General features: G+C 30.4%; 2 protein-coding genes across 3 annotated transcripts; both read right to left on the bottom strand.

Annotated features, from left to right (window-relative positions):
* Positions 1–911: 911 nt before the first annotated feature.
* LOC148274925 (serine protease Hayan-like) lies at positions 912–19,273 on the bottom strand. Its single transcript, XM_088236436.1, has 9 exons — positions 18,963–19,273; positions 16,313–16,379; positions 14,542–14,639; positions 12,325–12,413; positions 10,730–10,839; positions 9,551–9,694; positions 6,782–6,900; positions 4,059–4,219; positions 912–1,464 (listed from the first exon to the last, which is right to left on the bottom strand). Exons 1-9 carry the CDS (start codon positions 19,024–19,026, stop codon positions 1,291–1,293), a joined length of 1,026 nt encoding a protein of 341 aa, XP_088092562.1. The 5' UTR covers positions 19,027–19,273; the 3' UTR covers positions 912–1,290.
* Positions 19,274–26,094: 6,821 nt separating this feature from the next.
* LOC148274926 (serine protease persephone-like) lies at positions 26,095–59,827 on the bottom strand. Of its 2 annotated transcripts, XM_088236437.1 has the most exons (10): positions 59,419–59,824; positions 52,657–52,732; positions 46,871–46,974; positions 43,260–43,457; positions 40,946–41,037; positions 38,338–38,447; positions 35,481–35,630; positions 31,887–31,999; positions 30,915–31,081; positions 26,095–26,976 (listed from the first exon to the last, which is right to left on the bottom strand). In XM_088236437.1, the coding sequence occupies exons 1-10, from the start codon at positions 59,486–59,488 to the stop codon at positions 26,812–26,814; spliced, it is 1,245 nt and encodes a 414-aa protein (XP_088092563.1). In that variant the 5' UTR covers positions 59,489–59,824; the 3' UTR covers positions 26,095–26,811. The 2 variants fall into 2 exon arrangements, with proteins under 2 accessions (XP_088092563.1, XP_088092564.1); XM_088236438.1 differs by lacking the exons at positions 46,871–46,974; positions 52,657–52,732 and having other exon boundaries at positions 59,419–59,827.
* Positions 59,828–62,874: the final 3,047 nt, after the last annotated feature.

Consider the following 62,874-nt stretch of genomic DNA (forward strand, 5'->3'; position numbering starts at 1 on the left):
TAAATATACAAACAGGGTGTTCTTTAAACCCTGTCACATCCGAAACCACAATGATCAGTATGAGCAAGAAGGCATATTGACACATTAAAATAAATTTTTAGAACGAATAAATTAAAAAAAATAACATATTAAAAAAACAAATGGTTGCTAACATTTGCAGGAGAGAAACGAGGAGGGGAGAGGGGGGAGTCTGACACACCGTTAACCACGCGGCCGCGCCCCCCTCGCTTCTCCCCTGCTGAAGTAAGCAACCATTTTTTGTTCTTTTTAATATTTTATTTTTACAAATTTTATTTTTTCTAAATATTTTTTTTAAAATATGCCAGTATGTCTTCTTGCCTATACTGATCATCGTGGTTTCGGATGTGACAGGGTTTAAATAACACCCTGTATATATATACATGTATGTATGTCAGCGTACAAAAGATATAAATAATATACAATGAATAAACACCAGATCATTAGCATAAGTAGCTTTTGCAAATAATTTGTAAATTGATACTATAGAACATCATAAAATTGATTTATTTATTAATATATTACGCCTGTTTTAACGCCTACGGGCTTTTACATTTATTAGAAATACATTTATTTGCAGAAGTGAAAACACAAGTATGTACATTTAGTTAAAATTACAGATAACATAAGAAAAACCAAAAAATTCAATAATAAGTAAAAATAAAGAAATTTACCAACATAGGTATATGGGTATATAAAAAGATAATCAATATACTTACATATAAAAACATACACACATACATACACATGCACACACATACACACATATACATAGATGTATGCCTACATTTATATATATATATATATATATACGGTCCTGGAACCTACAGAAATCTTTAATCCGAGTAATTAAAAAAAAAACTCTATTCTCACACGTAAAAAAAAAAAAGATATTGTTAAGTGTCCTCGGCATGGATAACCCCAGTGAGGTCACATTGTTTTTATTATTAATTATTGTTTACAATGTGAAAATAAATTAATGAAAAAAAAAACTAAATGGATTACTGGTTACTCAGGAGCGTCGTTGCTAGGGGCTGGCCAGGCGGGCGGTTGCCAGGGGCGCAGCCTTCTTTTCTTTATTTTCTTAGAAATTAAAGTCTTTGGGGGTGCGAAATTCAAATCATGCCAGGGGCGCTCATGACCCCCTAGCTACGACGCTGTCAACCAGCTATTCATAGAAAAAAAAAATTGTTTGTGTTCTTTATTGTGGTTTTACCCAGCATATGAGTATTTAAGTTAAGTCTGACATTAATTTAAAACTTAATTTGTTGATTAATCGGTTACTCCATTCGGCCAAACTTCGTCTTTAATCCACTTCAAGTATTGTGATACTCTGGTATATACTCCAGGGGCCATTCCTTGGCAGGACTTTCCAAAGGATGTAACACCGACTATTTTGTATAAACCCTTATCAATGGAAACCTTTAAAGGACCTCCTGAATCTCCCTGAAATAAATAAAAGCGTTATATTTTAACATTCACACAAATTATCGCTATCTTCTAACATTCTACCTAGCATAAGATAAATAACGTAAGCAATAGACAGCGTTAGTTGTACATTTTTTTTACTATTTTTATTTTCTTAACTTTTTACTAATTTACCTTATTATTGAATTTTTAAAATTATATATTTTTTAAAATTTTTTTGTATTTTTTTATTTGTTTTCTTAGTCAGACTGTAAAAAATTGCTAGTTGCAATAAATCCGCGATTTAATTGTGTATCCCTTTGTTTTATTTAAGAATAAATATTTATTTATTTTTGTATTTATCACCTTGTATGTATTATGGTTAATAAATGTTTTTATTAGAATTAATATTATTAAACACAGTTCTGTGTATGAAATAGAACCAGAATCCTGGACAAGTGTTTTTGACTCGATGGCTACCCTCAGGTAAAAATCCTATAAAAGGAATTCGAGTGCAGACAAGTCTGCCTCGTAGTATAGTGGTTGGCACGTTCACCTACCATACTCGAGGTCCCGGGTTCATGTCCTAAGAAGACCGACATGAACGAGATATAAAGTGGTTTTACACTGAAAAATTTCCCTCCTCTATTGGAAATTGTTCAGAATAGTGATAAAAGTTATCTTGAAATGATAAAGACAATAGAAATGGATTTTTGTCACTGAATTTAAAACAAGTAAATAAACACAGCTTTCGCTACCACCCGTGTATTTGCAATATGCTTGTGAAGAAGAATAACAATGTCCGACATAAGCCTTCCATGCAATTTGCCAAACTCACAGTGAAAGCGGCAGAGAAAGCAGTATAATTAAATTCAATCAAAATCGCGGTTTATCATGCTGAAATTTTCAAAATAACTCGTTTGTCGACAAAAAAAGTTTTTTCAGTACGAGTGAAACTGATAGCAATATCCTAGGTCTTGAAAATGGATTTCGAGTATGTGGAGGGATTGCTTTTAATACAATACGTCATAATCCTTGGATTGGTATCCGAAGCGTAAGACTGATTGATTTACTCTAATGGAACAAAAAATAGAAAATTAAAAAAATGTGAAAGTCACCAACGCAACGTTTCGTTAGGCAAAATGGTTATATACCATTAATAAAAATACCAGTCTTGAAGATGTTCCAAATTTGTGGATTAAAGTATCACTCGTCTTTTATTTCCATAATGATTTACAATGAGCTTCCATCAATAATTTTCTCTTACAAACTTAAATGGTCATATACTTTAAACGTAGTTTAGCAGTTCACCAATGTTACACAGCCTGTTAAGTGATAATCTAAACCTGCCAATGGCAGGTAATAAGCCTTTTAAATGCCTGGACTTCCATGTTCCCTTCTCGAAAAATTTTTCCCTTTCCGTTGCAACAAATTTAGATTATTTATTCGTTTCTGTAAGTTTATGTAACTAAATACAATGTTGGATTTGTATTTATTTATAAAAATGCTATGATTTTATGCATTTGCATATACGTCTTATAGGTATAAACCTGTGTAATGTTTTATTAATTTATTGTTTTTTTTTTAATCGTCATGATTGTAGAACAACGGCGCATACTTCAACTTTACAAGAGAGTGTTTTTTTTTATCACTTTATATTATAAGTCAATTAGTACAACAGTTCCTTTGATTCTTGGGTTAGTTATGTATAAATATATATTTTTTTAAAACCTGGAATATAAAGCCTTTATAGAATCTTTTCAAGATCAAGTATAAAAGAAATTCAATGTCGCATTTTTTGCACATCCATCGTTGTTCTACGATCACAAAACATATTATTTAAATTAATATTTGAATTTTTTAGCCATTTTCTTTCAATTTAATATAACAATTTTAAGAATAATTGCTGTGGAAAATGAGAATAATCTACTCAATACCTAACTCAATGACTGATTATATGAAAAATAGCACTCTTCGAAGAATACAGATTTCCACAATGACAGTTTTAGTGACATCGACATATTACACTGTAAATACAATATTTTTATCAGACCTGTTTTAACTTTAAATTTTAACTTTAACTTTTAATTTCAACTCTTAATTTTTACTTATTGATATGTACATCTACCTTCATCTACTACCTTCATCTAATTAATTTTTGTTGGTTGTGAATTTTTACTAAAAAATATACTCGTTTATCTTCATGGAAGCAGAGAGAAAGGGAAAGAAAGTAGAGTTGGATCTTTACAATGTCTTCTTCCTTAAATATACTTTTTATTTAATTTTTATATAAATATTTTATAGAATTTAATTATTTTTCCCCTCTCCTCCTGCATTCATAATAAATTTATAGTAAAATAAATAAATAAAAAAGAAATAATAATAAAAAAATATATTTAAAAAATAAATTAAATAAATAAATTAAATATAATACATAAAATGAATAAAATAGAAAAAAAAGATAAAATATATAAAAATAGATAAAACAGAAAAAATAGATAAAAATAGACAAAATAGATAAAATAGATAAAAATAGAGAAAATAGATAAAATTGATAAAATAAAAATAGATAAAATCGGTTTTAAAAGTAAGGGTTTTAAAGTGGGATATTTTAAGTAAAAATGTAAATTTACCTGACAGCTGTCCGATTTGTTGTTTCTAGCACACAGCTGTGTAGGCAATATTCCATTTGGGTAATTATTCCTAAAACTAGGCCCAATATTGTAAGATTCAGAACATGCATCAGAAGATACGAAATTCATCTTGGCTTTCAGCATCGTATTGGAATTTGCGCCTGAAAACAAGCAAATATATAATATACAGATTTTAAATTAAAATTAATTCATCCCAGTGTAAAGGTATTCATTTTTTTAAGCGTGACACAAATTTAAATTGAAAAAAATGAGGAACTAATAACAAATACACAAAACTGTGTATTGCTTGTAAACTAAAAAAAAACTGTTCTTTAACTTTTATGCATACATTATTAGTGGCTATGTTTTTTTTTAAAGTTTTGTAATTTTATAAATCCCCACCGAAACATTCGAAATTGCACCGCCCACGCCCCACGCCCGCGACGTGTCCGCGACGCACAGCGGAGTGTTTGTCCAGAAAAGTCGGTCAAAAGTTGAAAGTTACCAATTATCAAAGTTTCCCGGGTCAAATATTTTTACGTGTATTAATTTGGTGAGCTATCTTTGCGTTTTTTCAAAAAACTTGAAATTACTCCTCCATTACGAGTTTGGTAAGTTTTCCTGACTTTTGAAAAGAGAACTCCTTACCGAAATCGGAAATCGATCGCAACACATAATTAATCGGCTATTCTAAACCCCTGTTCACTCGAACCTGTGACGTTTCAAGGTGGTTCATTTTTATTAATTTGTATATTTTCGAGAAACTTCGCTGTTCAATTAAATGCTCCAAATTTTACCGCGTGTAAAAAAATCCAATTTCTCGTAACACTAAACTTCCTAATTGAAGTACGGATGAAGTGTTATATGCAGCACAGGATACGAATAGGGGAGCGATGATGATGATAGTTGTGAGTAAATAAGAATTGTTTTTTTTTTGTTTGTTTATATCCCAACACTTCTTCTTCTTCGTTTTTTATAGCCTATTTACCTCTCAACTCGGGTGTTCTGGCCAGTGTCGAGTTTTTTGTTTTTTCGTTTGTTTAAATATTTACACATGTGTTAGTAATATATATATACAACTTAGTCAGTTAGTATTTAATATTTTGAAAACTTAACATATACTAATATAACATATTTATAACTGGATATTTATATAGAATTTTAAATAAATGTTTATTGGGTGGGCACCGGAGAGTTAAAATATAAATAGGGAATAGGATATTGATGTTTTATATCACTATGACTTGATTATACTGCCGTCATAAAAAAGAATGACGTTTATACGTAATACAAAAAACGGAGAAAATAAATATTTTGTAACTCGGAGATTGAAAAATTCGCTGTGTGAAAAATACTACAAAAATTAAGTATATTATTAAGCAAAAGTATGTATTATAGTTTCCCCTAACGGAATATATAAATTAATTTTAATACATTTTACGTTATATATTTGAAAATTAACATTTTCATCTTCTTTTTGGTAAAAAAAATACAAAAAAATATATTATACTTCAATGAAAAGACGTTTCTAGCTAGAAACGCCCCTTTTAATTAGTAATTAAGCAAACGCCTTTCTTTTTTAGTGTTCATATGCCAATTGATTCTACTCAACTAAATAAAATAGACGTTACTGGCCATTTACTGTTTTTTAAACTAGTAACGCCGACCTAATAATCAATTTACTTCGAAATTACCAGCAGATCTTAAATTTAATTGAAAACGAGTAGGTACATTCATTTCAGATGTTTTTAAAAACGGAATAGAAGAAAAAAAACGTATTTTAATCAGTCTTTAATAATTATATAAGTCAGAACAGCCTTTTATATTTAGTAATCTTCAAGACTTTTTGCAGTTAAGTCTTATTGATTAGTGAAAATAATAGGGTTGTGGTTATTTTAGGAAGATACGAGTATGCGTATATGTATTTTTAGTAGATGCGTACTTTTTTCTTGATTCCGAAAATGTATTTAACTCATTTTCGAAAAAAATGTTAGATGCGTCCTTCTTTCTTATGACGGCAGTACTGTTATGTGCCGATGTAGTATAGCACACAGAGATTAAATATTCAAAGTCCAACAGATCAATTGAGAAGACACGAAGATGTTGTATATTAATTTATTTACTTGAAAGACATTACATAAACCATTTTACTGTTACACTTGAATAATACCGTGTATATTAAAACCAAGTATTACGTCAGAGGGACGTAGTAACCACGAGAGATTACATTTCTAATTCCTCCTCAACGGACTGTGTAGGAACTTATATAATACAATTTTGAGTCCTTGCGGAAGGGATAAGTAAAGATAAAAATAGTTATATTTATCTTCATTATTATTTCTGTCTACATGTCTCATTTGGCGATGCATGTGGTACTTTACTAATGGATTCCATAAGTAGCTATTTTGAATAGCAGTTGTAGATAACAGAACTTAAAATACACTGTTTTTAGTATTATAGATAATCTTAGACAAATATCGCCCCATAGACCCATTATTTTAGCAGACGGCTAATTATATAAATGCATCTGGGAACTAGGTACCTACTTTGAATCCTGAGTGGTACGTTATTATCTACCCCCTGCTGATAAAATGCAACATGTGCCCTATGTACGTGGTAAAACCATAACAGTACACGTTACAGTAGGTCAAACGAAGAGGAATATAAAATTGTTAAAAACTCGGATAAAGATTATGAAAATATTATGGAAGCTAAGAACTTACCATTTTCAGTTCGTCCCCAACCAGCAATTATAAGAACAGATGATGAAGGATCACCCTTGTCGGTATCTAGACATGCTGGGTATATGGTCTTGCTGAATGGTGTAACTGGCTTAGATAATCTAAAAATATAATAAGACTAAAAAATTACACAGAAAAAAAGAGCTGTTTAAATGTACATATTAAAATAAAATTGATAAACGGCTACACATAACAAAAAAATGGGCGCGGTAGTATATTACTTAATTTTGACTGTAAATAATTTCATTTAGTAAAAAACCGTACCTAACCAACAATATGTAAATTACCCTTAAATCTAGACAAAAATATTTGTGTTTTCGGTCTAAAAAAATATGTACTCTCGGTTATAAAATGCTTATATGATGTAAACCAGCGCCCTTGTGGGCGCTGAAGGCCTTTGAGGGGGGCGCTAGAACGCGGTCCAGAGAAAATAAAGGGGCGTTGAGGTGGTCTCGGGGGGCGATGGCTGATAAAAAAAGGCTTCCAAAAGGTACGGATTGGTCCAGGCCAGTGTGGCATTTTCTCATGTTTAGACTTTTCCACCCTCCGACAGGGACAAATGCATTATTTAAATTTGATTTTGGGGAACAGTAGAAAATTCTGTCTATTCATTATTTAAGTGGATCGTAGGCGGTATAAGTTTGAGGACCTATTTTGTAAACCAAATAGGCTTTACATAATCAACAAATTTACAAATATCCGTAATTTCAAGACGTTTTCTCGAAACTTGCATTTTACTTTTACTTTCAAAAAATAAAAGCAACGATTGACCGAAACCTCTGGCCTTAATCTGTCACTATTTCGTTTTGTAAGTTCATTCGTTTCTTATATATCTATCTCACTCTAACGCAATCAAAATCTTATTTCGCTCTCGTTTCCGCTCATACGATACAAATTAATTAACGAAACGAATTATTTACAGATTAAGGCCACATATCTCTATTATTTTAAAAAGTAGACGAAATTAGACGAAATTACGAAGTACCCATTATATGATTTTCTTTTGTAATGACCACCCTATGCCCAGTAAATTCATATTCCTCCCTTCATCCTTCCCCTTTTTTCAAAATTTGCTTCCACAAGATCGAATATTCAAAAATAAAAGATTAATAGTACATGTTAGTGCTAGATACTAATAGCACGTATACTATTAGTTTTTTTTTGAAAGCTCAGAGTAATAATACCCCATCCGCTTATAGAGTCACCCATACGGACAAAAACTTTTCTATGATTATGAATCACGAAGTTAATTTCAGTTTACAGCAATACAACGGGCCGTAGGTACTCTGATTGAGAATTGCGAGCGCAAACCGAAACTGTCCGTTACATGTTTGTTGTTAAACAAAACCAAAAATTTGGAACGCTATTGTTCCATGCAACAGAGTAAAGGACATCTCTAAAAGCGGTCGTGAGTTATGACTCTAAGGGTAAAAGTGTATAGAGGGTAGTTAGCGTACGGGCAAAAAAGGATACGTCTCGAAACCGGTGGACATAGACAAGTCAGTACGTGATTATATAAAAGTCTTTACTAACATGTAAATGTTATATTTTATACTGAAATATTTGACCATAAAGTTAATGCTTTATATCATATTAACCAAGTATGAAGTTTATTGCAACAGAGAGGAAAAACTTTTTGAAAATAACATATGGAAGTCTGGGCATTTACGACATGACATTAGTTGGTTCAAGATGTCACTTCACATTCACAATTCTTTCTATGTTTAAACATCCACCCTTCCTCAATTCTTCCATCTGTTGACTTTTGTGAAGTAAATGAGCTGCAACCTTTATTGATGTGGGTGAGATTCATCCGACTGAATTATTTCAGGCGTTTTTATATGGATATCTTTTTAAAATTATTATCGCACAATAATTATAATTACATTATTTATTAAGTCATGTCAAACGCTATGATTTCAAAATTCTAATGATACCATCATTGCGATGCGCTTGGTACCCACATAATAAATTGGATAAATTTGTAATAATTGTGTGGCTTGGATCTAAAAGGGACGATTTCAGATTTCATATTTTCTTACCGCCATCTTGTAGAGGGTCGATATCAATTTAAAAACTTTATATTTAATATTTCAAACACACATATAAGTTAACAAATAACAACAGGGATGGAGAATACCTTAAATAAGAAAATATGGAAGTATGGGCATTTACAGGGCTTATGACCTGTCATTGGCTGGTTTTAGTGGCCACTTTACACACTGTGTAACATTTACCATTTCACCTATGTTTGAACATCCACATTTCTTCAATTCTTCCATATGTTGATTTTAGTGAAGTTAAAGAGCTGAAACCTTTATTGTTGTGAAGAGATTCATCTAACTGAATTATTTCACATACTAGGCAACGCCTGAAAACAATTTTTCAATTTTTAAACTTCTTCTTGGACCAGTTGGTTTCAGTACAATATTTGAGTTTGTCTAAATGTTCGTAGACAAAAGACTGGATTTCACCTCCTCGGGAGTCATTGGATAATACGTGCATATAAGTGAATGTTTTTTATTAATATTTGTTATCAAAGGCGTCAAATTGTTAATTATGAATTAAAATGGCTCTTCTGTAATATTATAATTTACGACATTGTCCCTAATAGATGCAAGCCACAGAATTTATGAAATAATAATTATGAATTTTTAAGCTAATCAAATAAATGCAAATTTATAAATAGTATGCCAGATACAAAGATAACAAAATTAAACTATCAGTTTAGTAACCAATCATTTTCCATACCTGATTAGAGCAATATCATTAAATTTTTTCGCTCTATTATATGTAGGAGGAGTAATGTAACTTTCCACATCAAAGTCTGTGTTCTTAGTATCAAAAGTTCCATTTATTGTATTAGTTCCGAGACGCACTAAGGACGGGTGTAATCTGAAAAAAAAATGGTTAAATTTTAGGAGGGAACGCGGTCCGACATTATCTTTTTTTTTTTTACTTTTAACCCAATGAGCATTTTTATGGACACATTTATACATAGAAAATTATTATAAAAAAATAGAAAGACTCAATGGTTTATAGTAGACATTGTGGGAGTGGAAGCGGGAGAGAGGTGTTTATAAATGAATTTGATTCAGTGATCGTTTGAAAGAAGACAACTTGTTATCAAAGAAATCAAGACTGGTATGTTTGTTGGCAGACCTAAGAATTCTGGCCATAGGGGAATAAAAACCATAGTTAGTTCTATGGTTATCGGTATGAAAGAGTAAGTTTTGTCTGAGGTTTCTAGTTGGGATATTTTATTTTATTGAGCTCAGTAGTTCAGGCGCATCAAAAAGTGAGTTGAGAATTTTAAATAGGACTATAGGTCGGATTTATTTCGACGGTCTTAAAGAGAAGATATATTCAAGGTAGTTTCTAACTCATTATTTCTTCATACAAACGTATTTTTTCCTTGTATATGGCACTAGATCAGAATTTTTTTTACACACTATAGATATTCACCATTGGCGATATATGATATTCACCAATACAAATGCATAAAAAACATTTGTTAGCGAAACAATGTAACCTACTACAATATGTTAAATGAATTTCTTTACTAGGTTTCTTAATAAAATCTACCCTACTCTATTCGTATTACGTAAAACTAATTTTGGAACTAACAGATACTATTAAAAATTTGATTTAAAAAAACATAAATAATTCAATAGTAAAAAATGGCGGCTTTGAATCGTCTCCAGCACATCCGGAACAATCCTTATTGTGTTATGTATTATCTATTTGGAAACTGGTATATAAGGTAATTGGGGAATTAATAATTAATACGTATTGTGATATTCACCGTGAAAAAGTCTGGTTGCTTTTAAATAACCAAATCGTTTCAGTTATAGGGTGCGGAAAACAATGGTCATATTTCTCCAGCCGCAGCCGCTTTGAAATTAATAATATAATTTTTTTGTGACTCACCCAGTTTTGCTGAAAACACAATGCCCAGCTGTCAAAACATATCTATCAGAGATAAGAGTGCCTCCGCAGTCAAATGCCAGTCCAGTGTCTTTCTGATAGCCAATAGCTGCCTGAATAATAATAATTTTATCTGCATACATATATATACATCTCGAGTTGAAAAAATTGTCATAGAAGGGTACATGAAATTTTTTAAATGCAATTATAGCTTTTTTTATGAATGATTGGCTGATTTGAGAGCTCACATTAGACAAAATATTAGTTAAGTATTCATATTTTATAATGTAAGCTTACTACATATTGTGATTGTATTCATAACAACAAATATTATAATTAAAAAATTATACTCATATTATAATATTGGGTTAGCAAGAAAGTGATTTCAGTTTTGTAATGGGAAATAAAACTTTTTTTTTTTCAACAAACAATAAACTTTAATTAATTTTCCATTTCGTACGAAGACCTTTTACCATCTTTCTTACAACTTCCTAATTCCGCGTTCATAGAACTTCTGGTTCTTATCAGAAATAAATTGAACCAAGTGCGATTTCAGTTCATCATTATTTGGAAAAGTTTTATCATTCAAAATTTTTTGCAAACATCCAAATAATTGGTAATCAGATGGCGCGCTCTAATCAGAGCTGTATGGGAGATGCGAATATTCACTGTCATCAACTAATGAAACTGGATAAAACAATCAAAGAAAAATGACCAGAGTCGGCAAATCGCAAAGTAATTGTGTTCTATCATGACAAAGTCAGGCCTCACACTTCTTTGGTAAGTCGTGGTAAATTATTTGAACATGGTTTGGAAGTGATGTCTAATCTCTCATACGGCTTTGACCTAACGCCATCTAATTATCATCTATATTCAATTTCGCAAAACTCCTTAAATGTTAACGCTTTTACCAACGATGGTGATCTAAAATCAAACTTTTACAGTTTTTTGCTGATAAGGACAAGAAGTTCTATGAGCGCGGAATTATAAAGTTGCAAAAAAGATGACCAAAGATAATATAATATGTAATTGATGAATGTTTATTTTTTGGAAAAAAATACCAATTCACACTAAAAAACCGAAATTACTTACTTGCCAACCTAATCTAATGAGTTTTTTAAGTTACACATATATTCAGCTATATTTTGATTTTATTTATAAAATTATAGATAAACTACCTTTACTGAAGTGTAGGATATATTATTTGTTGGGTTGTACTTTCAATAAATACGGATATGGAATTGGTTGATCTTAATGGAATAGAAAACCATCTTTGGAAAGTTATTCCAGTCTGTTAACACTATTAATGATTTCAAAGGTCACAACTTTCTTGTATTCAAAATGGAATATTTTTATTTGTTTGGAGGAAGGGCCTTCTCACCATATTTTTAGAATCATTCTTACTTTCTACCACTGTATTTTTACACCGCTTTCTTAGATTTAAACATATTTTGTTACTACATGACTAAGAAACATCTTCAGAAAAATCGCTTATTATAGCGTGTTTTGGAATACTTTTTGCTGGAAAACATTAGTTTTTCATCTGTTATAATAAAGTATATAAGTAAAAATATTATTACATCAGTCATGCACCTTACCATATGAGGAAATTCACCCACTCCAACTTCTGTTCCTCCAAAGATATGTTCTGATCCAAAAGCGTTATTTTCCATAAATCTATTACATACTGAAATAAATAAAACAAATGAACAAGTATATCAGGTTTTTATATCTTCTCTCCGAAACGAGAGATACCTCTTCAATGAGATACCTCTTCATATTAAAAAAAAATGCACCTTTCTTGACCACTTTTAAGAAACGCCCAAAAACATTATTATATATCCTTAAAACATATATCCTTTGTTTCTTTATAATCCTTTGATTTCCTGAATGCAATAGCATTTCAGTCACCTCCAAACTCAATAGCTGATGTCCTGATCTCGCAATCGTCATATGTGTAAAAAAAAAGGATTTTTACTATCAAGTTTACAAGTTCTATCTGCCCACTAAGAACATTGCTGTAGTATGAAAATAAACATAAAGTATTCTATAGATATAAGTCGTTTATATTTATTAATATTACAGTTGTATATTTTATTGTATCCCTTTTTGTTTTCCTTCCTTCCTTAGATTTATCCTTATTTTTACTGATGTATTGTTCTATTTTTACATCGTTTAAACCGTTATTTTATTGCCTTATTGATTACTTTAATTTATACTTTATATACCATACTCGTATATAAATTATCATAACAATTATATTTTTGTACTATATGTTCTATTAACTTTAATGATATTAATATTTTGCGAACTGGTTTATGTTCGTTTCTTTCCTATGTATGATTTATATTCTATTACTTTTATAAGTTTTCAATGTTATTTCTTTAAATTTATTTCAACAGAGAGGGAAAACATTTTTGAAAGGGAAATATAGAAGTCTAGGCATTTACAGTGCTTATTATCTGTCATTGGCTGGTTTAAGTGGCCACTTTACACACTGTGTAACATTTACCATTCAGCCCATTTTTAAACCTCCACACTTCTTAAACTCTTCCATCTGTTGACTTTTGTGAAGTAAAAGAGCTGAAACCTTTATCACGGGGGTGAGATTCATCCGGCTGAACCAAATCACCGACTAGGCAACGCCTGAAAACAATTTTCCAATTTTTATACTTCTTCTTTTACCAGGTAGTTAATTCAACAATGTTTGAGTATGTCCAAATGCTTGCAGACTGGCTGGATTTCCTCCCCAGGGAGTTAATCATATTAAAATTTATTTCAACAGAGAGGGAAAACATTTTTGAGAAGGGATATGGAAGACTAGGCATTTACAGGGCTCATGACCTGTCTTATTTCTTTAATTGTTATTTTTAATTTTCAATATTGTATCATGTGAAATTATTATTATCATAATACTTAATGTTATTCTCTGTATTTGGATTGTATTTTTATTTAATTTTTTTATATTGTGTCATATGAAATTATTTCAATTTACTTAATATTTTGCTATCGTTTATTATTATTATGGCTCAACACGGGTAAAGCCTGAACAGCCATAATATATGTTGGTGAATATGTATACAACTTTAATTTAAATTTAAATAAAAGTTTATTGGTTTATTTTTTTTTTTAAATGTACGTATTTTGACAATTTTTTTTTTTGATCAATGTGTTTCTTGGTTGGGTGGAAGATTTAGCTTTTACCAATAAGCCGCCAAAGTTAATATATATTTACACTGAAACTTTGAATAGTAATTTTGTTGCGCCATATGGATTTTTACGGGGTCATCTACTTAGGCATAAGGGAGATATATGATTAGATTCAATGATAGGGAAATATTACATACTACGAATACCGATTAAATACATGAAATGGATTTTGAATAATTAATTATATTTCCAAAATTAATATGGATATTGTGGAGAAATGTTTTCATATATAAATGTAAAAAAGAAATTCATTAAAAAATATTTTGTAGAAAAACGCGACGTGTTTGGCCTTGGTTGTTGTGACGTCAAGATTCGTGATAATGGTCTAAACAAAATTCAATGGCTAGGAACAAATAAACATGAATCGTGACGTATTAGAAGCGTGACCGAAGAAATGACCGTTTTTGCGGGAATTCAAAATTACAAATTTAATAAAATATTTTATGCTACTAATAATTAGCAATTTTTTTTTGCTGGACAGTATTTTATAGAACTCTATTACTTTAATATGTACTTTTAAAAAAAGTCCCTATTTCCCTTCATAAAGTTCGTTCGGTGTGCGCCCAAAGTTTTCACATTAACCTGTACCTAATAAAAAACATTACCTTCATTAATTATAGCGGTGGCAGCATTTCGGCAACATATTTTCCCTTTGTTACACTCAATTGGAGTAATAGGCATCCCAAAACGTGTATCAAGTGATCTGAAAAATAACAAATATTTTACAATTAAATAATTAACCATCATAGTGGAGTAATTTCATTCATAAAGTATTTAAGGGGTTGAATCAAATTTAAACAACAATGCCCCGCCCCACATACGAAATTAGAGATAAAAAAATATAAGATTACCAGAAGAGAAAAACCTCAAAGTGATAATGCGCCACAGCTCGTCGAATTAAAACTTTAGGCACTTTTAAAGTAAAAAGCTTACCCCAAATCAACAATTCAAATAAAACCACAATTGTTCGAATATATGAAACATGAAATATTTTTATTTACTTTTAAAACAAAGATAATTTATGCCATTTATGAAGACATCTCATTTAAAAAAAAATTGCAGCTACTTTTGCTCTAATGCATTGAACAAAAGCGTTTGAATTTTCAGTACAAGGGTTTAAAACGGTATAATATGTTACTCGAAGAAATAAAACAAACGGAAAGTCTCGAAATATTTTATATCAATGTGAAAAAATGTGTTCTTGTTAAGTTTTCATATAAATTGGAAATAATTTCACTTAAAAAATCATAACTGCCTATTAATTACGTATCTTTTGGTGATCCCGTGTAAGGTGGATTCGTTCCAACGTTTAGACTGACATTGCAGGAACTATCTTCAGGGTAAGCTGAGTGTTTTGTAGAGAAAAAAAAATGTTTATGTACTTGTAATCTGTACTGTGTTTCCAGTCGGCAACATGCACATTCAGTGTCATTTTTGTAGCATGTAGTGCCGGGAACCATGTTTATTTTGATTTAAGCCCGTCGTCTTTGTCTATGTTATTTGGGTACTGCCAACTGCGACACGGTACAAATTACTACACTTATTTATTCTACAGAACACTCCGTTTATCATGAAGATGGCTCTTGCAATGTAGCTGAAACGTCGGAACCGATCCAACTTACACGGGATCACTAAAAAAAGATACACATTGATAACAGTGATGGTGAAAACCTACGCACTCATAACTGTCTGTGTTTGAAAATCCATATTTCTTTAATTTTATCATTTGTTGACTTTTATGAAGTTGAGGATCTGAAACCTTTTATGATAAGAGTGAGATTCATCTAACTAAATTATTTCACCAACATACTGGGCACGGCCTAATATTTTTCGTTTTTATATTTCTTCTTTGACCAGTTTATTTAGTCATTATATTTTGACTAAACCATCTGGTCCATTTCTAATCCTTTCTCTTCCTTAATCTACTCTTCTTTTCTCTTTCCTCATTATTAGTTTGTCCTCATTGTGAACTAGTATTTATCAAAGGTTGTTTATATATAAATACTCTTATTTCTAATTTTGTATATCTTTAGTTTTTTTTTTCCCTGAACACGCTTTGAGGCTTTAATATTGTAAATAACACTTTTATTTCTTTGGACGGTTGTAAGAAATTACAATTTCGCCCGCCAACGTACAATTTACATTATATATAAGAAGTTAAATGAATAAAATTAAATAAATAAATATTTTGAGTTTGTCCAAATTTTTGCTGATAAGCATGTTCTTAGCAAACTTTCATGTTCTTAACAGTTTCATCTCTGTTAAAAAACATGTTGTATTGATATTAGTTTTGGCAGTGAAAAATCCAGAACATGTTTTCAAAGATTTAGACACACTCCAAAAAATGGTTAATTATGTATTAGTTATTTTACTTACAAGATAGTATCATCACAATCTGCGCTGGGAACGCAGTGCCCAATATTTCCATTTAAAAGTTGACAATCTGCATGAAAACAAAAAAGCTTGTTTATTTACCGATACCAGCATCTCAAGAAGGAAATAGCTTGTAGGTTTTGTTTAGTATATTACAGCATTTATCGATATTATTTATGGCTGATTACCTTTCTTTTCCAACCTACCCTTGACCATCCTTGTGGTATCTACCTACTTTACACCAAGACAGAAGAAAAACAAAATTTTAATGTTAACGAAAAGCGAGCTGTAGCGAAACAACGAATTTCAAATCAGTTTTTTTTACAAATACCTTTTAAGGTTGGAAATACTTGAAGAAAAGAAAGGAACGCGGAAATGGACCTACCTTTGATACGATGAGGATGTTCTTCAATTTCGGACACTGGATGATGAAATTCACCATGAATTATGTAACGATTTATCATAACTTTTACAACAACGTTCGATGAATCCAAGAATTTTTATGCAATGTCGTGTTTTATAAAAAATGTTTTTTGTTTTGTTCCAAATCCAAATTTTGTATTTCTGCTATCTTGATGTAAGGTAGGTACCATAAGGATGGGTCAAAGAAAGGATGAGAAAAACGGTAATCGGCCAGGAATAATATCGATAAATGCTGTTATATATTAAAAAGGTATCTCAACCGAGATATAGGAAGCATTAGAAATGTGAAAATAAAGGCATTTAAATCAGTGTTTTTTAACATGTGGGTCTCCAAACCTTACTTGGAGGTCACGGTTACAAGCAAGGCAAAAAATACAAGGTTACATTCTAAAAATACAAAAATTTCTCTGAGAAGGCTGTGCCTTTTTTTAGCAAATAATCGAAACTTCGTTCTATTTTTAAAGCGCTAACAACCAAATTATTTTCTAATTAGAGTCTAGTTCTTTTATTATTTTTGTATGTCCACCGTTAGTTCTTGAAATAAAACGGATATTCGTTAAGTATCGGCTGGATACCGCATAGTAGCTCAATAAATACAAGGTTATATTCTAAAAATACAAAAATTCCTCTGAGAAGGCCATGCCTTTTTTTGGCGAATAATCGAAACTTCGTTATATTTTTGAGGCGCTAACAACCAAATTATTTTCTAATTGAAGTCTAGTTTTCGTGTTATTTTTTATGTCCACTGTTAGTTCTAGAAATGAAACGAATATTCGGTAAATATCGGCCGGATACCGCAAAGTAGCTCAATATCCGACGAATGCCCAATATTCATTAAACTGAGGAAATATTATGAAATCAACGACACTAAATTGATTAGTCGATATCGACCGTGTTTAGGAAAAAATAAGTTACCCCATTACTTGTAAAAATAAATTTTTGCATGAAAACGTTCGCCATTGTTCAGTATACACTCTAGAAAAATAATTAAACCCTCAAATAAAAAAATAAATATATAAAGCGCCAGGGGTGAAACTATCCAAAACTATTAAAATTATTTATTTATTAAATTTATTATTCATATTGATATACAACTCATTGATCGATAAATCGGTTATCCGTATTATAAACAAGATAGATGATCTTAGAAAAACTGTTTATTATTGTAGGATATCTGGCTACCCGGCTTAGAGGCTCGCCAAATATCCGGTATCCGGCCAAATTACTATCCGTTTCATCACCAGTTCTGCAGCTGACGGTCCGATGCGCCCGCTCCTACCGTGCACGTCATGTCTCGATTAATAATAATGTTGATTTTTTTATGCTTTATAAAAAAGTATTAAAATACATTTAGTAGTTTTAAAGATTATGGTTCTGGGGGGTTGCCAAATTTTTTTTAATCGTAAAGGGGTTGAAAAACACTTATTTAAACGGTTTTCAGGAATGTTGAGGGAGTGCTTTCATTGCAAATTTTTTTTATTGTTCTTGAATTGGCAGCTGAAGCGTACCTTACTAACCATCCCTTTAACAAAACATAAATTATCCACATACGCTGAAATTGGAGCAGGGGTAGGGAAATTTAGTAATGACGATGAAAAAGTGCGACCCCCGTGGTGTAGTGGTCAAGATGCTTGACTCACGCACGGAAGGTTCCGGGTTCGATTCCCGGTGAGAACACAAAAATTATATGTGATTTTTCTCAAGCCTGGGTATTCTGTGTTGTAATTCACCACTGTGATTGGGCCTCTTCAGAACGCTTAATTTAACTAAGAATTGAAGAAAAAGTGCAAATCACATGTTTGATTTCATTGGCCGGTATTTCTTTCCATGAACCAAAATTAGGCTATTTATTTTATAACTTTACTATTTAATTCATGATCTTTAAAAAAAAAATTGTTGCTTTGTTTTATTTAAGAATCTAAATACATCGGTATTAAGAGGTGTAATCTGCCGGTCGAAAAATAATTAAATTAATTTTTTTAAATTCAATCGAATGCCATAAAAAAATTGTCTTTATCTTATGTTAATTAACTTTATTTTATTTGAGACAATGATAACGAAAAAACTTTGTTTTATCGTAAAGGTTGTATCGAACTTTTATGAAAATAAAAATATTTACAAATCAGTAACTCAGCCATTCAAGTAACATATGAATATTAAATAATTAACTCATCTATGGATTGAGATTTGAATTTGAAATTGTATATTATTTACCGAGCTAAATAATTACCTTGAGCAAAAATTCTGGAAATCCCAAACGTAATAAAAAAAACGCACTTGCTAATTAGATCCATGGCGATATGATTAATCACATTTGATAACTACAAATTCTCAATATTTTATAGTCAAATGGATATTTTGATTGCTTTTCGCGGTATCAAGACGTGTAAATTGTTTTTTTTGTAGTTCAGAGTTCATATATAGGGTCACTTCACTGATAACTCACCATAGTTTTACATGTATATTCTCTTTACAGATTAAAAAACTACGTATGATTAAAAAGACAACGGTCTGAGCATTCGGACATCGGACCACTGTTTTCCCAAGGTTTATTTCAAGCTGAACCGGTTTAAGAGACAAAATATCATAAGTTTAAATAGTATAATCACTGGCGCCGGGTTTTGCAACCAAACTGTGTTAAGTTGAAAAATAACGAGCAAGGTGATTAAATTAACTTTAAATTCCGTCTTTTTACTTGGATTTCTATTCGATTTCGATTCTTCGAATGGTTTCATAATGTCGTCGGGTTAATGCAAAAGTTTAAAAATGCAAAACGTCGATGAAAGAAAAGTGAAACTCAATATTTTTGAGAAAAACGGCTCATTTTATTTTTTATTTTATTTTCTTTTATTCCGGAAACATCCAGCACGGTTAAATAGTTTTGTATTTTACACAGTTAGACTTAACTCTAATGGACCAGTGAAGTTTCTATATTATGTAAGTTTATCAATTACAGTACAAAAAAGAGAAGGAAAAATAACGCTCAAAACAATTGAGAAAAAAATCTTTCTTGATTTTTTCTTGCAACTGGCGGGAATTAAACTCGCGAGGCCAGTTTCAGAGTTAGCCGTCTAACCAACAGCGCCACGGCGCTTGTCGACAAGCGTTTTGAACTCGATGGCTTCTTTCAGGCCAAAATCCTTTAAAAAAAATTAGTATATACGAGTATTAGTTCACTTCTTGTTCTAGTAGTTACTGCATTTTTCTACAATGCCCGAAGTCCCGAGTCAACATTGCGAAATATTTATTAAAATGTGTTTCTTTATGGCAATATTATAGTCTCTGAGCGTCTTCCTCCTTTTTTAAGAAGAAGAACCGCGGTCTCAATTTGGAATGAATATATTGTTTCTTCACTGACTTGATGGGAAACTAGAAAAAGGTGATTGTTTTGACCACGTGTATTTGGGGTACAACAAAGTCTATAAACTTAGTGGGTAAATAATCAAAATATATTACTAGATACCGAATAAATGCTGTTCTGTAGCACTGAAACTGATACATTTTGTAGTTTTTATGTTTTGTTATTTTCGCGGTTCGATTGTAAAGAAATGTAAATTTTTTGATTGGTTAGATTAAAAAAAGACGTGGGTGCTTTGATTGTAGTCCCTGGGCCCCGATTACAGTGAGAAGTTAACATTTATCTTCAATTTTATCTACAAAGTAAAATTAAGTTTTCTGTATGAAAAGGAGAATATGCATACATTTTTTTCTTCTCAACATGTTCAATTATAGGTAACCGACGAAGATACTTTAAATGCTCATGCAAATATACTCATTTTCATACTCAAATATCGGTTTTTCTTTATAGACAGTCGAAAATAACTCTGTCAACTTCACATTGTAGTCGGGGCCCTGGGCTGGTATCTGAGGTGGTGTAGGACTGATCCACTTACCTTCATGTCTATTACAAACGATCGGTGGTACGCTGCAAATGGACACTTCATGATAAATTATTATGAAATAAAAAACAATATTTTTTTAGTATTAATATTGTTTATTTTTTTCTAAGATCACAACTACGTATAGTTCCGGGGTAGCATTCCTCCCATCGAAAGTTTTCACCCGTCGATGAGAGGAGTGCTCTTCTGACACCATAGTTATCTATCTATTGATGAAATTAAAGATTTGAATATTGTAACATTTTAATATAAAAAAAAAAAAAATATATTAGCGTTCTTATAATTTACCCAAATATTTCAATTTTTGTGGCCATTTTCAACGAGTTGTAAATAACTCACTATTAGAAAATGGAAATCAAGTTGGAGTAGAGTGAGGTTGAACCTCGGACCTTTGGCCCGTGAGTCCGCAACACTAGCCACGGGACCACAACACATTTAACACATATGTATTAAATTTGTTTCACGAAATAAATATCGACAGTAACACAAAAACAAGAAAAAAAATATTTTCCTTAATATTTTTTAAATAATTAATATTTATTTTAATCTCATGAATCACATTTCTATTTTATTTGTCTTATTTACTACAAAATAGCTTTTTAAGATCTTACGTAAATTTAAATTGGTCACAGTGTAAATTGAATCTCAATAATACGAGTATATGGGCATTTTTGCGAAGACGATTTTTTGGGGAATGAGTATTAAAATTTAGACTTGTTTCGAGTTTATGCACTTTGATAATGAATGATTCCGTGATTTTCTTATATACCCAGATTGATGAAATATTGAGTAAATTTCATTATGTTCAAAGTGCATTAAATCATTATATATGTCGCTGTTAAATAGTCAAATCCCCCACTCAGTTTGACGGCAAGGCTGTTTATTTACTACCGGAATTCAATTGAACGGCTTGGTCGTTCGTTGAATGAATGAAGATAGCTTAACGTTCAACGTGTTGGCTGGTTAAAAGCTAGTTTTTTGAAAGCGGCTGAACCAAAAGCCACAGGGTTAGGTTATGATACGAGTAGATTGGATTAAGTTTTGTAAAAAAACATTATTTTTCTATTATTAATCTAAACTCAATCTATCTTAACCTAACCTAACTTCACTTAAAATAGATTAAAAAATACAGTTATTATTATTGAATTAAAATAAAAGAGGCTATAGGACTAAAGCCCTTTAGTTAAACATTGCTATTAACATTTTGACTAGGCTATTGAATGCCAGCATTTAATGAACAGCCTAGCAGTATAATTGAGTGACAACACGACAAATACATACGTACAGTCTATTCAAATCATTAATAAAACTTTCGTTATGTGTATGCAACGGAACGTTTTCAAATCAAAAATAAAATATTCTAGTGTGCCTATTAACACAATCGAAATTTGTATATTAACTTGGTTCAGCGACAGGCACTAACACATCGACATAATAAGACATTCGAACGCACTGCACATAGTCAAATATTATTATTTTACAAATCATTTTTCTTTTGTGACCCTAAAAGTGTTTAGTATCCCGGATGAACGTACAGTAGAACTCCGTTTGTCTGAACTCCAGTCATCCGGATTGCCAAATATCCAAACTGTTTACAGGAAATAAAAAATAAAGGAGATGTTTTTAATTTTTATTTAATTGTGAAATTAATTTTGATTGACATGTTTAAGTAAGTTTTTAATGAGATTCCAATTCGCTGTATTATTTTAAAAAAAAAACAATAAATTCGGCGCTTACTAATTCGGCTAATTGAAGTTTTACTGTATTAAGTTCTTCAAAACAGAAGGCTGACTAACCTCAGGAGGAATATTCAAAATTTGATCTTATCTAGGGCAGTGGTCGGCAAACCCACGAGCCAAAGATCAGCATTACGACGGTTAAGATTTTTTTTGGGAGCAAAATTTATTTTCGTCAAACTGTTTCCTCTTCAAAGGCAACAAACCTTATTATGCAGTGAAGATCTCTGTATTTACTATCTGTTATTGAGTAAACATTCTTTAAATCAGCGATATAAAGGAGATTTAACGACAGTTTATTTTGTTGACAATCTTGATCACCAAGTCCATAACATTTGAAATTTTTCGCCTTTTGATGAATTAATTTTTTAAAAAAACCCGCTCTCAATTCGGTCATAATTTTAGCTCCAAATGTGGAAATTGAAATAATTTCATCAAGTTTCATATGATGCTTCTCCATGCATTCGATTACAGTATTTGCAATATCCTTGATAATTCAAAAGGCAAAAATCGTAGAAGTTCTTATATAGAACGCGTAGACTCAATAATTTGAACAAAAAGTGTAACTTGCACTGAGCCGCACTCGAGTGGCTAAAGAGCAGCATGCGGCTCGCGAGCCGCGGTTTGCCGACCACTGGTCTAGGGGAAGAGACCATTGCAGGAGACTGTTGCAAGACATTGCATACATTTTGCGTATTGACGCGTGTTCTTACGGCCGGCTTATTCTGTCACAATTTCGTTTCGCAAGTTCGTTCGTTCGTTCGTCATACGAGTATATCCATCTCAATCTGATTTGAAAATCCATCTCAATCTGATTCAAAATTGATATTTTTATTGGATATTTTTATGTTTTTTAATTATTTATTTTTGTATTATCTAATTTAGTACTCACTCTTATTTGGAAAATTATTTATTACTCCTATTTCTTACTATAGTATAAAGTGAGTTTCTAGAAACCAAATCTCAATTATCATTTCAATTTTGTTTATATATATATACTCTCTTTTTCTATTAATACTAATAATAATACAACTATATTTTACGATTATTTTGTTGATTTTAATGATACATTATTTTGTATATTTGATTATGTATGAATCTAAATTTGTGTAATTTATATTTGAATATTTATATCTGATTATCTTTTCTACATTGTATTCTTTGGAATATTATTATTTATTACTTACACATTGTTTTTCTGGATTGTTGTTCTATTGCATCACATGTTATTATAATTCATTTTACTATGTAGTTTTTATTGTTTATTATAATGGCTTGACACGGGCACAGCCTAAAAAACCTTAACACTTTGTATCCCGGAGCCGTGTAAACACGTGATTATATAACTATGCGTTGTGTCCCGGGCCCGTGTTTTCACGTGGCTTACCAGCTGTCTAAAAAAGTGTATTTTATTGACATCTAGTGACTTTTATTAGTACTTTTTCGTTGCTGATAAACCACGTGAAAACACGAGACCGGGACACAACGCATAGTTATTATAATCACGTGTTTACACGGCTCCGGGATACAAAACACAAAAAATGGAGTTAGGCCCTGTATTGTCCTAAAATTGCATTGCGCAATGTGGCTCTCCATAAAGGCCAATGTTGGCAAAACTATCATACAAAAATTCTTTATTTAATTATAACAAATAAATCTCCTAAGTTTTAATTGATCTACCCTAGTATTTTCATAATTATGACACTTTTAAGAAACCCTCAAAGCATGAAATTTCACAAAAAGGGGCCGGGCACAGGGTAAATTCTATGTGTATTCAGCTGGTGCTCAAAGTGTTAATAAGTTCATTCATATTTAAAAGAGTATAATTTTATATGAATGAATAAATAAATAAAAATCTAGCGCATTCAGATCATATTTCGCTCTCGTTCCCTCTCATACGATATGAATGAATTTACGAAACGAATTAGTTACAGAATTAGCCCACTTCTAGTAATATGGAAAAGGGAATTATCACGATTTTTTTATTACAATTTAAAATTAATAGGGGTCTATGATATGCTGTGGAGTACAAAAAAATAAATTGTACTTATTAGTAGCATAAAAAATATTTTTAAATTATAATTTTAAATTATTAAGAAAACCGTTCATTGCACTGACTACGCCCCTTATACTTTACGATTAGGGTTAATTTTGAATTTTGTTTGTGACCGTTTAAATTTAAATTGAAAATCATATTGACATCACAATTGTCAAAGCCAAACATGTCACGTTTTTGTAAGTACAACTTTATTGTCATTTTTTTGAAAAATAATGTACGAATTTTTTTCTCAACAGTATCCATATTGATTTCAAAAATACGATTAATTTTTCTAAATCCACTTTACATGTTTTTATTGGTATACGTAGTATGTGATATTTTTCTATTGTTGTGACGTTATGATTTTTATTTTAAATATGTAAATATGCATTCACATTCCATGATAACTCAAATAATGGTTTTTGGTCTCATAGAGTTATGTATACATTACAATTTTATTTAACCACACACAAAACATCGCGACACTTACTGGCGTATTCAGAAATTCAAAATGTTTCGCCACACAATATGGAAGTTCAATGCTACAGGAAATTGGATATAAAATTTTCATGTTATAACTTTATGATATCTTTGTCCTTTGCTCAGTAGGGACTTGGGACACAGACAAAACAAAAAAAAAACATAATCAATCATAATCATCATCATCATCGCTCCCTTGTCCGTACCTAATGGTGCATAAAACACTGTATCAGTTCTCCAATGAGGAAATTCAGTGCTACGCGAAAAATGATTTTTAAACGCGGTAATAATCAGAGCAATAAATTTGTACGACGTGGATTCTCAAAAATGTTAAAAAAAATAAATAATAACCCTTTTGAAACGTCACAGGTTTACGTTAATGTGTGTTAACAATAATACCTACCTCACATTCACGGAGACTGGACCGCTGTGCACGTGCACACCACGAGCCCACTGCGTGATATCGCACGATTGATCACGGCAAAAATCTAAACGGCATGATAAAATACGGTGGATCGATATTTATTGTTTTAAAATTATTTATTTATTTAATGCCTGGCAAACGCAATAACCAGTACACCATTTGACCGACTAACTCCAGTCGATTTCCTTTTGCAGGATTTTTACCTGAGAGTCTCGGTAAATTTAAAAAATGATTTTGATAAAATTATCTTGAAAATCTCTTTTGCTAAGTTTTACTATATTTTTTTAATCAGGTTGTGGTCCCTTAGCTAGTATGGTCCCTTAGCTATATGACTCATGGTTTAGAGGTCCGAAGTTCGAACCCCACTCTACCCCAACTTGATTTTTATTTTCTTATAGTAGATGATTTACAACTCGTTGAAAATGGCCGCCAAAATTGAAATATTTGGGTAAATTACAAGAACGCTAATATTTGTTTTTCAAAAAAAATGTTTTAAAACACAATATTTCAATATATATTTATAAAATTGAGTTGTTTACAACTCGTTGAAAATAGTCACCAAAATGGAAATATTTGGGTAAATTATCAGAACACTAATATTTCTAATTTTGAAAAAAACTGTATATTAACCGAGGCGTTTTTATTAATATTTTTGTTAAAGTCATTAACTAAGGAGTTTTATAAAAAATATTATCAAATTTAAATAGGGTACTAACGAATCTAATAAATTTAAATCTATAATTTTAGCGTGCCGTTTAGATTAAGGTGATATGTGTGAAATAGGCTTTTCTCCGTCGGGTATCACGTGGTTGATTTGTTTATTTGGAAGTTCTTATAATAATGAACCGGCTTTAATCTATTATACCATCGTTATAGATTTACGGTTTCCGGGTAGCTATGTTTTTCGATGTTAAGCGTGTTTTGGGGTACGAGGTTCTACTTTTAAATGTCAGGAAAACTATGCATTATAAAATGTTAATGTATGGGCACTAACATAGCTATACGCATATGTAAGAATAAAGTGAGAGCACTGCGGGGCGGCCGAGCTCTCGTGTCATTCGGGTTTTGCCTTCCTAGTCGGTCACACGTCACACGTCCTTGCTATCATCACTGTATCGAACTCTCTAATATATTGTATCAAGAATTTAAGAGTTTTATTATGATTTGAAAATATTTATCGAGCCTATACAATTGTTATCACTTGTGGCGGGAGTATTTAAGGATCCAGGCCAAGGATTTCACAAAAATCGCCGACTTCTCATAGCTATGATAGTACGATACATAAAAATGAAACAAATATTTTTTGAACAAATAAAAATATACTGAACTTCCTCACAAATGTTCGTATTAAAATAATGCCCAGTAAATAATATTTAAAATCAAATTTCCGTTAGCCTTAGACTTTCATGTTTTATAAGTTACGTCCCGTAGACTACAGCACTCAATATTATCTTCTCAAATATCGTTATGAAATTAAGATTAGATCCAGTCTAAGGAGATTTCTATGGCCACACGAGTCCCTCTATCCAGTCTAGGTAACTGGATACGCGGGTGTAGATTCCAGGAGAGTTTGTTCCACACTTCTTCCCGAAGGAAGTTATTCCGACCACCTTGTACATGGCCTCCGCCCCCGCCAGGGGCTGCAAAAGAGGCCCGCCGGAGTCACCCTGGAAAATAAACATTTATTTATAATTTTAAAAAACTTGGAGCATTTGTTTTAATGCAATGATTCTTCTTATTTTTCTCTGTTTTTCATCAATTTAATTTTTTTGCTTTGTATATTGATTTAAATGCCAATTATATATCCCTGCGTAGAGAATTAAAAAGTATATAATTAAATTTTGTGTTTCTATTTACACCACAAAAGATCAGGACAGTTTAAAAAAAAAACATTTTTTACATAATGTTAATTGTACATTGTCGGGCTTATTGCCAAATGGTATTTTCTTCCAACCAACCAACCAAACAATGAAATAAAGTTTTATTTTTATAATTCAAGTTACCAAACATATTCAATAGAAAAAAAAAAAAAAAAGCTAAAGATATATAAAAAAAGGAATAACTGTATTTGCTTATAAATTACATTAAATCAATACTATTACTCAATGGGAAGAAGGAAAAAAGAGGAAAGAGGAAAGGAGGAGACATTAAAGAAGAGAAAGGAGATGTTTCTTCATACGTGATTTAAACAGAGATACTGTAGTAACATTTTTGATGGTGGATGGGAGATGATTCCACAGTTTTAACAAAGATACTGGATTAAAATGTTTTCATGTTAAAAATTAATTATTAAAATTAGACAACTAAGAAATTAAAAAGCGATAAATAATTATTTAAAAAAAACAAATAAACAATATTTCCTTTGGTCCGCTCCTGTTTAGTTTTAAAGATAAAATCCCCTTACTCCACACCTTCCATCTTTACAAGAAGAACATGACAACAATACTTATTGGCTCCATATGTTTAGATTTGTTATTAAGTAAATACTGTTAAAATAAAATAGGATAAGATTCATTAGTAAATTATACCCTGATAAAGAAGCTTGTGTAGCTTTGAAACTGGTGGGTAGAAAAAAAGTGGCTCAAACAAAGTTGTTTTATTATTATTATAATAATAATGATAGCCATAAAATTAGTGCTTCATTTATAAATTTTATAAAAAATATTGTTTCCACACAGAACACCCAGAATTGAAAAAAAAAATATTTTTCGTGTTCTCACCGGGAATCGAACCCAGAACCTTCTGTGCGTGAGTCGAATATCTTGGCCACTACACCACGGAGGCCGCCACTATATTTTTTATTATTTGTGTCTAAGCGGATGGAGAATACAGTTCTGTATGTGAAACAGATCCAGAATCCTATCATCATATTATACATGATACATATAGCGCAGGAAATTGGTAAAATAAACCAAAGTAGGGAACAAAATGCCGAACACTCCTCTAGTGGAACGGAAGGCCTGTTGACTACTGCCAACAGGCCGGCTTCTCCTGAAGAGTTTTAAGTGGTTTCCTCTCCACGTGAGCAAATGCTGAGAAGTTCCTGATTAGCCCACATTAATATATCCCTCCTGATCCCAATAGTTTAGATAAATTTTAAGATATTTAATAGCAGAAAAATCCACTTTTTTTAAATAAAAACCTTGTATATTATAAGCAAGGTAAATAATAAAGCAACTCCTATATAATTTTTTTTTAAAAAAGATCCAGAATCCTGGACAAATGTTTTTGACTCGATGGGTGTGCATTCAGGTAATAATTCTGAATAAGGAAATCAATTGGAGATAAGTCCGCCTCCTAGTATAGTGGTTAGTGCGTTCGTTTACCATGCTTGAGGTCCCGAGTTCGTTTCCTGGGAAGATCAATATTAAATATTGATTAAACAAGTGATTCTACACTAGAGATGAAACAGATATATGGTAACTATCCGGTATCTGACCTAATTTTACCATACGGCTGGATACTGGATAGAAGCTCAATATCCGGCCGGATATAGGATAGTAGGTTAGTATCCGGCGCATAATCAATATTAACATCTACAATATTTTATTGTCAAAATTCTCGAACGGTAGATCAATATAACTCACCTTTTGTTAGATTACAGTATACCGGGAATGAATATGCATCATATTTTGATATATTTAGTTTATCTCTGCTTCACTTAAAAAATAAAGTGACCAACATATTTTTATCAAACAGAGCAAACCATCTTCAGAAGATTAGGTTGGAATAGTTAAAATTTGATTGATTAATGTATTTTGTTATTGTATAGTTTCTTTAAAATATATATGTATTTCAAGTAATTAATAATGTGTACAGTACGAGTATATTAGTATTTCATAGTCGATTTTTTTATATTTTTATTTTTAAGCACTCTTTATACTACATATATGTAAATGGCAAAAATGCCGTATATAAATAAATAAATAATTTTACTTAAAAAATTTCATGAAGTTAGCACCAATTCGATTTATTGGTATAGACAGTATTTTAGAAAAAGGAAGTAATCCTCATTATTTGAAAATTTGACTTCTTTCATAAAAACTTATGCCAGTGTTCGGTATATGAGTACATACACTCTTGAAAAAAAATTAACCCGCAAATAAAAAATGTTTTTCTAAATTATTTTTTAAAATTAAAAATGTTTTTGCGTAAACAATAAAACAAAAGGGCTGAAACTACCCGAAACCATTCAAATAAAGAAGTTCTGCCTGACTGGAAATTTGATATTAAATGTTTTCTTACGCGTGGTAAAAATTAGGGCATCAAATTGTACGGCAAAGTTTCTTGAAAGTGTATAAAAAGAATGATGTCAAAACGAACCGACCGAAACGAATGACGTCACTAGTTCATATGAATCAACCAATAATAACATAGTTGTGAAAGATTTTCGGTTTACGGTAAGTCAACGGACTAATCCGCAGAACTGACCGAGAAGAAGTGGAGAGAACTTGAGACGTCACACGCGGAGTAATTTCAGGATTACAAAACATTAAAAAAATCATAGCGCTAATAATAAGATACATTAAAGAAAAAAATTTGGCTTAGTCTATTAACAAGAAAATTGAACTTCTTTATTATTTATTTAATTAGCTTATAACCATATTTTGTGATCATTAAAAATATCATGAAAATGTTTTACCTGCTTTTTATTTTATTTATTTATTTATTTGACGGACTTATGCAGTCCACTCTAAAGATGGTAAATACAATTTCTTATAATAAGTACAAGTACTAATAAAATAAAATACAATTTAATAAAGTTTAAGCTAGGACAAAAAAAAATACTACCTCAAGACAAGATCCGGTCTATCTTAGTGATTTTTTAAATTTATAAAGACTTACAACAAAAAAGTCCAGATTTTATCTCGAGTTTACAATACGACACAATCGGAACATTGATGCATGCAAGCCATAGTTTGTTCTGTATTGATCAAGGAACAGCACATTATTATTTCGCAACCAGCGGATTAGAACATTGAATGCCACTTGTTCCAGTAACGATGGTACATCAATTAAGCCATTCAGTAAATTAAACATAATTACGGAGTCAATGTTATTTCTACGTTTTTGTAGACTTAAATTTTTAACATTGACTCCATTTCTCCGTAAGTGTAGTCTCCCCTCTCGAGGCCAATCATCCACGCTACTTTTCTTAGCAAACGACATTATGCCGATTCGATATGATTTATCCGGCCTACATAGAAGGGAGATCACGGATGCATATTCTAAAAGAAGATGAAAAAGTGAGCGATATAGTATTTTGTGGACATTAAAATTTTTGTATAAGATAGATTCGAGAACTTGGGTGTTTTAAATGTTTTGTTACACAATGAGCGGGATATCCGGCCAAACTACTATTTATTTCATGACTATTAATCTACACTGCAATATTTCATCTCCCTGAACTGGCACCTGAAGCATAAGGCTGATCACCCAACCTTCGCGTAACAGGTTTTCGATGTACTCTGCATTAAGTGAACTAATTCAGTGCCCTATGCACCACTAGGTGTAGAAATGGAATAATGATGATACTCTACGATGATACAGCGCCTGTCTCTGTGTTCGACAAATGCATATTGTTAGAAATAAGAGATTTACCTACCGGGCATGTGTCAGTAGTATTAAGCAGGTCCTTAGCGCATATTTGTGAGGAAAGGTATCCACTAGGATAGTGGTTTCTGAAAAAAGCAACTCCTGTGAATGCCTGATTACAAAGCTGTAGAGGAACGCTGGATACATTCGCCTTCAGCAATGTTTGACTGCGATCGGCTGGAAAAAAAACATATCTTTATTAATTTACTATAATATGTACGATAAGTTAATTTTGTTTCAATTGCTTTTAGAAATGTATTTGAAAGGAACAATCATGTAACTCCGAGTAATTTTACAAATTTGAACTCATTTTTTTTACCACGACAAACCAGGAGGCCCAATTATGGTGATGAATTACAGCACAGAATACCTATGCTTGAGAAACATAACTTTTGTGCTCTCACCGGGAATCGAACCCGAAACCTTACCACATCATGGAGGCCGCAATGATACAGTTAAAAAGTTATGTAGTTTACTGGAATTTACAATAAATATGCTTTACGTATCTGTTATGGACACGCCAATTCAAATAAGAAAAATAATTATTTGATCGGCTACGGCGAACTTGTCATTTTGGTTAAAATGTAACTATTATATTTTTTCTTTTATCGAATATTCTTATGTCTTTTTTATTTTTTTTGCTCCATGAGCTAGATAAGACTCCACTGAAATGTCATATCAATTGGCTTGGTGAGTTTGTAAGGATATATTTTTTAAATGTAATTTTTACTTTAAATATGTTAATTTAAATAAATAAAGTTGTTAGAGACCTTTTTTAGATTTTGACAGTATTCGATCGGAATGTAGATGAATTAGGCGTGTCAATTTTTTTTGCATTCGCATGTAAAAGATTCCAAAAAAATTGTGCAGTGTTTGTGAGTTATACGTATTTATATACGTATTTTTTAGTCAATATTTTATGATCGAATTCATTCAGTTGTAAGCAATAGTGAAAAGAAGCTAAGTATTGCATAGTATATACCATTCTCGGTTCCTCCCCAACCAGCAATGTACAGAGCATCTGTAGGGTCGTCTTCGTCAGTATTGATACAAGCTGGATATATCACTTTTGTAAATGAAACAGCTCTGTCTAACCTTAAAAAACATTCACATTAAAAAATTGAGTATGCAGGTAGCTACATAATAAAAAAATTAAATTATTTAAAAGCGATGTGCCTGAGATAGGCCTCAAGTGCGCCTAAAGTACGCCAAAATGATTTTAGTAGTCAGATTTAGAGATAAATATCATCACCTCCCTGTGCCCCGATTCAATGGGAAGTTTACATTTATCTTCAATTTTATCTACAAAGTTTAATTAAGTTTTCTGCATGAAAATTAATTTGCATACAATTTTTTCATCTATACATGAAGACCTGTAATAAAAAAGGGCTTAAATACCAAAAAATAAAAAATGACGTTGAGTATGAGGAAATGTTCTATATGCCTACGCCAATAACACAAATTAGAACTTATGTACCAGAAAAAAATATTTTATATCAATCTGAAGTCATGTATATGGGATGGAGCCTAAGTACAATACCCATTAACGCATATAAGGGCCTACGTGATTAATCGCAGCGCTAAGCATTTCATACAAAATGGCTGGACGCGAGACTTGTGATCCGGATACGCCTTTTACAACAAAGCGGAAAAGAAGTGGTTTTAATAAGTTAAGTGAAAATAAAAAGTTAAAAGCCCAAGGGAAACAATATTGTTCTACTAAAAATGTGATTGTACCAGCAATAAGTCCTCCGAATACTTCGGTAAGCCGATTTGTTTTTAAAAATCTGTTTTGACAAATTTTTGATAAGTTTTAACTAGCGTTCAGAATCTAGGGATGTGCAAACGATGTCTGAGGTGCACAGGGGTCAAAGCACGTAGCCTGGGAGGAGAAATCGAGTGAACACGATCACCAAATAGTGAGTGATATTTTCTGCCATTTTTTAAATAAAGAACCGGCTGTCAAAAATTTTATGTTTGTATTGGGAATTCCAAATAATTGTCGGCGAATTTCGTTTTCGAATTGCACGGCGTCTGATATTTCAATTATTTTAGTATGGAAAAATATCGGCTTAAAATACAATCTTTGAGTGAATTACTAAAGTTTTAAGAATAGCGGAGTATTTTATGTTCATTTGCATGATATTTTGCCTTATTTATTCTGAGATTTTAAAAGTATTTTTCTATATTTATAGCTGTAATAAGTGCTAAATTGACCCCGTTATACCAAATTTTACAAATTTTATTCAAACGTTTTAACTAAAATTCATGTATAATTTAGTATGTATTTCATATATAATTTGGAAGATTAATAGCTTTATAGATGAATTTACAAGAAACATTGGGCATTTTCCTAATTACTCCTGCGAAATTATCAGATAGGTGTGTGAATATTTATTTTTTGGCAAGAAAGCGATAAAAATACGGCTTTTCGAAATGTCAAAAGTGAAATACATATTCACCCAGGTAAATAATTTGTAGTATTGCATTTAGGGTTATTTTTGACAGTCCTCCGTAAAGTTGACTTTTTTTTCAGTTCACTTGCAAGTGCCAGAATGACTGTAAAAGTCTTCTTTATGATCAAAAACTGCAGTTGCATAAATAATTTTACGAAACAGGTGACTGGTTGAAGCAAAGTGCATATTTAATGGGATTATTCCATATTTCAAACATTAAAAGACGGAGAAATGGGAAATACAAAAACCCATCAGAAAGCAAAAGGCAGTGTACTGTTTATTACACTGTCCCTAATGACAATGGTTATGTAGTCAATGTCTGTCGTGCCACTTTTATTGATATATTTGGAGTAAGTATTAAGGTATTCGAGTCCTACTAATAGAGAAAAAAACGCGGAGAGACTACCCTCACCGAAAAAGGGGTAATAAGAAAAAATATCTAAAATTCGATCTTGAAGACGAAAACCAAGTCATCGGGCATGTTAAACTGTTTCCACGACAAGAAAGCCACTATTCACGAGCTAAGACAAGTAATAAATTAATTAAATTTAAAAATAAATAAATTAATTGGCGATATAAAAACCGACCAACTACGCCAATTAGATTACCAAAGCCGGATCACGGACGAAAAAAAAAAGATTTACTCATCATGATCGAGTATATGCCTTCTGAAGAACACAAAAATTTCTACAAAAATCTTTTCCAGTAGAGAGTTATGATAGATATCTTTTTCCATTGATTAAAAATTATTATTTTTAATTTACATACCTACATTATAAATGATGTATTTTTTTGTTCAAAATTATTAGTTTTACGCATCCTTGAATTAAAAATCAGACATTTTAATGGATGTTGGTGATAGGCCCTATTTTATGTTTTTACGTTAGGCACTTAGGCCTGACTAATGAAATAGCAGTTGGTCTTAAGGCCTTCTCAATTACTTTGTTATTTTATACCCTTTTAAAATAATATTTTACTATATATTTTTCACTAAACTTATTTCTTACACATTTGTACACATTTTAAAGAATTAAAAAATATATGCTGTATACCAAAAAAACTGAGTATATCTTTAAACCCTTGTAACTTTTTTTCACTTTTCTGGTGCTTAGGCCCAATTTTATTACAGGTCTTCACATGTTTAATTATAGGTTACCGACGAAGATACTTTTAATGTTCGTGCAAATATACTAATTTTCGTACACAAATATCGTTTTTTTTTTATAGACAGTCGAAGATAACTCTGTTAACTTCCCATTGTAATCGGGGCCGTGCTCGAGGACATGATTAGTATCTCATAATAAGGCCAAGAAATAATACACGTGCTTATATACCTTTAAGACAATTTTCGTTAAATGATGCAAATATCATTTTCTGCTGAATTGTTTAATGCACTTTCCTAAAGTTGACAGATAAGAATTTTCAATATATTTTAGCTAAAAAAAACAATGAATTTACAAAATAAATAAAAAAAATGAGTGACTAGTTAACAAAAAAAGGCACTGTTCGTGAGTAGTCCTTTTTGGAATAAGTTGACCTATTAAAAACACCTTTAAAATAAATTTTACAAGAACAGCATGACAAAAATACTTGACTTATTTATTAGCTCCATTCGTTTAGATTCAATATTTAGTAGACACTGTTTAAATAAAATAGGATTAAATTCATTAGCAAATTATGTCTCGATAAAGAAACTTGTGTAGCTTTGAAACCGATAGATTTTTTTATTGTTATAATTAAAAATATATTTTGGATCGGTCAACTAAATTATGAATATCCCTCTCCTCCACTCCTCTACTCTATTTCTTCATCCCTTAACTTTCTTACGTGCTCTTTTTTTATCTTGTCTTATATGTATAAAATTTTTTTTTTCTTTCTTGTGTAACATGTTTTCTCATAATATTTGTGAAAAACTTTAACTGAATCTGCTATTTTTTATATTTTATATTCTTATAATGCAACTGTTGTTTTTTCTAAATATTTTTTAAAAAATATTATTCCAAACAAAAAAAATGCGTATTGTGTAATATTCTAATATTTTACTATTTTTTTATTTTTATTTGGGATGAGAAATAATAAACGCATGTATGAAAATGATAACAATCTCATCAAACATTTACCTAATAAGTGCAATATCTTGTTGTTTTTTCAATCTGTTGTATTTGGGATGAACAAATATGTCTTCCTTTTTCACTGCGAAATCTGTTTCAGATGTGTCAAATGTACCGGTGAGTTTAATAGTTCCAAGTCTTACTAAGGTCGGTTGTATTCTGTGAACATAAAAATAAATTAAAAAATTGTTATTTCAATCTTACACACGGATAATTTTCATTATAAAATTATTTCGCCGACATGAAGTACCTTATTCATTTGTTTCAATTCAGCTATCTATATTCTCCTTAATCTGTGCAATTAAGTTATTTATTTATTTTTTTAATTTATGATTCATGTAAATACAAAGTATAATACGAATGAATCACATTCCCGGGAGTTACTACAACTCAATTCGGGACTTAAATAATATAATATTTTTTTTAGAAAGCACATATTTAGAACAAACAAGAAACAAAGCATGTTTTACATCTTCATAAATAAATATATCACAACCAAAAAACTTTTCTTGCACACTTAATCTTAATCATTTTACCAACCAACGCGTGTCAATAAATAAATAATTTTACTTTTAAACTCATTTTATTTCCAGCTAGTCGAGACATGAACACAAAAGCAGTCATGTTTTTATTGTTAGACATCGTAATCGTAATATAATAAATACATAGAGAAGATTTGTGCATTATGATCACATTAGGCCATACTAATAACCCTGGGATACAGTTACGCTTAGGAATAGTGGTAGAATGGCGGCCTCTGTGGTGTAATGGTTGAGCACTTGACTGCAGGGAAGGTTCCGTGTTTGATTCCCGGTGAGAACACAAAAAATAATAAAGAGATTTTTCTCAAGCCTGAGCGTTTTGTGCCGTAATTCACCACTGTTATTGGGCCCCTGGTCTGTTGTGATGCAAAACAAGGATGAGAATACTATCCTTATCATAGTGATAGAATAAGAAAGGTATTCCCATCTTTATTCTATCGCTACGCCTAGGCGTCACTTTATACCAGGTTTAGAAGTAAGGCCCATTATGACATTCTGTATCAATACATATAAATAAATCATCATGATCATTTCATATCAGCACCCAGTAGTGCACCGATGCAAGGCGCCTTTGTCATTTCATACATGAAGACAATATGATGAATCTTACTTTTCAAGTACAGTGAAAACCACCACCTAAATTGATATTTAATGTTAAAATTGCCAGGAATTAAACCTAGAACCTCAAGCACGGCAAGCTAAAGCACCAAACATTACGAGAGATGGACTAATATCTACTCGATTTTATTTTACAGGATTTTTACTTTAGATAAGCTATCGAATCAATAACAGTCGTAAAGATTCTGGTTGAAATAAATAATATCGGGAAATTATCTAAAAAAAATTGAAGAAAATAAAATATTTTTAAGTGTAACTAACATTTGAGATTTTATGAATAATTCAGGACGATTTTTTCAAACTTATTGGGATCAATTTTCAGAATCTTACGAAGTCTTACATTAAGTGAATAAGCTATTTTAAAAATCTATTTTGAGATCTTTAAGAAATTTCTCTTTTCTTTGAAAAAAGTCTTTGATTCATATACACATATCGCTTGTTCCGTTTGTTAATATATTAGGTGTTAACATAAGTTGTGTCCGTTTTTTTCCAAATTTAAAAATGAGCACCAAAAGAAAGAAGAAAATTTTTTGCTCCACAAGATATTGTGTATACGTTACGCATATTATTTAATTTGATAACAAGCTTTCAAAATGGGATGTGAAGAAGACAATAGTGAGCATTTTAGATACCTCCTTCTGTTCGCGTTCAATCGAGGAAATAAAGCTGCTAAAGCTGCTCGCGATATTTGCGCAGTATATTGCGATTTCTTCTATTTTTTTTGTTGCATTACTCTAAGGACGTCACTAGTTCATATTAATTAACCAATGCTAAGAGAAAGATATCCGGCTTACTTTCCGTAAATGAATGAATCTGCAGAACTGGCGGAGAATAAGCGGAAGAGAACCTCTGACGTCACATGCGGGGTAATTTCAGAAATTCAAAACTGAGCAAGGTACGGACTTAAAAACGGACGGAAAAAACAGGGATGAAAGTAGGCTGAATGATGATGATGAAATGCGATCTCTCGGATGAATGTGTGGTAAAACTATGTACGATAGATGCACAAATGTTGAGATCCGTACATTATGTAAGGCGGTAAGTATTATCGACAAGACCAAGAAAAGAGCTCTGCGTTGGTTTGGAAATTTAGAGCGAATGGAGAGCAAAATAACGGTTAAAAATATTTACAATAAGAATGTCGATGGATACAGAAATAGAGGAAGACCGAAAAAGACATGGCATGACTAAATCCAACAAATACTTGAAGATGGACATGTTAAAAGTCAGAATAATCGGCGCGTGTGCACGTTAAGATTTATGAATGTAGAGAAAGCGAGATCTGTATGCAAATATAAAGTGATGTGGAGTTCTATCCTCTTTGCCTACCCTTACGGGGAAACGGCGTGATGGTTTGTTTGTTTATTTGCAAAACTTAAAAAATTCAAAGCGCTGATAATACGATACGTATTTTTTTATTCATTGGCTTCGTGAGTACCTAATAGTCTATTAAAAATATTTTTTTTAACCACTGAAATTTTTCATTGACCTACTATAGAATATTCCTCCTGATTCCAACACTTACATATAAAATAAAAACCAATTAAAAGCAGAAAAATCATTTTTTAAGAATATAAACCTTATACATGCAAGGTAAATATAAATGCAACTCCCACATTAAAAAAAATAGTCCACTAATGTAAAAATAATAATACGCATGTATAAAAGATTAGGGAATCAGTATTTTTTATTCTTAAAACTTTTACCCGTTTTTATTTAGTATACAATGAGCTGCTGTTAAAACAAATCTGTCAGATATGAGTGTTCCTCCGCAATCAAACTCTAGTCCTGCTGGCTTCATGTACCCAATAGCTGCCTGGAAATACAAAAACGTACATTGAAATATATTGCAAAGAGAAGAAATGAGGAATATGGAAGTCTAGGCATTTACAAGGTTTGTGACCTGTTAATGCCTGGTTTAAGTGGCCAATTTACACACTGTAACATTCCCCTTTCTGTATATGTGTGAATTGTTTCACCTACCCACTAGGTAACGCCTGAAAACACATTTCAATTTTTAGAATTCTTCTTCTACCAGTTTATTTATTTTAAGTATGTCCAAATGTTTGTAGCCAAGACTAGATTCTTGGAAATTTGTATTTACAAACATTTGGACATACTCAAAATACTGTTGTTTACATATTTTTTTTTTTAAAATTTTGTTCATTTTATTTCATTGTTACATATTAACATATTAATTACAGCAATTTTACATTGACTAATTTATCCAATAGATTAATTGAGTAGTAAAAGTTAGCATACGTATTTTTGGTTTTAGCTGGTGAATCATCTAAATTGCCTAGCCAGGGATAGCTTCCCCGTTTTAAGGCAGTAAATAATATTTTTTATCGTTATTTTTTTCGTAAATATCATTTACTTAAATAAAACATTTTTATTCATTTTGATAGATTTTTCAACTTAAAGTAAAGAAATAATACATATAAAATTATTTATAAATGAGCTACATGTGTATTGTGTATACAGTATTATTGCAAGAGCACACATAAGAACATGTCTACAAGTGCCCTAATTCCAGATTGAAAATTAAATAATAAATGTACACCAATAAATAACAAATGTACCGCAAATATCTAATTCCTATGTCATTACCATTAAAACAAGAAATCCATTTATCTATTTACATACATATTTTAAAAATAAATAAATCAATATTTTTTTTTAAAAGTATTTTACTGCCTGCTTCCCCGTTTTAAAAATAAATATACATCTTTATTTTCAATAAAAGAAAATAAATTTAAAAAATGTATATATTTGCATTCTTGCGATTCAACTAAATATTTCAGTTTTGGGGGCCATTTTCAACGAGTTGTAAATATCTTACTTTTTGAAAATGGGAATCAATTTATGGCAGAATTAGGTTCGAATCTCGGACCTCTGATTCGTGAGTCCGCACCACTAGCCATAGGAACACAAATCGGTACTTGCAATACGTACATTAATTAAATGAATGTGATCTCTGCTAATAATTATTTTATTACACATTTTAAGAATACTTAAATTTGACTGATATTTTTAAAAATCATATTCTTTCACAATGTGTTTTATGATAAATATGAAAAATAAGTTACATTAGATAGTTAAAAGATGTGGGCGAGATTTGTCAAAGGTAAAATTTAAAATTCTTAAAAAGATTGGTCATCTCTGTTTGAAATATAGTTCTCCCTCCTCCTCCCAGATAAAACCGAGCGCTAATATGGGTTTTTAGATGGTCCTAGCTCCCATAAAAAAAACAATTTATCAAAAAAGCAAACATATAAAGACACACCAATGCCATATTTCCATATTGTGTAAAAAATCATTGCTCTAGTGTCATAATCCAGGGAGAAAACACGGGAATACGTTTGAATAAAGAAAAGTCAGATCATATTTCCTCTTAATACATAATATTACGAAGAACATTATACCTATACTCAATAAAAAAATGTGTTTATTTGTTCTGTCATTTACTTAATGATTATTAATTTTCATTGATTTTGCCGGGCGTGATTTTCTTAAAAATTTGTATCGAGTGAACCTAGTAAACACTATTGAGGGAACTTAGTAGACATTGTTTATTATAAAATTAATTATAATATAAAAAAATATTTAAAAAAAAAAAAATTGTTTTTAAAAAAAAACAAGAGATTCAAATTTTAATAATATTATTTTCTGCCAACGCAAACTTAGCCTTAAAAAAATAAGTTTGAGATACACATTGAAGTCGGACGGGCGTCACGTCACGTCGCTTAATGCCAAATACGTTTACCAACGAAAAAAGTGCTTTGCTGCTCTTTGAAGCACAGTGGTATTAAAAACGAACCACATAATTATTATTTAATGTATTTTTTTGTTTGATACTAGAACCGTGGTAAATATTAATTACAACCTGGGTAACACAATATAGATATTACATTTTCACTAACATAAGTCACTAATCTCGGACTATGACCTTTTATTAAATTTGTTTACTTCCACTGGGATAGTGGTTGTCAAATTTATACTACCTGGAAAAGCGTTTTCCATTTTTAAAAATTGATTCGTTTTTTCAATCAATGGAATTGTAGTTATTTATTATTTTTATTAATATGAAATTCTGTGTCTCAAATAGTTAAACGACGACAGATTACATCCTTTTTTTATGGAACCAATTATTATGAAATTAGTTTTGTAAATAAAAAAAATGTTATGATTTATCTGGTATTGATTATATGCAAGATTATAAAAATATTTTTTTTATATATTTTTTTTTTATGTAGTATAATAATAATTTTAAAAAACGATAAAAAAATATTAACACAACGAACAAATTCTTACCATTTGTGGTAAATCGCCCGAAACAACTTCTTCCCCGTATAAAATATGTGGTTCTACAGTTGGATACTTCGTTTCTATGTAGCTTTTGCATTCTGAAAAAACGGTTTACATATGAAATATAAACGGAAATCGCGTTTTATAAAAACGGTTATAATAAACGGGATTTCCAATGTTTTTTCTCCACTTCATTAATATTTATTTATGTTTATAATGAGTTTGATTTCAAACCCTATAAATATAAATTATTTTAAAATACTGTTATTTTAAAATACTGTTATTTGCTTTTTGTAGAAAAATTGCCCATTGGGATTATATAAATATATATTTTTTCGTTTACTGAATTTTTTTTTTTGACAAAGTAAGTATAAAGTTATAAATGTTTTGTACATACATAGTTAATAACGTTACATTTGATAAAGTGAAAACTCGTGTTTAGAGAGGGAGTTCGTTTTACAATATTTTTTGTATGTATATATATACATATATATTTGTATATTTTATTTTTACTATTTGGAACAGATTCCTTCAAATTTGTATAATATTCTAAAATATACACAATTTTCTACTGTATGGAGTTCATGATAGGGTGGATCTCGTGTATTTTTGTAATTTAGATTTAAATGTTTTAATATTTGCTATCGATAATACGATTTCCGGAAGATTATTAAAGCTTTTTTTACCAACACGTGAATAATGATATAAAGCCGTCGTTGTGTTACATATGTGTAAAGGTTAATTATTTGGAAATCTTGGGTTTCGAGAATTTTGTTAATTAATGTTTTTTTTTTCTTATGAAATATGTTTTAAAAAAATATGTTATCAATTGAAGGTATATCTAGTTCTTTAAAAATTACATTTCAAGGGTAGTTTCTAGGTTTTTTAAATAGAATTTTAGCGATTGTTTTTTGGGCAGTCATAAGTGGACACAAATTTGTCTTGTTAGCTCCATCTCATCCTATGATTCCATACTGCAGAATAGACTGTGTGATTGCGTAGTAGACAGTTTTTATATTTTTTACAAACAGAATGTTGAACTCTTTTTACCATAACATTTATTTGTGATTTCCATTTCATATGACTATCTAGGTACTTTATATCATTAGACTATTTGAATGTCGTATATGTTTGACGAACACAATAGAATGACTGATGACTGTGTCAGACTCCAAGAAGACATAAATGCATTTCATACTTGGTGCAAAACTAATAACATGGAACTTAACATCGATAAATGCAAAATTATTTCATACCATAAATGTAAACATCCTTTTATTTTTGATTATAAACTTAATGGCCAAGTTCTTTCGATTGTCACCTCTATAAGAGATCTTGGAGTGATCCTAGATAATAAACTAACTTTTCTGGAACACTTTGATAATATAGTAAACAGATCCTTAAAAATTTTAGGCTTTATTAATAGAACTACGTCTGATTTCCAAAGTATGCTTACACTTAAAACACTTTATTGCTCTTTAGTTCGCCCTATTCTTGAATATGCATCTGTAATCTGGTCCCCTCATTATGCTGTTCATATCAAGCGCCTTGAATCAGTTCAACATCGTTTTATAAGAAAAATTGCATGGAAGATGGGATTGGAAAGAGGAGACTATTCATATTCTCATATGGAGAGGTTTTTAAGCATATCAAGTCTTGAAAAACGCAGATGCATTGCAGATATAATCTGCATGTATAAAATTATGAACTGTCTCATTGATGCCCCTGAAATTTTGCAAAAGATTCTTTTTAACGTTCCCACCCGTAGACTAAGAAATAATGAAATGCTTTTCCTCGGTCACTACAGGACCAATTATGGTGCACAGTCGCCTTTGCCCAGAATGATCAGGCGGGTGAACGATCATCAAGATCTTGATTATTATGGTGTAAGGATGTCTTTCTTTACAAATCAGCTAAAGAATCTGTATAGTTAGCCTATGCTTTTTACTTAATCTAAAAAATCTATCATCTGTCTTTGCTGCTTATTTCTGTTCCTTATATTTTTTTATTCCTTTGTAAAAATTTCTTTTAATTGTAATGTTTATAATGGACTTTGTCCGTAAATAAATAAATAAATAAATAAATAAATGATTGATATAGTTTTCGTAACTGTGTATAATGATATTGAAATTAGTAGGAATATCACAATGATTTATTAAAAAGTGAATGATATGAAGTTTTTAAAATCAAATACGTATTTTTGTTTTTTTGGTTCATAAAAAATAATTCGATGATTTACCACGATTCTTAATTATTTAAATAAAAAAAAATAGCGGAACAACATATGCTAAAATTCCTTTAAATATATTAAAATGCTTACGTAAAGCGGCTTTTCTTTCGGTGACTTTATTTTCCACATTTTCCACATTTTCCTCGTTTCCTTCATTTCCAAACAGGAACGTTTCTTCAGGAGCAGATGTTGTAGTTGTCGTTGGTCTTCTGGTGGGTGGTTTTCTCGCGCTCCACGGGTTTCTATTATAATTGAAGTTGTCTTCAAATATTATAGTGTCGTCGAAAGCTGAAAGAAATAGTTCAATCTAGGTTAGTGAAGTAAAAAAATTGTAAATCTCAAACTGCAATAAAATACAAAAATATTTTAAAATATGAAAATGTGAAAAAAGGTATCTGTGTATCCTTTATTTGTATATAATCAACAACAAACCATTAAAATAATAAAACAGACAAAGAGAACGTTTTAGAGAAGGAAATATGGAAGTCTAGGCATTTGCAGGACTTATGGCATGTCATTGGCTGGTTCACGTGGCCACTTTACAAACTGTATTCACACACATTCACCATTCTTCCGATGTTTAAACATCCACATTTCCTCAACTCTCCCATCTGTTGATTTAAGTCAAATTAAAGAGCTGAAACCTTTATTATTGTGAAGCGATTCATCTGGTTTAATTATTTCACGTATAAGGCAACACTGAAATCCCAGTAAAAACCCAGTCCTATAGATAAATAACTCAAAATCTTAAAATTTGGAGTAAACGATGCTAGGTGATAAAAAAACACCCCCTTTCCAAATAAAATAAAATAAAATAAATGCAGTTTACTCAAAATGAGGTATTTTGAGTTATTTTTTTATGGAGTTAGGGTATCAATTTGCACAAACTCATAATATTTTAAGAAAATAATATATTAAAACAGGTAGAAAGAAAAACGTTTGCTTAAAGTGCTTGATTTTGATATTATATTTAAAAAAATGTAATTTATTTATACTATACATATATATGAATTTAATTATTATCAGAATAATATCCAATAAAACCCTAAATTTTATGAAAAAAGATAATCTCTATAAAAATAATGAAATATGTATAATAAGTCTTTATTGTTTGTATTAAGTCCCGAATTAACATAAAATATGTTTTTAGAATATCGGGATTTTAATATTATTAATAAAGTCGTTTATTTATAGTAAATAGCTGTAATTAATGAATACGTACATTTGAAAATGAATATAAATAATATCGTCGGGTTTCTGGCACATATTAAGTAAATAAAATTGCGCTAGTTGTGAGATATTTCACATTTAAAATAAAAAGCTCATCCCAAATCAACAATTTAAATAAAACCAAAATAGAATATTGCAAATCATTGTTTTTGTATTTATAAGCGCTTGCCCACCACATACCGCACACCGCATCTGAGGATATAAGTCTCCTTGGCGGTGCCCACATACACGGAAAATTTGCTCGTTGTCAAACGAGAGAAGCTGCCCGAAGGAGCTCTCTGAAATCTGGTAGCCTTAGCATCTTTGGCTTGAAAGAAAGTAATCCAGAAGTACATAATATGTTCTTCATTGGATTGAGAAGAGAAGGAAGTGAATTCTTCACTGACTGGGATTAAATTGATTGGACATGATGTATTTATAACAAGCGAAATACTTCTATTTAAATTTTAAACAAAGATCATTTGATGCCCGTTATGAAGATATATCATTTCTCTGAAAATTTGAATTTACCAACCTATTCCGAAAACCCGATGATATTTTCATAACCATTTTTCGTGTATTTGAAAATCTATTAATCGTTTTTTTTAAGAAAAAGAAATGCTTGTTATTTTACTTGTTATGAGTGATCAATTACATTGAAAAGAAATACATACAAAATTAAATATTCCTTGACTAGTGATAATTTATAACTATCCACAGCAAAAAAAACGATAAAAAAACCAACAAGGATACTTAAAAAGATTATTTAAAAATATACAACAGAAAGTAACTTAAAAAAACAGGAGTATCTAAGACAATCAATGCATTTTCGAAATATTCATTACGTTTTTGGTTTTATGCTGTTTTTAAACCTTTCAATGCCCAATTTTTCTAATTCTAAATAAAACATTTTTTTATGTATGTTTTTTTGTGAAAATATTGGGAAAATAATGGAAAGAAAATTCAGGATTCATTTCATATTTTAGTTTTTTTAAATTTATTTATGCATACGCCCAATTGGCATTTTATGTGAACAATATGCTACATCGGTCATTAAAAAGTATAAAAAGTATAAAAAATACAAGAATGTAAGGAAAACAAGAAATAACAATTTTTATGAACATCTTTTTATATAATAATGAAAGTTTCGGAAACAATTATAATTTCAAATCTTAAAAACACAAAGAAATCACCCTTTAACTTTTTGTTTCAAATTGTATCGAAAAATTTTACCCAATACAATATAATAATTCTAAAACATGTTTGAAATTATTTTTATACACCGATTATCAGTATGTAGCAGATTGTATACATTGGGCATTGTAAGGTTAACTATTCATGGTTTTGATTATTATTTTTCACTCACGTATAAATACAAAACCGTTTTAATTTTTTATATTCTGGCGTGATAGAAAAAAACGTATTTATGAAAATTTATAACAATTCATATATTCATGGCGGCTCCCGTGGCGTAGTGGTCAAGAAGCTTGACACACACACGGAAGGTTCCGGGTTCGATTCCCGGTGAGAACACAAAAATTAAATTTGAATCTTCTGAAGCCTGGGCGTTCTGTAATGTAATTCACCGCCTTAATTGGGCCTCTTGTCCCGTTAGGGTGCAAAAAAAATAATATCTAAATACTTGCTATTCTCAAAAACAAAATAAGTACTGTTTCCGTCCTGTCGTGGCTGTAATTTTCAACAATATCTTTATCATAGTGTGGTTTTATATGTGTCATGAATACTTTTTCAAGTTACTATTTTTTTTAAATAATGTTTCTGACTGAAAAATATGTATAAACTTATATGGTAAAGTACCTATTAATTTAAAAAAAATGTAAAACCATAACCGCATACCAGACCTCCAATCTTTTTTATATTTTTACTTCATGCATACCTTTTAAATTTTTAACTACAGTATTTGAGTTTGTAGTTCTTTGATTTATACTTTGGATAAAAAAAGTAAAGTTATCATGATTATTGTTTTACCAATTTTAGACACTTCTACTTCAACATCCAAACATATTTGCGCGTTAAAAATAGTTTGTATTTATGTACATAAGTATGAATCAGTTACAATGAAAAAAAAAGGCTGAAATTATATATTTGATAAATCACAACTATCATAACTGAATTCGAACCCATAACCATGATAATATTTAAATAAAATTTCTAGACAAGAATAACTATATCTCAAGTGCATATATGGCAAAGAAATTTCAATTCTATTATACAGTAAAGTAACCCTTTTATCAATGAATTAGTTTGTCAATAAAACAAAAAATGATGAGTTTAAAATAAATAATTAAGATCACTTCCGTTCATATATTTAAAAAAATTGAATTGAATACAATATAGTGATAATGTGAGTAAAGAGAATCTACCCAAAATAACTGCGGTTTAAATAAAAAATAATAATGTCAAAGAAATGAGTTTTTACGGTTAGTAATAAAGAAATTTCAAGATTGATTATTAAAGTCCTAAATGTTTACCTTTACTTAATGTGCTGTTGTTTTTATTGCAACAAACTACTTCCGTTAATTCGGAGAACCCGCATCTCACTGAAAGTAACCCCCCCGATCGACTGTGAATTGATCTGAAATACGTTTCAAAATTGGGTTACATTTTTAAATTAGGCGAAATTTCATACTGTTTAAAATTTAGGACACAACTAATAAGGTGATATTTCAAATCTCATAAAATAATATTATTTAGAAGCAGAAAGAATAACAATATTTACATCTGTGGCGGATATAGAAGACGACAGGGAAAGAAAACACAACGGAAACCTTTTTGCCAGCATCGTGAAAATGCGCACATGTAAATAAGATTTGAAAGTGCTGATTTATTTCAAAATGAGATTATACAAATAACTGTAAAGAATCACGATCGCCTTTTAGCGCAAATTGAGTTTTTCTGTGTTGTGTCGTTGGTCGTTAGAACGCCATGCCGCCGTTTAGATCGCATGGAAGCGTCCATAATCAGGGTTTGATACATGAATAAAGATTTGTCATCGGCCAATACGGCAAATAAATACAGTCAACCAATTAAAAAGAACTCAATTTAAAATAAATAAGAATTACCGAAGAAGTACTTCAAAAATAATGTTTTTTTTACAATGTACAATACTTTTGTAACTGTTTCGTTCGGTGATTCAATTAATGAGTTAATTGCGTCCTTCCTGATGTCAAACATAGGCAAAACGTCTTTAAGTTGGAATTTTCTTTCTAAAGAAAAACGAAAATATTATTTATTAATGAAAAACACTAATAAATAAATACTTTTATAGCGAATTATGTAAATTTATTTTATAAAATGCTTAAGATGCCATCGTAATACAGAAAATATAAGAAAATAGAGTGAGAATCGTAGAAATACACATAATTCATTGGTACTGTTTTATGGATTCAGTGATTTAAGGGGTTAGGAAAGTAATTAATTCACCAATTACTGCCCCGCTGTTATAATTATTACTAATCAAAAGTATTATTAATTTAATAAGGTTATAAAAAAGAAACACCACAATAATTACTCCATATTCACAAAATTTTAAGAGAAAAATACAGTTATTTTTATATGTACATGCAAAGCGCGATAAAATAGTTTTTATTTAATCGTAAAGTCAAATTGGCTTAATACGGTACAGAAAATTATAATACGGGTCACCTTAGGTCGAGAATATTTACAACTGGAACCAAACTCGGACCCCGTACGTGAAACAAGCGTAGGAGCTCGCCTCAATATTTCATTGGTAAAATAATCATTAAAAACATAAAAAAAACAATTTTACAATGTTTGATTATGTCCAAATGCTTGCAGACTGGCTGGATTTCCTCCCTAAGGAGTTGTTCATATTTAAATTTAATATTTACCATGATTAATAAAACAGTCCAACAAAATTGAGTTCCAAACTAAGAACACTTATTTTTCAAGAATCTATCAATAATAGAGGACTAGTAAAAATAATAAAGTAACCAAATATCGAATACCATTTTGTTTTTGTAATTGCGATTAGTCATATATTTTTTCTGAATTCAGGGTAACAGTCTTCTAGTTTTGATATGAAACAAAATTAATAAATTTAATTAAACAAAACATTAAATTACAATTAGTATAAATGTATTATTGTTTTTTCTTTATTTATCCGATGTTTTTATTTTTTTCTCGTGTACTCGTATTAAAAATTATATAAACTCTAATAAATAAACAACTACAACAGTGTAAGTCACTCTCCAAGCACAAGAGTTAGTTTTTTTTTTTGGAGGGTAACAGTGAAAACATTTACTAAATGTGTATAAGTAGATATGTATAGAATTTTTAAAAAAACATGTACCTTTTATAAAATTTATTAACAAAAAAATAAATTAAAAAAATAAAACTTCTTTGTATTTAACCACTATTTTTTTTCTACCGATCGATTTCAAAGCTAAACAAGCTTCTTTCTCAAGGTTTACTAAACCAATGAATTCTTTCCCATTTTATTTTATGTTATCAGTATGCTTCTAATGAAATAAATAAAGTATTTTTTTTCTTGAAAGGATGGTAATGTGAGCTGCATACGTTCGGAACTAGATAGGAGTGGACCAAAAGAAATATGGCTATTTTTTTTCTTTCTTATTATGAATCGCTTTTTTAATTTCTAAGACTTCCAAATTAAAATAATAAAAGGTAGCCATTTATGGAATGGCTACCCAAATATGGAACATTAGAATAAGGCAGAGAGTTTTTTTTAACAAAAAATATATTTATCTTGTACAGGATCAGGAAAACGTGATAATAAATAAGATTCAATTCAATCTTCTTTCAAAAATCATAAATCCAAGTATCCGACCAGCGCAGTCAGCCCAGAGCCTACACAAAAGATATTCAAACTACTATTATGTGTCGTCAGAAAAACATGTTGACCCTTCAGGATATTTAGTTTTCTTTCTCATTAGATTGCTTTCATCATATATTTATATATATTTTGTTTTTTTATTTAGTGTGACAACAATATTCTAAAAATAAATGTAACAAACTGTAGTAAGAAATATCTAACCTCCTAAGTATTAGAATCCAAATCCTAAAGACCTCTAGTGACTGTCCAGCGTTCATATTATGAATTATAGTTAAGATCAAACTTATCGGTACGTTTTGAAAGTAACAACACACAAACAATAAAACGTGTTGAAAGTAAAAAAACAAATATAAACACAGCTTGATGAGCGTAAAATCATAATATTATTTTCAACAAATTAAAAATAATTATCTAGATTTTACGTACCTTGCAAATTTTTCTATCACTGCCAAAACAATAATCTTCCGCCACTCTAACAGCGTTTGTCGGAATGACAGTATAAAATAAATGCGATACTTAAGAGAGTGAATGAGATAAAACATGGTCTTGTAATGCGTCATAAGAAGTTATGGTATTCGATATTAGGGATACTATTCCGCATTTGGTTACTTTCCTGTATCTTTATTTTGATGCCATTAAAAAAACAGCTTTAAATTCTTCCGACATGTTTTATAAAATACTTTTTATTCGTCGAGTCAAAGCTTTGAATTTTTACTTCAGAATACCGTCGCGTCGAGCTTTTCGAAATTTCTGATGTGTTGATATGCGAAGTCGATGTGTGTTAAAAAAAATAAACGTAATATTTTTATGGTATTTAAAACCACCGCAGTTAAATTAAATTATATTTTTAAAAACAAGTAACAATTGGATAAGTTATTTTAAGTAGCAATAATCCTAAATGGTTCTAAAAAGTTGATCGATTATCAATAAAAGCTCTATTACTATAAAGCTCGTCAATACAAAAGAGATGTAAAATCTAAGATTACAAAAAATCTTAAAGGTTCAATTCAAAAATTGATTGACATTTTACGCTTACACCACAATATTAATATAGTATTTTCAGTGATAATTAATAATCAAATATATCAATTATCGATTCCCGTAATAATTTTTTTAAAAAGGATTTAAGTGGGCTTCATGGTGAAATGGTCAGTGCATTTGCCTGCCACGCAAGATCTCAGGTTCGATTTCCGACATGTTTGATATGATATATTTATTTAAAAGGGTATTTTCACACTATGATATTTGAACGTAGTTATGCAGAAAGCCGCCAGTCCACAGTTTTGGAAAAAAAGAGATATTGGTGTTTTTGGGTGCAGTAAGGTCACTTCTATGTTTTGCTAAAAACAGCCAGACCGCTTTCATACAAAAAACTGTAATAATCACCTTCTGAAAATAGTGTCGATCACAAAAACGGTATTTCTCAATTTGCAGAAAGCACCCACAACACTAGAAAAAACTTAAGGTACATACTTTAAAAATCATTAAAACTGGTCAAATACGGAACTGGATTCTTGTTTCTAATATTTAAAAAAACTAATGCATTCGTTGTCTATCATTTGTCAGTCAAAAACATTCCAAATGTTGTGTATATTTGATTATTTCCCTTTTTCATAAAAGTGCTATTATCTCAGTTTTACTTTTCTATGGCTGGCTGCTTTCTGCATAACAATGTTCATTTCATAGTCTCTGGACTAATATTTGAAGCGTAAGACTGATCATATTATCTTCATGTAACAAAAATAATCAAGATACGCCGCCATTGGTGTACCGATGCAGTGCCCTATGCACCATTAGGTGCAGAAAGAAAATGATGATAAACATTCAATTATTTTTCTTAGAGTACATGTTTTTAAAATATTTGAATACTTTACTACGTGCCAGTAACAGTAGTTATGCCCACAGTCTAGCTTGTTTGCCAATTTCCAGCCCTTAAGGTTAAATCTACTAAATAAATCGGATTATTTCTCAATTAATAGAGAATTTAAAAATGGCTTTTGTGGATATATTATACGAGTATGCTTCATAATTCTTTGATGATTTTTTACTCTTCTTTTGCGTCTATGCGTTTTATCAAACTGATTCATTTTACAATCGATTGTGAATTTGTAAATTATTTTTAACTTTTGTCATTTAATTGATATGGCTTTTATAAATGTCATAGATGTAATTTAAAAACCGATTATTTAAATAAAAAACTAGCTTCTTTTTGAAATTTTACTATATTCAATTTTATTAATAATTATACTATCGATAGGGACGAGGTTGTCAATTTTTTTAAAGTTTGAGATTAGCAATTAGCAAAAATGTACAAATCTGCTTTCCTTCCATACTTCTACTTTCTTCTACTTTCTTTTACTTTTATTTGCTTTTTATATATCTTGATATTTTTATCATTTCAATTATGTTTTTATGTGTTCATTCTTTTTCTGTTGATTTCAATGATACTATTATTTTGTTTTTTTTTTTTCAATACTACTATATTTTACAAAATTTTTGTTGATTTTAATGATACCACCATTTTTTATATTTGATTATTTGTGAATCTTAATTTGTATAATTTATATTTTTTGAAATTATTTCTGATTATCTTTTTTGCATTGTTTTCTTTGGAATTTTATTATTTTTTACTTATTTATTCATTTATTTAATTAACTTATTCAGCTTTATGTACATAATGTTATTTGTACATTAGCGGGCTTATTGCCAAACGGCAATTTCTTCCAACCAACCAACCAATAAAATAAAAGCTTTATTTTTACAATTCAAGTTATGGAACATATTCAATAGAAAAAAAAGATTAAAACGCTAAATATATATAAAACTAGAAATAAACGTATTTGTTTATAAATGACCTTAAATCAAAACTATTACTCAATGGGAAAAAGGAAAAAAAGAGGAAAGAGGAAAAAGGAAAGGAGGAGAGATTAAGGAAGAGAAAGGAGATGTTTCTTCAGACGTGATTTAAACAGAGATAATGTAGTAAAATCTTTGATGGTGGATGGGAGATGATTCCACTTATACCCTTTTTTTCTAGATTGTTATTCTACTGCATCACATATCATTATAATTTAATCTAATTAATTTTACTGTGTATTTTTATTGTTCATTATTTTGGTTTGACACGGGCATAGCCTAAAAAGCCTGAATAAGTTCATTAATATTTAAACTAGTGTAATTTTGAATGAATAAATAAATAATATTTTAATTTAATAAAACGTTTTTTTCTGTTAAATAAATAACCGCAAACAAGTTTCTCGTCAGGAATATTTTGCGCCAGTGACCCTACCTACTAGTTTATTGCAAGTCTAGGTAGAGGTAGAAAGTGGAACTCAATTGTTAGTTTAAAGTGTAATGTCCCCATAACCAAGAGTGAACTAGAAGTAACAACTTAAATAGCAATGAACAGAAGCTTGAGGCTAAATCAAAATGAATAATTACTGTAAGATTTCCGGACACTCGTGAACTAGTCGACACTCTCCTGTTTCCCCATTCGGTAATGTACAAGCGTTGTCGTCTGAAAACAATTTTAAGAAAATATACCCATTTATTTATATGTAATTCTTGGCAACTGCGTGGGTGTGTACTGTGTACATTTGTAGTTAATTATATCTGCAGTTACTGTGTGATTAGAAAGTTAGAAATTTGAACATATCAATATATTAAATCAATCGCAAAACGCGCGACTAATTAATTTATATTGCAAATATGTTTGGATAATTAAGCATTTTATTCCATTATAATGTTTATTTAAATGAAAATTTTGCAATCAGTATTTTGAGTTTGTCCAAATTTTTGTAGACAAGGACAGGATTCAACTCCCTGGGGAGCTGTTTATATTAACATATTAGAACAGAGATGAAGAACATTCTTAAAATTGTGAACGAATGTTGAACAAAAATTGAACAAATTTTGAACAAATTTTGATAACTTGCTTTCTCAATACGATTTTTTAATTTTTATGTATTTCTTGTACAATTAAATTAACATAAAAAGGCAACTGAAATCTCAATTAAATTACAAAATTGAAAAATCAATGGTTATAATGGTCATTTCGGTGATTAAATTATTCTCTGTACAAATCAGTTTCAGCGCTAATTTTTCGCACTTGCCTGTTATTATCAAGTTTGATTTTTAAAAAAAGATTTTAAATGCATGAAGGAATTTTATTTTCCAGTACTAATTGTAACAATTATTACTGTCATTTGATTTTTTCGGCTATAAACAATATAATCTCAATTTTATGTAAAACCGGCTGAGCGATGTTAGATGCAGGCTAACCTAATCACGGGGCACTACATTTTCTTGTTAAAATGCTCGAGTATTATATAGATTCCCTGGAAACAAATACGTAATAAATATATAATAATAAATACTGTATACGCAATAAATAATTAAAATAAAAAATAATAAACCAGTCGAAAGTTTTAAATAAATTAAGAGTTCTAACCAAAAAGCAAGCCAATATGTTTTATTATTTTTACGTAGTTATCTAAGAGTAATAATTCTCTAGAGAAGTCCTTAAGCTCTACCGCATAGAATAAAGGCGTTCCAAATTTTTGGTTCAGTTTTATTTTGGTTTTAGTTTAACAACAAATGTGTAATGGACGGTTTCGATTAGCGCTTGCAATTTTCAACCCAAGTACTTACGACCCGTTGTATTGCTTTAATCTGTAGCTAACTTCGTGGTCAATAATCACAGAATTTTTATTTTCCGAATGGGCGACTCTATTAGATTATTAATCTAAGGTTGTAATGGATTATCTCATTTATGAATATATTTTTTACACAAGAAAAAAAAAATATTTATATCTTCAAATCTTCGACTGTGTTAAGTGCTTTTAATTCAATGTATAGTTAAAATCTTTTTTAGATATTTTTTCAATAGAGATGAAGCTAAATAGGTGCGAAGGTTTTCACGGTCACTGTTATCAATATGTTTCTTTTAAAAAATTTTTTTTAAATTTATTTACAATTTTAAAAAACCCGTTAGGGTTACATTAGAAATTTAATATTGTCTAGTCATTTTATGTCTCGTCTAGTCTAGTTAGTTCAGTCATCATGTGCTTTTTCAGATTGATTTTAAATTTGTCTCCATTAAAAGTTTTCAAGTAGTAAGGTAGGTCGTTGTAGTGTTTAAGTCCATTATGTAGTATTTTTGACTGTCCTGTGTTTGTCTTTGCTTTTTCAATATGATAGTGTTTTTGTTGTCTGGTGTTATATTTATGTATGTCAGCATTTTTTACTAATATTATGTCGTCGTCTTGTATGGTTCCCAGTGTTATTTTGTGCACAATTTTTAAGATCTCAATTTTAGTCAAGTAGTTTATGTCAAACTGGTGTGTTTTTTTGTACAGTTCAGTCGTAGAGGTCAGGTAGGGTAGGTTGTATGTTAGTTTAAGAATTTTATTTTGTTGTCTTTGTATTCTTGTTATGTCTGTCTTGTTACCAGTTCCCCAGAAGGCGATCTATCTATGGCGAGTAATGTTTAATGAAATCTTTATATCAGGTGTTGATTTAAAAATGAATTTAACTGATATATACAATGACAATATCGATGCTAATTTTTTGGTTAAAAGAAATTAACATAGGTAAAGAGCATACGAATTAAATTAAGGAGTAACAGATTGTTATTAAGAAGTGCGCAAATAATTATTAAAAATTAAATAGAGAATGATGATAGAGAAATTTCTAAAATTATTTACCTAAGATGCGTGAAAATGATTGAATCTTATTAGCATTTTCGAGTTATTTCATGAACGTGGTTGCGCCATTTGCAATATTTAGACAATGTTTTTCGGTGTCAGGCCCATGTCTAAAAATATACGTAATCAAGAGTGACACAAGTAAACAAAAAATATTTTTGAGTAATGTAAGACATTTATTAAAATGCGTCATATAGGGCGCAACAATAATTAAAAAGTTTTTTATCACCGAATATGGAGTATTTTTATGGCAACATGATATTATTCCACAATGTCTTACAACTCGTCAAGACTGCTATTATACAAAATGTGACGGTCTTTATTGTAATACATACACCACGGCGGCCTCCGTGGTGTAGGGTCAAGACGCTTGACTCACACACGAAAGGTTCCGGGTTCGATTCCCGGTGAGAACACAAATATTAAAATGTGATTTTTCTCACACCTGGGTGTTCTGTGATGTAATTCACCACTGTAATTGGGCCTCCTGGCCTGTTGTGGTGCAAAAATAAATAAATAAGTACAAATAAATATAATATTATATTAATCGGTAACGGCTTGAAATATATGACATAGAACACTATTGTCGACAAGTACGGATATAAAATTTTCAAAACGCCTGGTAAAATGTCGGTATTTTACAATAATTTGTGAAAATAAATTATATTTTATCTGAAGTGATCGCGTCTGTTTCTTATCCAAAATGACCGAACTTTACCAAAAAAATGGTAAATTACCGTAAAATACTTGAGTAAAATTTTACCGCTTTACATCTCTAGTGACAAGTCGTCGACAATCGATATTAATCATCATTTCTCCTTCCACATTCAGTCATTCATAGGCCTCCGTGGTGTAGTGGTCAAGACGCTTGACTCACACACGGAAAGTTCCGGGTTCGATTTCCGGTGAGAACACATAAAATAAAATATGATTTTTCTCAAGCCTGGGTGTTCCGTGATGTAAATCAACACTGCAATTAGGCCTCCTGGCCTGTTGTGGTGCAAAATAATAATAATAATAATATTGGTCATCGCATTAGTTAACCTAATGCCGCATTTAATCATCTGTTACTTGAATGTAAGGTGATCAGTTCTACGTTTCTGGTGCTAGTCCAGGAACAATGAAATATCGCAGTTTAAACATCATTTAAAATTAATAATTCACGTCCACCCTGCCAAAAATTTAATCAAAGACCTCAAGAATGGTAGACGAGGTCGCGAACTGCTACACTATAAGGCGGAATTTTTATAATTTTGATAATTATTCATAAATATGAATGCAAAAAAACTTAACTTTTTTATCAATGACTTATGTACGTGCATGTAACACAATGCTTAGTACATTTCCATAATGTATAAAACTACAAACCAATAAACTCGGGAAGACATTCAAAGGACTCAAGAATTTTAAAACTTTTTGATATGGAACCGTTCATACAAAATGCTTCTTTTGCTTAAGGCCGTCAACTATAAAAATGTGTTCACAAAATTTAAACCATGCCACTGAATATTGACCTAATGTCATTGGATTAATAATGATAGCGGTGTTACCGGTTTTAAATTGATTTTTCGTATGTAGGTACTCATGTACCTAGTGTATTAAATGTTTTGGTTTGTGCGTATACGCATTTCTTGTTAAATAAAGCTAGAAATAAAAACAAACTACGAGTATATCGAGAATGAGGAAATTGAGTACTACCTAAAATCGTAATTTGAAAAAAAAAAAAAAAAAAAAAAGGAAAACTTCTGTAAAAAGAACGAAAATAACAAATATGCGCATCTGTTTATTGTTATAATTTTTCGCCCATCATAACTGCATGTTTGGACAAAGTAAAAAATCTACAGATTTTGGAAACACGTAATGAAAAATCTAAAATGACAGTGCAATTCATATAATTTGGATGTTCAGCCGTACGGAAAATTTTATATAAAAATGTTTTCTTATGCGCGTTAAAAAATAAAGCATTCGGTTGTACGGTAAAGTTTCGTGAAAATCCTCTCTATGGTCTCTAATTTGGTCCGTTAGGTTGCAATCCGTAATACCGCCTAAAATGAAATTAACGTTTTGACAGTTCGACTCTCGTCAGAGCACCAAATATCTTTCTTTATTATTTGCATTATTGAAGGTCAAATGCCAATTATCCTGTGACCTGATATGTTTAAATTTATATAGGGCGGGTGCTATAGTAATTGGACACTTAAACAATAATGAATTTATATCTCCACGGTAAAATATTTACTTTTTGTTGGTTTTTTCTTGAAACAAACGCATTACATCAATTTGTTTTTGACCATTAGATTTAAAATGTCAAATTACTATAACACCCCCCTAATGTTACATAAACCTTTTCATTACATCTGTTATTGAATAAAATTGATTCTAGTATGTATTGGCAACTGGTATTTATTTTGCATGTTAATAAAAAAAACACTATTTCAGGCCTAAATGTATTTCAAACTAGCATACCTATAACTTCTTAACTGTAATGAAAAAAAAAGAACGAAAGTTTTCAAATAATTCTCTTATACGAGTATCAAATATTTTTTACAAACGCTAGATTAAATTCAGGTTTCAAAGAATAAACAGAATCTATAGTCGGAACTGTAAACGAAGATATTATGATATGTTTTTTTTATTGGGGATATCAACAGTAATACATGTAACAAGAATATAACAAACAAAATATACAGATAATAAAACCAATTACAGATATCCACAGAAATACATTAAATACACGTACAATGCATACTAGTGTGTTTGTGTGAATGTAAGTGCGTGAGAGGGTGGGTGAGTGGGTGTTATATTGGAATGAGGGTGGACATGTGTGTAAATATTGCACAAGTGTCAAGTGTCGAAAATATAAATATATATAAAATATTAAGAATTAGAGATAAAATAAAATAAAATAAGATAAAATAAGACTTTATTATTGAAACTAAGTATAAGACAAAAAAGTATGTTTTAAGACGCGCATTTTAAATGTTTTTTTTTTTACAATCATATGGATCAATAAAGGGAAAGTTCAAATTATATTCACGAGCAAAACGTATAAGTGGAGAGTTCTGGGCATAGTTCGTTCGAACTGCTGGCACACGAAATAGAGAGCTCGACGTGTGACGAGTGCGGTAGCCGGGGACATTTAATGATAACTCCGTCAAAAGAGCCAGAATATCAAGGCGTCCACCAAGTATGTCATGAAGCACCCCCATGTCTAATAATAGACGAATTAAAAATAAAAAGCACAATTTATGAATTGTACACACTTAGTGTTTAAATACATTTTTTTTTAAATATAGGAAAAGGAAGTTGAAAGTTCGATTTTTAAGGTTATCTATTTCCTTTTTGACTATAGATCCAAATACAAAAAAAAAATAGTAAAACAAGAAGTTTCCTAAGAAATTAAGGTTAACAAAAATTTGCTCGGAACAAGCGATAGTCATTGACCTAAGATTGATAAATTTATATGCTTTACCAAGAAAATTACATTACATAAAAATATTTTGCAATTCTAATATGGATGCTAGGTACTATAAATATTAAAAATAATAACTATTTTATTTCTACATCTATATTGAATTTATTATCAGTAGGTATTGTAGTAAAGGTGATTTTTTATTATCAAACATTTTTAACACAGGACTGTTGTTTAAATCTTTAATTTAATTATTATTCATGGATATATTACTGTTGTCAGTTTTTGAATTCTGGATTTTTTATGATTATCTAACTTTAGGCTTCGATAAAAAATATTTAATATATTTTATTTTATCCATTATTATTATCAAACGGGTGATTATTATTTAAGGTGTAAAAAACAAAGAAATTATTTAACATGGAAGATAACAAAGTTAGAGTTTCAAATATCAATTTTATTTTATTTCTCATTTAAAAATGATTTACTAAAACGTTAAAACAATATGTAATTGAAGACAAATAATATAAAGACAAATTATATGGGATTTAGAATTTACGACGAACGATTTTAAAGCGAATAAATTATTTTTAAAAGAATAATATTATTAATACATGTATCGAAGAAAAAACTGTTTTCATCAAAATGGTTTACCTATTTTATATTAATTATCGTTTCATGCAACCCTTTATTTGTCCGTTTTGTCGAAAACGCAACTATTACTTGGGTATACTTTTTTTAACATAACTTTTTTGGAGTTTTAATATATAGTTAACTTTATCAGTTATATTAGTATTTTTAGTGTTATAATATAAGCAAAAAAAAACCACCTTTTTTTTTTAGATGGTTGTTAGGATTTTTTATATTTTTTTTAATACAATGGCGTAAACTATGCAAATATAGATATATAAGTTTAGTATAAGATTTAATATATTTTTTAATAAATATTCTATTAGTGATTAGGTACAAAAACAACATTAACAAATAATTTATCGCTAGAATGAAACACAGATAAAATAATGTTTATTCATTACAACTGATTAGTGGCTAATAGTGTGTTTTTGTTTGAAAAATACGTTTTATTACCACTACTATCGGGTACGGGTCCTCCATACACTGTTGTGAGAAGAAGTATTGTATATAATATTTTATACATCTTATTAATTTGCTAAATAACAGGTTTACAGCACAAAGTAAGTTTACAGATGCTGTGTATAGCTCACTGAAACGCTTAGGTATGGCGTTATCTCAAAAAACAACACAACACACATAAAAACACAAAAACTCGCGATTAAAAATAACAATGGTTAATTCTACTATTAATTATTACGTTTCAACACTCACAAATACTTAATTACTCATAAAATAATATAAAAAGTGTAGATTTTGTTTACAGTTTGCTATTTTGTTTCTCTTTTAGATCAGTCGCGAGAATATTAACATGTAATGAGAATAACAAACGTCAACTCGCTCTGACCGCTAGTTTCTTACTGACAACTGACAATTCGTGCCGGAGTATTTATATTCTGCATTTTTTCTTACATCTGATGAGGAACTGGATTAGTCACTGATCACATACGTCAGGATATAGTGCGGTGAGGAGAGTCACCTTACCCTGGATAGGAAGTAATCCCGGAAAATGCGAGCGTATTTGGTTAGCAGGAAGCGATTTGCGGAAGATTGCGCTACTGAAAATTTGTCGGAAGTTGTTTAGTAGAAATACCCGTGAATTTGGTTAAGTTCAAACTTCTGAGAACTTAAAATTAAATCATTGTTTTACGTATTTTTAAAAAATAAAACCAAAAATATTGTCATTTCTGCTATCCTAGAGCACAAGTAAAGATACATTTTGACGCTTATAAGGGGCCATTATCACAATGGAAAAGTAAAAGACTTGTCTGTATTTATCTATTCTCGGTATGGTCAACTCGCATTTTCTTTCCGAAAATTTTATGTTCCTTAATTTTTGTAATTGTTCACCTTAACGATATAGTAAGATCTTATCATTTTTATTATTATTTATTACTAGTTTTTACCCCCGGCTTCACTCACGTGGTATTAAATCCAAAATCCCATTACAAAACCAAAACGAAAAGCAAACAAAACGAACCATAGATAAATCAAGTAAATTATAGAAATTTAAAGTACTAATTTCAAATAGATTCTTTCTGACATGTTTATTGCCTACTAATTTACAAATAATGTTGCTCGTTGTTGACATATTGTACATTTTTAAAATTCGGAATGAAAAATAAGTATCCTCTTTCACTTCTCACCTTTCCGGTTATCCATATATCAATCGGTCGCTCCGTTGAGACGTGAAGGAAACACAAGCAAACACACTTTCAAATTTTTTATATTAGTAGGTAGCCTTTGTTGGTGTTTCTCGCGTATTGCTTTTTATCTGCAATCTTCTTTTTTCATAGAAGCATCCAAACAGATTTTGCCCTGGTTGACCGAATTGGAATGGACAACTAGGCTTGACAATTTGTTCCAGCCTGAAACCACCCCGCTGGAAATGAAGTGGAATTGGAGACGATAGAGCTTCCAGTTATGACCCTGTAAATTTGGGATGGGATTTAATTGATACATCTCTGTATGTAATTACTAAGTTTCTTCAATTTCAATTTAATTTATTCATATATATGTACGTCACAAAATGGAATATCTTAATTCAAACACATAGAAATAATTAAAATAATAAGGTAAAATTAGGTTTATATAAAAATAACACATAAGTAAACATAATATTCAGAGAATAAAATGTTAAAAAAGGATGAGAATCTTATAACGAAAAACTCCCTCAGAGACGTGAAAAATGTCATTGCCCAAAGTAATATTGTTCAACATAGAGATAGCCCTTCCAACAGGCATAGCCATTGGCAGGTGGTCCTGTATATTGGAATGTGAAACAGTCTATGCTGACGCTGTCAAAGGTAACTATCCGGAAAATAAAAGCTAATGCTCCGCATAATTTAAGAATTGTCAATAATACCACGCAACAATAGAAAAAAGTGCGTAGTTAAATACACATTCTTTCTGTTCTTCAAACTGCTGTAACCAAGCATACCTTGAAGGAACTCATTAGGATAAAGCCATGGATAATATCTTTATCTTAAAAGTTTCCATCAGGTCCCCTTCTCTTTCCCTTTTCATTTAATGATGTAAGTCCTAGTGCTTTAAACCTACCGTGGTAGGGTATCCTTTTGAGTAATTTGGGGATTTTCGTAGAACATCTTTGGACTTTTTTAAGTAGCTCGACGTCTTTAGTGAAGTAGGGACTCTATACTTGGTATCTATACTTCAATAGAGGTCTTACATAAGTCTTGTATGTTTTAAGGCAGTGTTTTTTAACCTTTTTATATACGCGACCATTTTGTGAGTTGAAGACTAGCTGACGACCACTCCCCCAGAATGCAAGTTTTTCATTCCTTACTTTTTGCTTTTGTCTTGCTAGTGCCCGCGACCCGCATAGCATGTCTTCACGACCCACAGTGTTAAAAACACTATTTAAAAGAATATATCTGGAGTTTTATTTTGGAATGGCTTTTTGATCAAAAAAATATATTGACTTTGCTTTATTGGTGATAGATGTGACGTGAGCTTCCAATTTTAAATCCATTGATAGGAGTATGCCGATATCTTTTTCATGCTTTTCGGGTTTGAGATGGACACCGTCCAAATGATAATTATATAATAAATGGAATTGTTTTTGCTTTATGTGACTAATAGTTTAATAACCATGTACACTTGTACACTTGATATAGACGCATCAGCTTAATAGCTGCTAGTGTATTTTTATTATTATTGATAATAATAATAAAAACAAACTACCTACTTTGCTAAATGTTATTTTTTTGTTAAAAAATAAAAATATAAAAATAAACATTTTACAATAGAGATGAAGAACATTTTAGAGAAGGTAATATAGAAGTCTAGGCATCTACAGGGCTTATGACCTGTCGTTGGCTGGTTGAAGTGGCCACTGTACACACTGTGTAACATTCACTATTTTGCCCATATTTGAACATCTATATTCCTTAATTTTTTTTAACTGTTGATGTTTGTGAAGTAAAAGAGCTGAAACTTTTATTTATGCGGGTGAGATTCATCTAATCAAATTATTTTACCTACATACTAGGCAACGCCTGAAAATTTTATTTTTTAAAATTACTTCTTCATGGACCAGTGCCTCGATTATGAACGCTATCTTCATCTGTATATTCCGAGACGGTATACTTAATTTCTTTACTATCTGTATCTTACCTCGGTATGTTCTACCTACTTGTCATATCGACATCATATGATCGAAACAAGCCAATGGGATGACCGCAAACAATTAGTCCGCGTTCCTTGTGTCATTAACATTTAAAATAGTTCTCATTTATATTTTAAATATGTTTCTGTAGTAAAAAGTGCTCACTTTAAAGCGATTATAATCTCCAATAAATTCTAATTCAAGCAAAAAATGCTCACTCGAACATGAATTTTGCATGACTTTTGGAAATCACCTAGAGGTACGCTTAACGATCGTCTGTATGT

Source organism: Micrasema longulum, unplaced genomic scaffold (assembly GCF_059751315.1).
Source record: "Micrasema longulum isolate JH-2025_06_02 unplaced genomic scaffold, ASM5975131v1 h1tg001557l, whole genome shotgun sequence".
Classification (NCBI taxonomy): domain Eukaryota; kingdom Metazoa; phylum Arthropoda; class Insecta; order Trichoptera; family Brachycentridae; genus Micrasema; species Micrasema longulum.

Excerpts from the sequence above, each read along its gene's own strand:
- LOC148274925 (XM_088236436.1), bottom strand. The coding sequence starts at position 19,026 with ATGGATCTAATTAGCAAGTGCGTTTTTTTTATTACGTTTGGGATTTCC. Across the intron at positions 16,380-18,962 it reads TTCCAGAATTTTTGCTCAAG|ATTGTCAACTTTTAAATGGA; the intron begins GTAATTATTTAG and ends GTTTTCATGCAG. Across the intron at positions 10,840-12,324 it reads TGGGTGAATTTCCTCATATG|GCAGCTATTGGCTATCAGAA; the intron begins GTAAGGTGCATG and ends ATTATTATTCAG.
- LOC148274926 (XM_088236437.1), bottom strand. The coding sequence starts at position 59,488 with ATGTATAAAATATTATATACAATACTTCTTCTCACAACAGTGTATGGA. Across the intron at positions 46,975-52,656 it reads GAGTGTCCGGAAATCTTACA|ATCAATTCACAGTCGATCGG; the intron begins GTAATTATTCAT and ends AACGTATTTCAG. Across the intron at positions 26,977-30,914 it reads ATACTACTGACACATGCCCG|GGTGACTCCGGCGGGCCTCT; the intron begins GTAGGTAAATCT and ends TTTATTTTCCAG.